The 72089-nt window shown below is 48.0% G+C and overlaps 1 protein-coding gene across 1 annotated transcript; it reads right to left on the bottom strand.

Moving 5' to 3' along the window:
- Window positions 1-35579: 35579 nt before the first annotated feature.
- LOC121271186 (volume-regulated anion channel subunit LRRC8C-like) lies at window positions 35580-49832 on the bottom strand. Its single transcript, XM_041176952.1, has 3 exons — window positions 49705-49832; window positions 42332-42474; window positions 35580-38667 (listed from the first exon to the last, which is right to left on the bottom strand). Exons 2-3 carry the CDS (start codon window positions 42467-42469, stop codon window positions 36406-36408), a joined length of 2400 nt encoding a protein of 799 aa, XP_041032886.1. The 5' UTR covers window positions 42470-42474; window positions 49705-49832; the 3' UTR covers window positions 35580-36405.
- Window positions 49833-72089: the final 22257 nt, after the last annotated feature.

Here is a 72089-nt window from a genome sequence, read left to right as displayed (position 1 = left end):
GATGCGTTAAGATGTGTTCTGAGATGGTTCGATGTGATACGGTGCGATGTGATACAGTGCGATGTGATTCGATGGGATGTGATATGGTGCGATGTGATATGATGCGACATGATAGTGTCCTATATGATAGGGTGCGATGTGATATGGTGTGATGTGATATGGTGCATTGTGACATGGTGCGATGTGATACGGTGCGATGTGATACGGTGCAATGAGATATGGTGCGATGTGATATGGTACGATGTGATACGGTGCGATGAGATATGGTGCGATGAGATACGGTGCGATGTGATACGGTGCGATGTGATACGGTGTGAAGAGATATGGTGCAATGTGATACGGTGCGATGTGATACGGTGCAATGTGATACGGTGCGATATGATACGGTGTGATGAGATATGGTGCGATGTGATACGGTGCGGTGTGAAACGTTGCGATGTGATACGGTGCGATTTGATACAGTGCGATGTGTTACGGTGCGATATGACACGTTGCGATGTGATACGGTGCAATTTGATACGGTGCGATGTGGTACGTTGCGATGTGATACGGTGCGATGTGTAACGGTGCGATGTCATACGGTGCGATGTGATATGGTGCGATGTAATATAAAGCGATGTGTTGCCATGCAGTGTGATACGATGCAATGTAATATGGTGCGATGTGATACGGTGCGAAGTGTTAAGATGCGATGTGATATGGTGCGATGTGATACGGTGCGATGTGATACGGTGCGATGTGTTACGATGCGATGTGTTACGATGCGATGTGATACGGTCCATTATGATACGGTGCGATGTGAAACAGTGCGATGTGTTACGATGCAATGTGATACGGTGCGATGTGATACGATGCAATGTGATACGGTGCCATATGATACAATGCGATGTGATACTGTGTGATGTGATACGGTGCGATGTGATATGGTGCGATGTGATACGGTGCGATGTGATACGGTGCGATCCTTTACGTTGCGATGTGATATGGTGCGATGTGATACGGTGCGATGTGATACGATGCGATGTGTTACGATGCGATGTGATACGTTCCATTATGATACGCTGCGATGTGATACGGTGCGATGTGTTACGATGCAATGTGATACGGTGCGATGTGATACGATGCAATGTGATACGGTGCGATGTGATACGATGTGATGTGATATGGTGTGATGTGATACGATGCAATGTGATACGGTGCGATGTGATACGATGTGATGTGTTACGATGCAATGTGATACGGTGCGATGTGATACGATGTGATGTGTTACGATGCAATGTGATACGGTGCGATGTGATACGATGCAATGTGATACGGTGCGATGTGATACGATGTGATGTGTTATGATGCAATGTGATACGGTGCGATGTGATACGATGCAATGTGATACGGTGCCATATGATACAATGCGATGTGATACTGTGTGATGTGATACGGTGCGATGTGATATGGTGCGATGTGATACGGTGCGATGTGATACGGTGCGATCCTTTACGTTGCGATGTGATATGGTGCGATGTGATACGGTGCGATGTGATACGGTGCGATGTGTTACGATGCGATGTGATACGTTCCATTATGATACGCTGCGATGTGATACGGTGCGATGTGTTACGATGCAATGTGATACGGTGCGATGTGATACGATGCAATGTGATACGGTGCGATGTGATACGATGTGATGTGATACGGTGCGATGTGATACGATGCGACATGATACTGTATGATTTGATACGGTGCGACGTGATATGGTGTGATGTGACGCAGTGCGATGTGATACGGTGCAATGTGATACGATGCGATGTGATACGATGAGATGTGATAATTTGCAATATTTTACAGTGCAATATGATACGGTGTGATGTGATACGATGCGATATGATACTGTCCGATAGGATACGATGCGATGTGATACGGTGTGATGTGAGGCAGTGCGATGTGATACGATGCGATGTGTTATGATGCAATGTGATACAATGCGATGTGATATGGTGTGATGTGATACGGTATGATGCGTTATGATGCGATCTGATAAGGTGCGATGTGATACTGTGCGATGTGATGAGGTGCGACATGATACGGTGCGATGTGTTATGGTGCGACTTGAAATGGTGCGATGTGATACATTGCGACGTGATACGGTGCGACGTGAAATGGTGCGATGTGATACGGTGCGATGTTTTATGGTGCGACATGTTATGGTGCGATGTGATACGGTGCGACGTGATACGGTGCGATGTGATACGGTGTGATGTGACATGGGGTGATGTGATACGGTGCGACGTGTTATGGTGCGACATGTTATGGTGCGATGTGATACGGTGCGACATGATACGATGCGATGTGATACTGTGCGATGTCATACTGTGTGATGTGATACGGTGCGACATGTTACGGTATAATGTGATATGATGCAATGTGATACGGTGCGATGTGATAATGTGCGACGTGTTATGGTGCGATGTGATATGGTGTGATGTGTTACGCTGCAATGTGTTACGGTGCGATGTGATACGGTCGACGAGATACGATGCGATGTGTTACTGTGCGACGTGATACGATGCGACGTGATACAATGCGATGTGATACTGTGCGATGTCATACTGTGTGATGTGATACGGTGCGATGTGATATGGTGCGATGTGATACGGTGTGATGTGATACGGTGCGATGTGTTATGATGCAATGTGATACGATGCGATGTAATATGTTGTGATGTGATACGGTGCGATGCGTTAAGATGTGTTCTGAGACGGTTCGATGTGATATGGTGCGATGTGACACAGTGCGATGTGATTCGATGGGATGTGATATGGTGCGATGTGATATGATGCGACATGATAGGGTCCTATATGATAGGGTGCGATGTGATATGGTGTGATGTGTTATGGTGCGTTGTGACATGGTGCGATGTGATACGGTGCGATGTGATACGGTGCGATGAGATATGGTGCGATGAGATACGGTGCGATGTGATACGGTGCGATGTGATACGGTGCGATGTGATACGGTGTGATGAGATATGGTGCGATGTGATACGGTGCGATGTGATACGGTGCAATGTGATACGGTGCGATGTGATAAGGTGTGATGAGATATGATGCGATGTGATACGGTGCAATGTGATACGTTGCGATGTGATACGGTGCGATTTGATACGGTGCGATGTGTTACGGTGCGATGTGACACGCTGCGATGTGATACGGTGTGATTTGATATGGTGCGATGTGGTACGTTGCGATGTGATACGGTGCGATGTGTAACGGTGCGATGTCATACGGTGCGATGTGATATGGTGCGATGTGATATAATGCGATGTGTTGCCATGCAGTGTGATACGATGCAATGTAATATGGTGCGATGTGATACGGTGCGAAGTGTTAAGATGCGATGTGATATGGTGCGATGTGATACGGTGCGATGTGATACGGTGCGATGTGTTACGATGCGATGTGTTACGATGCGATGTGATACGGTCCATTATGATACGGTGCGATGTGAAACAGTGCGATGTGTTACGATGCAATGTGATACGGTGCGATGTGATACGATGCAATGTGATACGGTGCCATATGATACAATGCGATGTGATACTGTGTGATGTGATATGGTGCGATGTGATATGGTGCGATGTGATACGGTGCGATGTGATACGGTGCGATCCTTTACGTTGCGATGTGATATGGTGCGATGTGATACGGTGCGATGTGATACGGTGCGATGTGTTACGATGCGATATGATACGTTCCATTATGATACGCTGCGATGTGATACGGTGCGATGTGTTACGATGCAATGTGATACGGTGCGATGTGATACGATGCAATGTGATACGCTGCGATGTGATACGATGTGATGTGATACGGTGCGATGTGATACGATGCGACATGATACTGTATGATTTGATACGGTGCGATGTGATATGGTGTGATGTGACGCAGTGCGATGTGATACGGTGCAATGTGATACGATGCGATGTGATACGATGAGATGTGATAATTTGCGATATTTTACAGTGCAATATGATACGGTGTGATGTGATACGATGCGATATGATACTGTCCGATAGGATACGATGCGATGTGATACGGTGTGATGTGAGGCAGTGCGATGTGATACGATGCGATGTGTTACGATGCAATGTGATACAATGCGATGTGATATGGTGTGATGTGATACGGTATGATGCGTTATGATGCAATCTGATACGGTGTGATGTGATACTGTGCGATGTGATGAGGTGCGACATGATACGGTGCGATGTGTTATGGTGCGATGTGATACGGTGCGATGTTTTATGGTCCGACATGTTATGGTGCGATGTGATACGGTGCGACGTGATACGGTGCGATGTGATACGGTGTGATGTGACATGGGGTGATGTGATACGGTGCGACGTGTTATGGTGCGACGTGTTATGGTGCGATTTGATACGGTGCGACATGATACGGTGCGATGTGATACGGTGCGACATGATATGGTGCGATGTGATATGGTGCGACATGTTATGGTATAATGTGATATGATGCAATGTGATACGGTGCGATGTGATAATGTGCGACGTGCTACGGTGCGATGTGATATGGTGTGATGTGTTACGCTGCAATGTGTTACGGTGCGATGTGATACGGTCGACGAGATACGATGCGATGTGTTACTGTGCGACGTGATACGATGCGACGTGATACAATGCGATGTGATACTGTGCGATGTCATACTGTGTGATGTGATACGGTGCGATGTGATATGGTGCGATGTGATACGGTGTGATATGATACGGTGCGATGTGTTATGATGCAATGTGATACGATGCGATGTAATATGTTGTGATGTGATACGGTGCGATGCGTTAAGATGTGTTCTGAGACGGTTCGATATGATATGGTGCGATGTGACACAATGCGATGTGATTCGATGGGATGTGATATGGTGCGATGTGATATGATGCGACATGATAGGGTCCTATGTGATAGGGTGCGATGTGATATGGTGTGATGTGATATAGTGCGTTGTGACATGGTGCGATGTGATACGGTGCGATGTGATACGGTGCGATGAGATATGGTGCGAAGAGATATGGTGCGATGTGATACGGTGCGATGTGATACGGTGCAATGTGATACGGTGTGATGAGATATGGTGCGATGTGATACGGTGCGATGTGATACGGTGCAATGTGATACGGTGCGATGTGATACGGTGTGATGAGATATGATGCGATGTGATACGGTGCAATGTGATACGTTGCGATGTGATACGGTGCGATTTGATACGGTGCAATGTGTTACGCTGTGATGTGACATGCTGCGATGTGATACGGTGTGATTTGATACGGTGCGATGTGGTACGTTGCGATGTGATACGATGCGATGTGTTACGGTGCGATGTGATACGATGCGACGTGATACAATGCGATGTGATACTGTGCGATGTCATACTGTGTGATGTGATACGGTGCGATGTGATATGTTGCGATGTGATACGGTGCGATGTGTTATGATGCAATGTGATACGATGCCATGTAATATGGTGCGATGTGATATGGTGCGATGCGTTAAGATGTGTTCTGAGATGGTTCGATGTGATACGGTGCGATGTGATACAGTGCGATGTGATTCGATGGGATGTGATATGGTGCGATGTGATATGATGCGACATGATAGTGTCCTATATGATAGGGTGCGATGTGATATGGTGTGATGTGATATGGTGCATTGTGACATGGTGCGATGTGATACGGTGCGATGTGATACGGTGCAATGAGATATGGTGCGATGTGATATGGTACGATGTGATACGGTGCGATGAGATATGGTGCGATGAGATACGGTGCGATGTGATATGGTGCGATGTGATACGGTGTGAAGAGATATGGTGCAATGTGATACGGTGCGATGTGATATTTTGCAATGTGATACGGTGCGATATGATACGGTGTGATGAGATATGGTGCGATGTGATACGGTGCGATGTGAAACGTTGCGATGTGATACGGTGCGATTTGATACAGTGCGATGTGTTACGGTGCGATATGACACGTTGCGATGTGATACGGTGCAATTTGATACGGTGCGATGTGGTACGTTGCGATGTGATACGGTGCGATGTGTAACGGTGCGATGTCATACGGTGCGATGTGATATGGTGCGATGTAATATAAAGCGATGTGTTGCCATGCAGTGTGATACGATGCAATGTAATATGGTGCGATGTGATACGGTGCGAAGTGTTAAGATGCGATGTGATATGGTGCGATGTGATACGGTGCGATGTGATACGGTGCGATGTGTTACGATGCGATGTGTTACGATGCGATGTGATACGGTCCATTATGATACGGTGCGATGTGAAACAGTGCGATGTGTTACGATGCAATGTGATACGGTGCGATGTGATACGATGCAATGTGATACGGTGCCATATGATACAATGCGATGTGATACTGTGTGATGTGATACGGTGCGATGTGATATGGTGCGATGTGATACGGTGCGATGTGATACGGTGCGATCCTTTACGTTGCGATGTGATATGGTGCGATGTGATACGGTGCAATGTGATACGGTGCGATGTGTTACGATGCGATGTGATACGTTCCATTATGATACGCTGCGATGTGATACGGTGCGATGTGTTACGATGCAATGTGATACGGTGCGATGTGATACGATGCAATGTGATACGGTGCGATGTGATACGATGTGATGTGATATGGTGTGATGTGATACGATGCAATGTGATACGGTGCGATGTGATACGATGTGATGTGTTACGATGCAATGTGATACGGTGCGATGTGATACGATGTGATGTGTTACGATGCAATGTGATACGGTGCGATGTGATACGATGTGATGTGTTACGATGCAATGTGATACGGTGCGATGTGATACGATGCAATGTGATACGGTGCGATGTGATACGATGTGATGTGTTATGATGCAATGTGATACGGTGCGATGTGATACGATGCAATGTGATACGGTGCCATATGATACAATGCGATGTGATACTGTGTGATGTGATACGGTGCGATGTGATATGGTGCGATGTGATACGGTGCGATGTGATACGGTGCGATCCTTTACGTTGCGATGTGATATGGTGCGATGTGATACGGTGCGATGTGATACGGTGCGATGTGTTACGATGCGATGTGATACGTTCCATTATGATACGCTGCGATGTGATACGGTGCGATGTGTTACGATGCAATGTGATACGGTGCGATGTGATACGATGCAATGTGATACGGTGCGATGTGATACGATGTGATGTGATACGGTGCAATGTGATACGATGCGACATGATACTGTATGATTTGATACGGTGCGACGTGATATGGTGTGATGTGACGCAGTGCGATGTGATACGGTGCAATGTGATACGATGCGATGTGATACGATGAGATGTGATAATTTGCAATATTTTACAGTGCAATATGATACGGTGTGATGTGATACGATGCGATATGATACTGTCCGATAGGATACGATGCGATGTGATACGGTGTGATGTGAGGCAGTGCGATGTGATACGATGCGATGTGTTATGATGCAATGTGATACAATGCGATGTGATATGGTGTGATGTGATACGGTATGATGCGTTATGATGCGATCTGATAAGGTGCGATGTGATACTGTGCGATGTGATGAGGTGTGACATGATACGGTGCGATGTGTTATGGTGCGACTTGAAATGGTGCGATGTGATACATTGCGACGTGATACGGTGCGACGTGAAATGGTGCGATGTGATACGGTGCGATGTTTTATGGTGCGACATGTTATGGTGCGATGTGATACGGTGCGACGTGATACGGTGCGATGTGATACGGTGTGATGTGACATGGGGTGATGTGATACGGTGCGACGTGTTATGGTGCGACATGTTATGGTGCGATGTGATACGGTGCGACATGATACGATGCGATGTGATACGGTGCGACGTGATACGGTGCGATGTGATACGGTGTGATGTGACATGGGGTGATGTGATACGGTGCGACGTGTTATGGTGCGACGTGTTATGGTGCGATGTGATACGGTGCGACATGATATGGTGCGATGTGATACGGTGCGACATGTTACGGTATAATGTGATATGATGCAATGTGATACGGTGCGATGTGATAATGTGCGACGTGTTATGGTGCGATGTGATATGGTGTGATGTGTTACGCTGCAATGTGTTACGGTGCGATGTGATACGGTCGACGAGATACGATGCGATGTGTTACTGTGCGACGTGATACGATGCGACGTGATACAATGCGATGTGATACTGTGCGATGTCATACTGTGTGATGTGATACGGTGCGATGTGATATGGTGCGATGTGATACGGTGTGATGTGATACGGTGCGATGTGTTATGATGCAATGTGATACGATGCGATGTAATATGTTGTGATGTGATACGGTGCGATGCGTTAAGATGTGTTCTGAGATGGTTCGATGTGATATGGTGCGATGTGACACAGTGCGATGTGATTCGATGGGATGTGATATGGTGCGATGTGATATGATGCGACATGATAGGGTCCTATATGATAGGGTGCGATGTGATATGGTGTGATGTGTTATGGTGCGTTGTGACATGGTGCGATGTGATACGGTGCGATGTGATACGGTGCGATGAGATATGGTGCGATGAGATACGGTGCGATGTGATACGGTGCGATGTGATACGGTGCGATGTGATACGGTGTGATGAGATATGGTGCGATGTGATACGGTGCGATGTGATACGGTGCAATGTGATACGGTGCGATGTGATAAGGTGTGATGAGATATGATGCGATGTGATACGGTGCAATGTGATACGTTGCGATGTGATACGGTGCGATTTGATACGGTGCGATGTGTTACGGTGCGATGTGACACGCTGCGATGTGATACGGTGTGATTTGATATGGTGCGATGTGGTACGTTGCGATGTGATACGATGCGATGTGTTACGGTGCGACGTGATATGATGCAACGTGATACAATGCGATGTGATACTGTGCGATGTCATACTGTGTGATGTGATACGGTGCGATGTGATATGTTGCGATGTGATACGGTGCGATGTGTTATGATGCAATGTGATACGATGCGATGTAATATGGTGCGATGTGATACGGTGCGATGCGTTAAGATGTGTTCTGAGATGGTTCGATGTGATACGGTGCGATGTGATACAGTGCAATGTGATTCGATGGGATGTGATATGATACGATGTGATATGATGCGACATGATAGGGTCCTATATGATAGGGTGCGATGTGATATGGTGTGATGTGATACGGTGCATTGTGACATGGTGCGATGTGATACGGTGCGATGTGATACGGTGCAATGAGATATGGTGCGATGTGATATGGTACGATGTGATACGGTGCGATGAGATACGGTGCGATGAGATACGGTGCGATGTGATACGGTGCGATGTGATACGGTGTGATGAGATATGTTGCAATGTGATTCGGTGCGATGTGATACGGTGCAATGTGATACGGTGCGATGTGATACGGTGTGACGAGATATGGTGCGATGTGATACGGTGCGATGTGAAACGTTGTGATGTGATACGCTGCGATTTGATACGGTGCGATGTGTTACGGTGCGATATGACACGTTGCGATGTGATACGGTGCAATTTGATACGGGGCGATGTGGTACGCTGCGATGTGATACAGTGCGATGTGTAACGGTGCGATGTGATACGGTGCGATGTGATATGGTGCAATGTGATATGATGCTATGTGTTGCCATGCAGTGTGATACGATGCAATGTAATATGGTGCAATGTGATACGGTGCGAAGCGTTAAGATGCGATCTGATACGGTGCCATGTGATACGCTGCTATGTGATACGGTGCGATGTGACATCGTGCGATGTGATACGGTGTGACGTGATACGGTGCGATATGATATGGTGTGATGTGATACGGTGCGACGTGATACTGTGCGACATGATACGGTGCGATTTGTTACGATGCGAAGTGATACGGTGCGATGTGTTACGGTGCGACGTGATACTGTGCGACATGATACGGTACGATGTGATACGATGCGATGTGATACGGTGCGATGTGATACGGTGCGACGTGATACTGTGCGACATGATACGCTGCGATGTGTTACGCTGCGATGTGATACGGTGCAATGTGATACGATGCGACATGATATGGTATGATGTGATACGGTGCAACGTGTGACGGTGTGATGTGATACGATGCGATCTGATACGTTGCGACATGATTCGGTGCGATGTGATACAGTGCGACGTGATACGGTGCGATGTGATATGGTGCGATGTGATACGGTGCGACATGATACGATGCGACGTGATACAGTGCGACATGTTACGGTGCGATGTGATATGGTGTGATGTGTTACGCTGCTAAGTGATATGCTGCGATGTGATACGGTGCGACGTGATACGGTGCGACATGATACGGTGCGATGTGATATGGTGCGATGTGATATGATGCGACGTCATACGAAGCGATGTCATATGTTGCGATGTGATACGTTGCGATGTGATACTGTGCGATGTCATACTGTGCAATGTGATATGGTGCGATGTGATATGGTGCGATGTGATATGGTGCGATGTGATACTGTGCGATGTCATACTGTGCAATGTGATATGGTGCGATGTGATATGGTGCGATGTGTTACGATGCGATATGATACGGTGCAATGTGATGCGGTGCGATGTGATACGGTGCGATGTGATACAGTGAGATGTGTTACGATGCGATGTGATGCGGTCCATTATGATACGGTGCGATGTGATACGTTGCGATGTGTTACGATGCGATGTGATATGGTGAGATGTGATACTGTGCGATGTCATACTGTGCGATGTGATATGGTGCGATGTGATATGGTGCGATGTGTTACGATGCGTTGTGATACGGTGCGATGTGATACGATGTGATATGATATGATGCGATGTGATACGGTGCGATGTGATACGATGCGATGTGATACTGTGCGATGTGATACGGTGCGATGTGATATGGTGTGATGTGACGCAGTGCGATGTGATATGGTGCGATGTGATACGATGCGATGTGATACGATGCGATGTGATACGGTGCGATGTTATAAAGTGCAATATGATACTGTGCGATGTGATAAGATGCGATATGTTACGGTCCGATATGATACGGTGCAATGTGATACGGTGCGATGTGTTATGATGCGATGTGATACGGTGTGATGTGAGACAGGGCGATGTGATATGATGCTATGGGTTACGATGCAATGTGAATCGATGCGATATGATATGTTGTGATGTGATACGGTACGATGCGTTACGATGCGATCTGATACGGTGCGATGTGATGCGGTGCAATGTGCTACGGTGCGATGTGATACGGTGCGATGTGATACGATGCGATATGATACGGTCTGATATGATACAGTGTGAAGTGATACGGTGCGATTTGTTACGATGCGATGTGATATGGTGTGATGTGATATGGTGCGATGTGATAGGGTGCGATGTGATACGCTGCCATGTGTTACGGTGCCATGTGATACGGTGCGATGTGATGCGGTGCGATGTGATACGGTGCGATGTGATACGGTGCGATGTGATATGGTGCGATGTGATATGGTGCGATGTGATTCGGTGCGATGTGATATGGAGCGATGTGTTACGATGCAATGTGATACGATGCAATGTAATATGGCGCGATGTGATACGGTGCGATGCGTTAAGATGTGTTCTGAGACGGTTCGATGTGATACGGTGCGATGTGATACAGTGCGATGTGATACGATGGGATGTGATATGGTGCGATGTGATATGATGTGACATGATAGGGTCCGATATGATAGGGTGCGATTGATACGGTGTGATGTGAAATGGTGCGTTTTGACATGGTGCGATCTGATACGGTGCGATGAGATATGGTGCGAAGTGAAACGGTGTGATTTGATACGGTGCAATGTAATACGGTGCGATGTGATACGGTGCGATGTGATACGGTGCGATGTGATACGGTGCGATGTGATACGGTGCCATGCGATACGGTGTGATGAGATATGGTGCGATGTGATACGGTGCGATGTGATACGGTGCGATGTGATACGGTGCGATTTGATATGGTGCGATGTGATACGATGCGATGTGTTGACATGCAATGTGATACGATGCAATGTAATATGGTGCGATGTGATACGGTGTGAAGCATTAAGATGCGATCTGATACGGTGCGATGTGATACGCTGCGATGTGATACCGTGCGATGTGACATGGTGCGATGTGATACGATGGGATGTGATATGGTGCGATGTGATATGATGCGACATGATAGGGTCCGATATGATAGGGTGCAATTGATACGGTGTGATGTGAAATGGTGCGTTTTGACATGGTGCGATCTGATACGGTGCGATGAGATATGGTGCGAAGTGAAACGGTGTGATTTGATACGGTGCGATGTAATACGGTGCGATGTGATACGGTGCGATGTGATACGGTGCGATGTGATACGGTGCGATGTGATACGGTGCCATGCGATACGGTGTGATGAGATATGGTGCGATGTGATACGTTGCGATGTGATACGGTGCGATGTGATACGGTGCGATTTGATATGGTGCGATGTGATACGATGCGATGTGTTGACATGCAATGTGATACGATGCAATGTAATATGGTGCGATGTGATACGGTGTGAATCATTAAGATGCGATCTGATACGGTGCGATGTGATACGCTGCGATGTGATACCGTGCGATGTGACATGGTGCGATGTGATACGGTGTGACGTGATACGGTGCGATGTGATACGATGCAATGTGATATGGTGCTATGTGATATGATGCGACATGATAGGGTCTGATTTGATAGGGTGCGATGTGCTGTGGTGTGATGTGATATGGTGCAATGTGATACGGTGCGATGTTACATGGTGCGATCTGATACGATGCGATGTGATATGGTTTGAAGTGATACAGTGCGATGAGATATGGTGCGATGTGATACGGTGCAATGTGATATGGTGTGATGTGATACGGTGCGATGAGATACGGTGCGATGTGTTACGGTGCGATGTGATACCGTGCGATGTGATACGATGCGATATGATACGGTCCGATTTGATACGGTGGGATGTGATACGGTGTGATTTGTTACGATGCGATGTGATACGGTGTGATGTGATACGGTGCGATGTGATACGTTGCGATGTGATATGGTGCCATGTGTTACGGTGCGATGTGATACTGTGTGATGTGATACGGTGCGATGTGACGCAGTGCGATGTGATACGGTGCAATGTGATATGGTGCGATGTGATACGGTGTGATGTGATATGGTTCGATGTGATATGATGCAATGTGATATGGTGCGATGTGATACGGTGCGATGTGACACGGTGCGATGTGATACGATGTGATGTGACACGGTGTGATGTGACATGGTGCGTTGTGACACGGTGCGACGTGATATGGTGTGACATGATACGGTGCGACATGATAAGGTGCGATGTGATACGGTGCGACGTGTTACAGTATAATGTGATACGATGCAATGTGATATGGTGCGATGTGATATGGTGCGACGTGATACATTGCGACATGATACGATGCGACGTGATACAGTGTGACATGATACGGTGCGATGTGATATGGTGTGATGTGATATGGTGTGATGTGTTACGCTGCGATGTGATACGGTGCGATGTGATATGGTGTGACGTGATACGGTGTGACATGATACGATACGACGTGATACTGTGCGACGTGATACAGTGCGATGTGATACGGTGTGATGTGATACGGTGTGATGTGTTACGCTGCAATGTGACGCAGTGCGATGTGATACGGTGCGATGTGATATGATGGGACGTCATACGATGCGATGTCATACGTTGTGATGTGATACGTTGCGATGTGATACTGTGCGACGCTATACTGTGCAATGTGATATGGTGCGATGTGATATGGTGCGATGTGATATGGTGTGATGTGATACGGTGCGATGTGATACGGTGCGATGCGTTACGATGCGATGTGATACAGTGCGATGTGATACGGTGCGATGTGATACGGTGTGATGTGTTACGATGCAATGTGATACGGTGCGATGTGATACGATGTGATGTGATATGGTGCGATGTGATACGTTGTGATGTGATACGATGCGATGTGATACTGTGCGATGTGATACGGTGCGATGTGATATGGTGTGATGTGACGCAGTGCGATGTGATACGGTGCGATATGATATGATGAGATGTGATATGATGCGATGTGATACGGTGCGATATTATACAGTGCAATATGATACGGTGCGATGTGATACGATGCGATATGATACGGTCCGATATGATACGGTGCAATGTGATACGGTGCGATGTGTTACGATGCGACGTGATATGGTGTGATGTGAGACAGTGTGATGTGATACGATGTGATGTGCTACGATGCAATGTGATACAATGCGATGTGATATGGTGCGATGTGATATGGTATGATGCGTTACGATGTGATCTGATATGGTGCGATGTGATACTGTGCGATGTGATAAGGTGTGACGTGCTACGGTGCGATGTGATATGGTGTGATGTGTTACGCAGAGATGTGTTACGGTGTGATGTGATGCAGTGTGATGTGATACGGCGCGATGTGATATGATGCGACATCATACGATGTGATTTCATACGTTGCGATGTGATACTGTGCAATGTCATACTTTGCAATGTGATATGGTGCGATGTGATATGGTGCGATGTGATATGGTGCGATGTGATACAGTGCGATGTGATATGGTGTGATGCTTTACGATGCGATTTGATACGCTGCGATGTGATACGGTGCGATGTGATACGGTGCGATGTTACATGGTGCGATCTGATACGATGCGATGTGATATGGTTTGAAGTGATACAGTGTGATGAGATATGGTGCGATGTGATACGGTGCAATGTGATATGGTGCGATGTGATACGGTGTGATGAGATACGGTGCGATGTTTTACGGTGCGATGTGTTACGCTGCGATGTGATACTGTGCTATGTGATACGGTGTGATGTGACGCAGTGCGATGTGATACGGTGCAATGTGAAACGGTGCGATGTGATACGGTGCAATGTGATAAGGTTCGATGTGATACGGTGCGATGTGATACGATGCAATGTGATATGGTGCGATGTGATACGGTGCGATGTGATACGATACGACGTGCTACGGTGCGACATGATACGGTACGATGTGATAAGATGCGACGTGATACGATGCGATGTGATACGTTGAGTTGTGATACGGTGCGATGTGATACGGTTCGATGTGTTACGGTGTGATGTGATACAGTGCGATGTGATACGATGCAATGTGATATGGTGCGATGTGACACGGTGCGATGTGATATGGTGTGACGTGATACGGTGTGACATGATATGGTGCGATGTGATACGGTGCGACGTGATATGGTGCGACGTGATACGTTGCGACATGATACGATGCGACGTGATACAGTGCGATGTGATAAAGTGCGATGTGATACGGTGTGATGTGATATGGTGTGATGTGTTATAGTGCGATGTGATACGGTGCGATGTGATACGGTGCGATGTGATACGGTGCGATGTGATACGGTGCAATGTGATATGGTGCGATGTGATACGATGCGATGTGTTGCCATGCAATGTGATACGATGCAATGTAATATGGTGCGATGTGATACGGTTCGATGCGTTAAGATGCGATCTGATACGGTGCGATGTGATACGGTGCGATGTGATATGGTGCGATGTGATACGATGCGACATGATAGGGTCCGATATAATAGGGTGCGATGTGCTATGGTGCGATGTGATACGGTGTGATGTGATACGGTGCGATGTTACATGGTGCGATCTGATACGATGCGATGTGATATGGTTTGAAGTGATACAGTGTGATGAGATATGGTGTGATGTGATACGGTGCAATGTGATACGGTGCGATGTGATAGGGTGTGATGAGATACGGTGCGATGTGTTACGGTGCGATGTGATACGGAGCGATGTGATACGATGCGATATGATACGGTCCGATGTGATACGGTGGGATGTGATATGGTGTGATTTGTTACGATGCGATGTGATACGGTGTGATGTGATACGGTGCGATGTGATACGGTGCCATGTGTTACGGTGCGATGTGATACTGTGCGATGTGATACGGTGCAATGTGATACGGTGCAATGTGATACGGTGCGATGTGATACGGTGCGATGTGATATGGTTCGATGTGATACAGTGTGATGTGATACGATGCAATGTGATATGGTGCGATGTGATACGATGCGACGTGCTACGGTGCGACATGATACGGTACAATGTGATACAATGCAATGTGATACGGTGCGTTGTGATATAGTGCGATGTGATACGGTTCGATGTGTTACGGTGCGATGTGATACAGTGCGATGTGATACGATGCAATGTGATACGGTGTGATGTGATACGATGCAATGTGATACGGTGCGATGTGACACGGTGCGATGTGACATGGTGCGATGTGACACGGTGCGACGTGATACGGTGCGACGTGATATGGTGTGACGTGATACGGTGCGACATGATATGGTGCGATGTGATACGGTGCGACGTGTGACGGTATAATGTGATACGATGCGATGTGATACGGTGCGATGTGATATGGTGTGATGTGATACGTTGCGACATGATACGATGCAATGTGATACAGTGCGATGTGATACGGTGCGATGTGATACGGTGCGATGTGATGCAGTGCGATGTGATACGTTGCGATGTGATACTGTGCGATGTTATACTGTGCAATGTGATATGGTGCGATGTGATATGGTGCGATGTGATGTGGTGCGATGCGTTACGATGCGATATGCTACAGTGCGATGTGATACGGTGCGATGTGATACGGTGCGATGTGTTACGATGCGATGTGGTACGGTCTATTATGATACGGTGCGATGTGTTTAATGCAATGTGATACTGTGCGATGTGATCTGGTGTGGCGTGATACGTTGCGACATGATACGATGCAATGTGATACAGTGCGACGTGATACAGTGCGATGTGATACGGTGTGATGTGACGCAGTGCGATGTGATACGTTGCGATGTGATACTGTGCGATGTTATACTGTGCAATGTGATATGGTGCGATGTGATACGGTGCAATGTGATACGGTGCGATGTGTTACGATGCGATGTGGTACGGTCCGTTATGATACGGTGCGATGTGTTTAATGCAATGTGATACTGTGCGATGTGATACAATGTGATGTGATACGGTGCGATGTGATACGATTCGATGTGATACGGTGCGATGTGATACGGTGTGATGTGATACGTTGCGATGTGATACGATGTGATGTGATATGGTGCGATGTGATACGGTGCAATGTGATACGGTGCGATGTGATAGGGTGCGATGTGATACGGTGTGATGTGATACGCTGCAATGTGATACGGTTTGATGTGATACGGTGCGATGTGATACGGTGCGATGTGCTACGGTTCGATGTGATACGGTGCGATGTGATACGGTGCAATATGATATGGTTTGATGTCATACGTTGCGATGTGATACGGTTCGATGTGATACGGTGCGATGTGATACGGTGCGATGTGATACGGTTCGTTGTGATACGGTGCGATGTGATGCGGTGCGATGTGAAACGGTGCGATGTGATACGGTGAGATGTGATAAGGTGCAATGTGATACGGTGCGATGTGATACGGTGCGATGTGATACGGTGCGATGTGATATGGTGCGAAGTTTTACGGTGCGATGTGATACGCTGCTTGTGATACGGTGCTTGTGATACGGTGTGATGTGAGACACTGTGATGTGATACGGTGCGATGTGATACGGTGCAATGTGTTACGGTGCGATGTGATATGGTGCAATGTTTTATGGTGCGATGTGATACCGTGCGATGTGATACGGTGCGATGTTTTACGGTGCGATGTGATAAGGTGCGATGTGATACTGTGAGATGTGATACAGTGCGATGTGATACGATGCGATGTGATACGGTGCGATGTGATACGGTGCAATGTGACAAGATGCAATGTGCTACGGTGCGATTTGTTGCGGTGCGATGTGATATGATGCGATGTGATACGGTGCGATGTGATACGGTGTGATGTGATACAGTGCAATGTGACAAGATGCAATGTGATACGCTGCGATATGATTCGGTGCGATGCGATACGGTTCGATGTGATACGGTGCGATGTGATATGGTGCGATGTGATACGATGCGATATGATATGGTTCGATGTCATACAGTGCGATGTGATATGGTTCGATGTGATACGGTGCGATGTGTTACGGTGCTATGTGATACGGTTCGATGTGATACGGTGTGATGTGATACGTTGCGATGTGATACAGTTCGATGTGATACGGTGCGATGTGATACGGTGCAATGTGATACGGTGCGATGTGATAGGGTGCTATGTGATACGGTGCGATGTGATACAGTGCGATGTGCTACGGTTCGATGTGATACGGTGCGATGTGTTACGCTGCGATGTGATAGGGTGCGATGTGATAAGGAGTGATGTGATACGGTGCGATGTGATTCGGTGCGATGTGAAACGGTGCGATGTGATACGGTGAGATGTGATATGGTGCGATGTGATACTGTGCGATGTGATACGGTGCGTTGTGATATGGTGCGATGTTTTACGGTGCGATGTGACACGGTGCGATGTGATCCGGTGCAATGTTTTACAGTGTGATGTGATACGGTGCGATGTGGTACGGTGTGATGTGATATGTTGCAATGTTTTACGTGGCGATGTGATACGGTGCGATGTGATATGATGCAATGTGTTGCGATGCGATGTGATACGGTGCAATGTGATACGGTGCAATGTGACAAGATGCAATGTGATACGGTGCAATTTGATACGGTGCGATGTGATATGGTGTGGTGTGATATGGTGCAATGTGATACGGCGCAATGTGACAAGATGTGATGTGATACGGTGCGATGTGATACGGTGTGATGTGTTACATTGCGATGTGATACGGTGCAATGTGATACGGTGCGATGTGATATGTTGCGATGTTACATGATGCGATGAGATACGGTGTGATGTGATATAGTGCAAAGTGATACGGTGCGCTGTGTTACGATGCGATGTGATACGGTGTGATGTGATACGGTGTGATGTGATAAGGTGCGATGTCATTCGGTGTGATCTGATACTGTGCGATGTGATACAGTGCGATGTGATATGGTGCGATGTGATAAGGTGCTTGTGATACGGTGCGATGTGATACGGTGTGATGTGATAAGGTGCGATGTGATTCGGTGCGATGTGTTACGGTGTGATGTGCTACATTGCGATATGATACGGTGCGATGTGATACGTTGCGATGTGATATGTTGCGATGTTACATGGTGCGATGAGATACGGTGCGATGTGATATGGTGCGATGTTATCCGATGCGATGTGATACGGTGCGATGTGACACAGTGCAATGTGATATGGTGCGATGTGCGATGTGATAAGATGCGATGTGATACGATGCAATGTGATACGATGCAATGTGATACGGTGTGATGTGATACGGTTTGATGTGATACGGTGTGTGTGATATGGTGTGATGTGATACAGTGCGATGTGCTACGGTGCGATGTGATACTGTGCGATGTGATACGGTGTGATGTGTTACGGTGCAATGTGTTATGGTGCGATGTGATAAGATGAGTTACGGTGATTTGTGATGATATGCTTGGTGGCCCTGTCAACCCTCCACTTGCATGAACGAAGGCTTATCTCAAGCATCAATTTGGAATGTGGAACTGGTTCACTGGAACAGAAGCGAAGGCGGCAGAGGATCTTTGAGAATGTGATGATGTCCTTACAGAAAACAAGGTGTGAGGTGCTGCATCCGCAGTAGCTGTGAGAGATGTTGAACTTGTAATGACTGCTGGGCTCCGGGAGCATCCGTTGTATTTTGTTCTTCTCTTAATGCTCAGGGAACTCAGGTTTGATTTCCACAAGGCAGATGGTGGAACTGGAGTTCAATGAAAACCTGGATTTAGAAGCCTAATGATGTAAATACCCATCTGGTTCACTAATATCCTTTAGGGAAGGAAATCTGCCCTTCTCACCTGATCTGCTTACATGTGACTCCAGACCCGTAACAATGTGGTTGACTCTGAAATGGCCACTAAGTTGTCTTAAACAATACCAGAAAGTTGGATAAGGAATGAAAAACTCAGTCCTGTTAACACTGCGAAGTCCTCCTTACGCATGAACCAGGTTTGCCAGTGGGTATACCTCTTGACCAAGGTGTGCCAGTGGGTAAAACCCATGACCCAGGTGTACCAGTGGACAAATCACGTGAATAAAGTTAACCAGTGGGTATACCTCATGACGCAGGTGTGCCAGTGGGTATAACTCATGATCCAGGTGTGCCAGTGGGTATACCTCATGACCCAGGTGTAGCAGTGGGTATAACTGATGGCCCAGATGTACCAGTGGTTATACCTCATTACCCAGGTGTGCCAGTGGATATACCTCATGATCCAGGTGTGCCAGTGGATATACCTCATGATCCAGGTGTGCCAGCGGATATACCTCATGATCCAGGTGTACCAGTGGATAGACCTTATGATCTAGGAGTGCCAGTGGGTATACCTCATGACCCAGGTGTGCCAGTGGATATACCTCATGATCCAGGTGTGCCAGTGGGTATACCTCATGATCCAGGCATGCCAGTGGGTATACCATTACCCAGGCGTGCCAGTGGGTATACATGATGGCCCAGATGTACCAGTGGATATACCCCATTACCCAGGCGTGCCAGTGGGTATACCTCAAGACCAGGTGTGCCAGTGGGTATACCTCATGACCCAGGTGTGCCAGTGGGGATACCTCATGTTCCATCTGTGCCAGTGGGGATACCTCATGACCCAGGTGTGCCAGTGGATATATCTTATGATCCAGGTTTGCCAGTGGATATACGTCATGATCCAGGTGTGCCAGTGGGTATACATCATTACCCAGGGGTGCCAGTGGGTATATCTCATGGCCCACGTGTGCCAGTGGGTATACCCCATGACCCAGGTGTGCCAGAGGATATACCTCATGATCCAGGTGTGCCAGTGGATATACCTCATGATCCAGGTGTGCCAGTGGATATAACTCATGATCCAGGTGTACCAGTGGATATACCTTATGATCTAGGAGTGCCAGTGGGTATACCTCATGACCCAGGTGTGCCAGTGGATATAACTCCTGATCCAGGTGTGCCAGTGGATATACCTCATGATCCAGGTGTGCCAGTGGATATACCTCATGATCCAGGTGTACCAGTGGATATACCTTATGATCTAGGAGTGCCAGTGGGTATACCTCATGACCCAGGTGTGCCAGTGGATATACCTCATGACCCAGGTGTGCCAGAGGATATACCTCATGATCCAGGTGTGCCAGTGGGTATAACTCATGATCCAGGTGTGCCAGTGGATATACCTCATGATCCAGGTGTGCCAGTGGATATACCTCATGATCCAGGTGTGCCAGTGGATATAACTCATGATCCAGGTGTACCAGTGAATATACCTTATGATCTAGGAGTGCCAGTGGGTATACCTCATGACCCAGGTGTGCCAGTGGATATAACTCCTGATCCAGGTGTGCCAGTGGATATACCTCATGATCCAGGTGTGCCAGTGGATATACCTCATGATCCAGGTGTACCAGTGGATATACCTTATGATCTAGGAGTGCCAGTGAGTATACCTCATGACCCAGGTGTGCCAGTGGATATACCTCATGACCCAGGTGTGCCAGTGGATATATCTTATGATCCAGGTTTGCCAGTGGATATACGTCATGATCCAGGTGTGCCAGTGGGTATACATCATTACCCAGGGGTGCCAGTGGGTATACCTGATGGCCCAGATGTACCAGTGGTTATAACCCATTACCCAAGTGTGCCAGTGGATATACCTCATGATCTATGAGTGCCAGTGGGTATACCTCATGGCCCAGGTGTGCCAGTGGGGATACCTCATGACCCTGGTGTGCCAGTGGATATACCTTATGATCCAGGTGTGCCAGTGGGTATACATCATTACCCAGGTGTGCCAGTGGGTATAACTGATAGCCCAGATGTACCAGTGGTTATACCCCATTACCCAGGTGTGCCAGCGGATATACCTTATGATCCAGGTGTACCAGTGGGTATATCTCACAGCTCAGATGTACCAGATGGTATACCTCATCATTCAGGTGTGCCAGCAGATATACATCATGATCCAGGTGTGCCAGCAGATATACCTCATGATCCAGGTGTGCCAGTGGATATGCCTCATGATCCTGGAGTGCCAGTGGGTATACCTCATGACCCAGGTGTGCCAGTGGGTATACCTCATGATCTTGGAGTGCCAGTGGGTATACCTCATGGTACAGGTGTGCCATTGGGTATACCTCATGATCCAGGTGTGCCAGTGTGTATACCTCATGGTCCAGATGTACCAGTGGGTATACCTCATGACCCAGGTGTGCCAGTGGATATACTTTATGATCCAGCTGTGCCAGTGGGTATACCTCATGATCCAGGTGTGCCAGTGGGTATACCTCATGACCCAGGTGTGCCAGTAGGTATACCTCATGATCCAGGTGTGCCAGTGAGTATTCCTCATGGCCCAGATGTACCAGTGGGTATACCTCATGGCCCAGTTGTGCCAGTGGATATACCTCATGATCCAGGTGTGCCAGTGGGTATACCTCATGATCCAGGTGTGCCAGTGGGTATACCTCATGATCCAGGTGTGCCAGTGTGTATACCTCATGATCTAGGAATGGCAGTGGGTATACCTCATGATCCTGGTGTGCCAGTGGGTATACCTGATTGCCCAGATGTACCAGTGCGTATAACTCATGATCCAGGTGTGCCAGTGGGTATAACTGATAGCCCCGATGTACCAGTGGTTATACCTCATTACCCAGGTGTGCCAGCAGATATACCTTATGATCCAGGTGTGCCAGTGTGTATACCTCACGGCTCAGATGTACCAGTGGGTATAACTGATAGCCCAGATGTACCAGTGGTTATACCTCATTACACAGGTGTGCCAGTGGGTATAACTGATAGCCCAGATGTACCAGTGGTTATACCTCATTATCCAGGTGTGCCAGTGGGTATACCTTATGATCCAGGTGTACCAGTGGGTATACCTCATGGCCCAGATGTACCAGTGGGTATACCTCATGACCCAGGTGTGCCAGTGGGTATACCTCATGGCCGAGATGTACCGGTGGGTATACCTCATGTCCCAGGTGTGCCAATGGATATACTTTATGATCCAGGTGTGCCAGTGGATATGTTTTATGAGCCAGTTGGTTTACCTCATTACCTGGGTGTGCCAGTGGATATACGTTATGATCCAGGTGTGCCTTTGGGTATACCTCACGAGTCAGGTGTGCCAGTGGGTGTACCTCGTGAGCTAGGTCTACAAGAGGATATAGCTCATAGCCAGGTTTCCCAGTGGATAGAAGTTGTCACTAAGCAGCCAGCATCTGGTGACTCAAAGTGACAGGCTGGCTTTTATTGCCAAGAGATTGGGGCACAAGAATAAGGAGGTCTTGTTACAATTGCACAACACTTTGGTGAGACAACACCTGGAGCACTGTGCACAGTTTAGGTCTCCATATTTAAGGAAGGATTTCCTTGTATTGGAGGTGGAACAGCAAATGTTCAATAGGTTGGTCCCTGTGATGAGAGGCTGAGTAAAATTGAGGCGATATTCCCCAGAGTTCAGAAGAATGAGAGGTGATCTCATTGAAACGTATAAGATTCTGAAGGAGCTTGACATGATAGACACTGAGAGGTTGTTTCCCCTGGCTGGGGAATCTTGAAAGTCAGGAGCACAGAATCAGGATAAGGATCCGATTATTTAGAACTGAGATGTGAAGAAATTTCTTCACTCAGATGGGAAAAGGGAGTCAGCGCCAATGACCCTATTGAGTGGCGGAACAGGCTTTGAAGGGCTGTATGGCCTACTCCTGCTCCTAATTCTTAAATTGATTTGAGTGTAAGCCCTTGCATTTCCACATGTCACCCAATTTACATGTGGTGTGGGTGAGCAGACAATCACCCACTCTGCGAACACACTTAGACAAGGCCTCTTTGGAGAAAGGGCTGATAGGGAACCAGGTGGCTGAGAGCCTGGGCTGGACCAATCCGAGAATCCCTACTGACTGGGGTGGATTGTCCGCTTCCGGTTGGGAGCATTCCTGGAGTTCTGATTACTTGGCTCTCTGACTGTGTGATGCCAGAACATGGGATTCCTCAGCTGATCTAAAAACGTTACTGTGTTCACCTTTCCAAATCTGCTGTTAGCTGGATCACGTGCTCTTGCTCTTGGTTTCCAGCCAGCAGCTCTTGTGCAGCAAGTTCCAAGAACCAGGTGTCTTGTGGCAGGAAGCATATTGAAACACATTTCAGAGACTCCACCTGATCAACCAGAACACTCTCCAATCGCCAAGACCCCACCCCAATCGCCAAGACCCCTCCCCAATTACCAAGACCCCTCCCCAATTACTAAGACCCCCTCCGCAATTACTGAAACCCCTCCCCAATTAATAATACCCCTCCCCAATTACAGAGACACCTTCCCAACTACTGAGAACCCATCCCCAATTACCCAGATCCCTCTACAATTACCGAGACCCCTTCCCCAATTATTGAGACTCCTCCTCAATTACTGAGCCCCCTCCCCAATTACCAAGCCCGCTCCCCAATTTGCGAGACCCCTCCTTGATTATTGTGTTTCCTCCCCAATTACCCAGGCCCCTCCCAATTACTGAGACCCTCCCCAATTACCGAGTCCCCTCCCAATACTGAGACCAGTCCCGAATTACTGGGACCCCTCCCCAATTACCAAGTCCCCTCCCCAACTCTGGAGCCCCTCCCCAATTAACAATACCCCTCCCCAATTAACGTGACCTCTTCCAATTACCGAGAACTTTCTCAAATACTTAGGCCCATCCCCAATGACCGAGATCCCACCCAAATTATTGAGACCCCTCCCCAATTACTGAGTACCCTCCCCAATTACCCAGGCCCCTCCACAATTACCGAGACCCCTCCCCAATTACCCAGGCCCCTCCACAATTACCGAGACCCCTCCCCAATTACCCAGGCCCCTCCACAATTACCGAGACCCCTCCCCAATTATTGAGACCCCTCCCCAATTACCATGAACCCTCCACAATTTCTGAGATTTCTACCAATTACCGAGGCCCCTCCCCAATTACCAAGACCCCTCCACAAGTTCTGAGATTCCTAGCAATTTCTGAGACCCCTCCCCAATTACTGAGACCCCTCCCCAATTACTGAGGCCACTCCCCAATCACTCAGACCCCTTCTTAATTACCAAGACCCCTCCTCAATTACTGAAATTCCCTCCCCAATTATTGAGGACCCTCCCCAATTACTGAACCCCTCCCCAATTTGCGAGACCCCTCTGCAATTCCTGAGACCCCTCCAATTACCGAGACCCCTTCCCAATGACCAATACCACTCCCCAATTACCGAGACCCCTCCACAATTTCTAAGATGTCTATCAATTACTGAGACCTCTCCCAAGTACTGAGACCCCTCCCCAATTACTGAGACCTCCTCCCCAAGTACTGAGACCCCTCCCCAATTACTGAGACCTCCTCCCCAATTACTGAGACCTCTCCCAATTACTGAGACCACTCCCCAATTATTGAGACCCCTTCCCAATTACTGAGAACCCTCCCCAATTATTGAGACCCCTTCCCAATTACTGAGACCCCTCCCCAATTACTGAGACCCCTCCCCAATTACTGAGACCCCTTCCCCAATTACCAAGACCACTCCCAATTACCGAGACCCCTCCCCAATTACTGAGACCCCTCCCCAATTACTGAGACCCCTCCCCAATTACTGAGACCTCCTCCCCAAGTACTGAGACCCCTCCCCAATTACTGAGACCTCCTCCCCAATTACTGAGACTTCTCCCAATTACTGAGACCACTCCCCAATTATTGAGACCCCTTCCCAATTACTGAGAACCCTCCCCAATTACTGAGACCCCTTCCCAATTACTGAGACCCCTCCCCAATTACTGAGACCCCTTCCCCAATTACCAAGACCACTCCCAATTACCGAGACCCCTCCCCAATTACTGAGACCCCTCCCCAATTACCATGACCTCTCCCCAATTACTGAGATGCTGCCCCAATTACTGAGACTAGTCCCGAATTACGGGGACTCTTCCCCAATTGCCATGTCCCCTCCCCAACTACAGAGCCCCTTCTCAATTACAGAATACTCTCACCAATTACCGAGACCTCTCACCAATTACTGAGACCTCCTCCCCAATTACCGAGTCCCCTCCACAATTTCTGAGATTCTTACCAATTTCTGAGGCCCCTCCCCAATTACTGAGACCCTTTTTTAATTATCGAGACCCCTACCCAATTACTGAGGCCCGTCCCCAATTAACGAGACCCCTCCACAATTTCTGAGATTCCTAGCAATCTCTGAGACCCTTCCCCAATTACTGAGAGCCCCTCCCCAATTATTAAGTCCTCTCCCAATTACTGAGACCTCTCCCCAATTACTGAGACCCCTTCCCAATTACCGAAACCTCTCACCAATTACTGAGACCTCCTCCCCAATTACCGAGTCCCCTCCACAATTTCTGAGATTCCTACCAATTTCTGAGGCCCCTCCCCAATTACTGAGACCCTTTTTTAATTATCGAGACCCCTACCCAATTACTGAGGCCCTTCCTCAATTACCGAGACCCCTTCCCAATGACCGATACCATTTCCCAATTACTGAGACCACTCCTCAATTACTGACACCCCTCCCCAATTAGCAAGACTTCTCCCAATTACTGAGACCCCTCCCCATTTACTGAGACCCCCTCCCCAATTACTGAGACCCCCTCCCTAATTACTGAGACCCTGCCCCAATTACTGAGACTCTCTCCCCAATTACCATGACCCCTTCCCAATTACTGAGATCCCACCCCAATTACTGAGACTAGTCCCAAATTAGGGGGACCATTCCCCAAATGCCAAGTCCCCTCCCCAACTACGGAGCCCCTCCTCAATTACTGAATACACTCCCCAATTACCGAGTCCCCTCCCCAATCATTGAGACCTGTCCCCAATTACTGAGACCTCTCCACAATTATTGAGACCCCTTCCCAATTTCCGAGACCCATGCCCAAAAATTGAGACCTCATCTCAGTTATCACGACCTCCTGCCCAATTACCGAGACCCCTCCCCAATTACCGAGACCCCTCCTCAGTTACTGAATACTCTCCCCAATTATTGATACCCCTCCCCAATTACTGAGACCCCTCCCCAATTACCAAGACCTCTCCCCAATTATTGAAACGCGTCCACAATTACCAAGCCCCCTCCCCAATTACTGAGATCCCTCCCCAATTACGAAGACCTCTCCCCAATTATTGAAACCCCTCCACAATTACCGAGCCCCCTCCCCAATTATTGAGATTTCTACCAATTACTGAGACCCCTCCCAATTACCAAGACCTCTCCCCAATTACTGAGACCCCTCCACAATTACCGAGACCTCTCCCCAATTACTGAGACCCCTCCCCAATTACTGAGACCCCTCCCCAATTACTGAGATTTCTACCAAATTCTGAGACCTGTCCCCAATTACTGAGACCCCGTCCCCAATTACTGAGCCCCTGGCCAACTAATGACTACCCTCCTCAATGACTGAGACCCCTACCAAATTAACGTGACCCCTTCCAATTATCAAGAACCTTCCCAATTACTGAGACTTCTCCCCAATTATTGAGACCCCTCTACAATTACCAAGCCCCCTCCACAATTACTGAGACCCCTCCCCAATTACCGAGACCCCTCCCCAATTACTGAGATTTCTACCAAATTCTGAGACCTGTCCCCAATTACTGAGCCCCTGGCCAACTACTGACTACACTCCTCAATGACCGAGACCCCTCCCAAATTAACGTGACCCCTTCCAATTATCAAGAACCTTCCCAATTATTGAGACCCCTCCCCAATTGGAAACTCCTCCCCAATAACTGAGACCCCACCCAATTATCGAGACACCTCCCAATTACTGACACCCCTCCACAAATACCGAGACCCCTCTCCAATTACCGGGTCTCCTCCCCAATTTCTGAGACCGCTCCCTAATTACTGAGATCCCTCCCTAATTACCGAGATCCCTCCCTAATTACTGAGATGCCTCCCCAACTACCGAGGCCCCTCCCCAATTACCAAGACCCCTCCCAAATTACCGACCCCACCAATTACCGAGACTGCTCCATAATTACTGAGACCCTTCCCATTACTGAGGCCTCTGCTCAATTATTGAGACCCCCCAATTACCGAGGCCCCACCCCAATTATCTAGACACCTCCCCAATTACCGAGACTCCTCCCCAATTATTGAGGCCCCTCCCCAATTATCGAGGCTCATCCCCAATTACTGAGACCCCCCAATTATCAAGGCCCATCCCCAATTACCGAGAGCCCTCCCAAATTACCGACCCCTCCCCAATTACTGAGACCGCTCCCCAATTATCGAGGCTCCTCCCCAATTTCCGAGACCCCTCCCCAATTATTGAGACTCCTCCCCAATTACCAAGACCCATGCCCAAAAACTGAGACCCAATCTCAGTTATCACGACCTCCTGCCCAATTACCGAGACCCCTCCCCAAGTACTGAGACCCCTCTTCAATTACCACGACCCCTTCCAATTACCAAGAGCCTTCCCAATTAGTGAGACCCCTTCTCAATTAGAAACCCCCTCACCAATTACTGAAATCTCCTCCCCAATTACTGAGACCCCGTCGCCAATTACTGTGACCCCTCCGAATTACCGTGACACCCCCAATTACTGTGACCCCTCCGAATTACCGTGACACCCCCAATTACTGAGACCCCTCCGAATTACCGTGACACCCCCAATTACTGAGACCCCTCCGAATTACCGTGACACCCCCAATTACTGGGACCCCTCCGAATTACCGTGACACCCCCAATTACTGAGACCCCTCCGAATTACCGTGACACCCCCAATTACTGAGACCCCTCCGAATTACCGTGACACCCCCAATTACTGAGACCCCTCCGAATTACCGTGACACCCCCAATTACTGAGACCCCTCCGAATTACCGTGACACCCCCAATTACTGAGACCCCTCCGAATTACCGTGACACCCCCAATTACTGAGACCCCTCCGAATTACCGTGACACCCCCAATTACTGAGACCCCTCCGAATTACCGTGACACCCCCAATTACTGAGACCCCTCCGAATTACCGTGACACCCCCAATTACTGAGACCCCTCCGAATTACCGTGACACCCCCAATTACTGTGACCCCTCCGAATTACCGTGACACCCCCAATTACTGAGACCCCTCCGAATTACCGTGACACCCCCAATTACTGAGACCCCTCCGAATTACCGTGACACCCCCAATTACTGAGACCCCTCCGAATTACCGTGACACCCCCAATTACTGAGACCTGTTCCGAATAACGAAACCCCTCCCCAATTACCAAGCACCTTCCCAAATCACTGAGACCCTCCCAGATGGCCAAGGCCCCTTCCTAAATTGCAAGACCCCTTACCAATTATCAAGACCCTACCTTGATCACTGAGACCCCTGTGATTGCTCTCTATGTGTTCACTGCTTTCTGAGTGATGTCACAGCGTGGGATGCTCTGGGATAAGAACCTTAAATCTGAGTTTCCCTTGGGGCAGGGTCGCCAGTTCCAGGAAATCCAGAGTCACTCCAAGAGGGATGGGAAGCCAGGTCTGGAGAAGGGACAAGCCTGGAACTGGAGCAGTCACAATCCACAAGGTGGAGCTAGAGGTACTTCACTCTACTTTTACTGCATCTGCTCACAGTCATTCCACAGAGAGGACAGTCTGAGGCAACAGGGCCCAGTGTCGGTCAACAGGGCCCAGTGTGGATGGACAGAGCCCAGTGTGGACAGACAGGGCCCAGTGTGAGTCGACAGGTCCGAGTGTGGACGGACAGGGCCCAGTGTGAATCGACAGGGCCCAGTGTGAGTCGACAGGGCCCAGTGTGGATAGACAGGGTCCAGTGTGGATGGACTTGGCCCAGTGTTGGTTAATAGGGACCAGTGTGAGTCAACAGGGTCCAGTGTGGATGGACGTGGTCCAGTGTGAATTGACAGGGCCCAGTGTGGATGGACAGGACCCAGTGTGAGTCGACAAGGCCCAGTGTGGATGGACATGGCCCAGTTATGGTCAACAGGGGCCAGTGTGAGTCAGCAGGGCCCAGTGTGGATGGACAGGGCCCAGTGTGGATGGACCGGGCTCAATTTGGGCTGACGGGGCTTAATGTGGATGGACAGGGTCCAGTGTGGCTCAACAGGGTCCAGTGTGGATGTGCATGGCCGAGTGTTGGTCAACAGGTACCAGTGTGAGTCGACAGGGCCCAGTGTGGATGGACAGGGCCCAGTGTGAATCGACAGGGTCCAGTGTGGATAGACAGGGCCCAGTGTGGATGGACAGGGCCCAGTGTGGATAGACAGGGCCCAGTGTGGATAGACAGGGTCCAGTGTGGATGGACAGGGCCCAGTGTGGATAGACAGGGTCCAGTGTGGATGGACAGGGCCCAGTGTGGATAGACAGGGTCCAGTGTGCATGGAGAGGGTCCAGTGTGGATGGACAGGGCCCAGTGTGGATAGACAGGGCCCAGTGTGGATAGACAGGGTCCAGTGTGGATGGACAGGGCCCAGTGTGGATGGACGTGGTCCAATGTGGATCGACAGGGCCCAGTGTGGATGGACAAGGCCCCCTATGGATGGACAGGGCTCAATTTGGTTTGACGGGGCTCAATGTGGATGGACAGTGTCCAGTGTAGATTGACAGGGTCCAGTGTGGATGGACAGGGCTCAGTTTGGGCTTACGGGGTTCAATGTGGATGGACAGGGTCCAGTTTGGGTGGACAGGGTCCAATGTGGACAGACAGGGTCCAGTGTGGATCGACAGGGCCCGGTGTGGATGGACAGGGCCCAGTGTGGATCGACAGGGCCTGGTGTGGATGGACAGGGCCTAGTGTGGATGGACAGGGCCCCCTATAGATGGACAGGGCTCAGTTTGGGTTGACGGGGCTCAATGTGGATGGACAGGGTCCAGTGTAGATTGACAGGGTCCAGTGTGGATGGACAGGGCTCAGTTTGGGCTTACGGGGTTCAATGTGGATCGACAGGGTCCAGTGTAGATGGACAGAGTCCAGTTTGGGTGGACAGGGTCCAATGTGGACAGACAGGGTCCAGTGTGGATCGACAGGGTCCAGTGTGGATAGACAGGGCCCAGTGTGGATAGACAGGGTCCAGTGTGGATCGACAGGGTCCAGTGTGGATCGACAGGGCCCAGTGTGGATCGACAGGGCCCAGTGTGGATAGACAGGGCCCAGTGTGGATCAACAGGGTCCAGTGTGGATAGACAGGGCCCAGTGTGGATAGACAGGGCCCAGTGTGGATGGACAGGGTCCAGTGTGGATAGACAGGGCCCAGTGTGGATGGACAGGGTCCAGTGTGGATAGACAGGGTCCAGTGTGGATTGACAGGGTCCACAGTGAATCACACTCTTCATTGAACCAGGGTTGATCCCCAGATTGATGGTAATGGTGGAGTGGAGATATGCTGGGCCATGGGGTTACTGATTGGCCAGTTCAGTTTCTGGTCAATGGTAGCCCCCCAGGATGTTGATAGTGGGGGATTCAGGGATATAAATGCCATTGGATGTCAAGGGGCGAAGGTTGTATTCTCTCTTATTGGAGATGGTCATTGCCTGACACTTGTGTGGCGCGAATGTTACTTCCCACTTGTCAGCCCAAGCCTAGATATTGTCCAGATCTTGCTGCATTTGGACATAAGACTGCTTCAGTATCTGAGGAGTCACGAATGGTGCTGAACATTTTGCAATCATCAGCGAACATCCCCGATTCTGACCATATGATCGAAGGAAGGTCATTGATGAAGTAGCTGAAGATGGTTGGGCCGAGGACACTACCCTGAGGACCAGTGATGTCCTGGGACTGAGATGACTGACTCCAACAACCACAACCATCTTCCTTTGTGCGAGGTATGACTCCAGACAGTGGAGAGCTTTCCCCCTGATTCCTATTGACTCCAATTTTGCCAGGGGTCCGTGTTGTCACATTCAATCAAATGTGGCCTTGATGTCAAGAGCAGTCACTCTCACCTCATCTCAGGAGTTCAGCTCATTTTTCCATGTTTGAACCAAGGCTGTAATGAGGTCAGGAGCTGAGTGACCCTGGCAGAACTCAAACTGGGCATCAGTGAGCAGGTTATTGCTAAGCAAGTGCCACTTGATAACACTGTTGATGACCCCTTCCATCTCTTTGCTGACAGTGGAGAGTAGACTAATGGGACTGTCATTGGCTGGGTTAGAATTTGTCCTGCTTTTCTTGTACAGGACATACCTGGGCAAGTTTTCACATTGCCAGGAAGATACCAGTGTGGTAGCTGTACTGGAACAGCTTGGCTAGGGGCGCAGCAAGTTCTGGACCACAAGTCTTCAGTACCAATGCTGGAATATTGTCAGGGCCCATAGCCTTTGCAGTGTCTGGTGCCTTCAGCCGTTTCTTAATATCAAGTGGAGTGAATCGCATTGGCTGAAAACTGGCATATGTGATCCTGTTGACCTCAGAAGGAGGTCGAGATAGATCATCCACTCAGCATTTCTGGCTGAAGACTATTGCAAGTGCTTCAGCCTTATCTTTTACTCTGATGTGCTCCGCTCCTCCATCATTGAAGGTGGGGATAATTGTAGAGCTTCCTCCTCCAGTGAGTTGTTTAATTGTCCACCACCATTCACGACTGGATACGGCAGGACTGCAGAACTTAGATCTGATCTGTTGGTTGTGAGATCGCTTAGCTCTGTCTATCACTTGCTGCTTATGCTGTTTGGCTCGCAAGTAGCCCTTGTGTTGTAGCTTCACCAGGTTGAGATCTCAGGCAGAATTTTATGCCAGCATCATTTTACTGTCACATCCCTGCTGCAGTGTGGCTGTAAAATTCGGGCCCTCATTTTTAGGTATGCCTGGTGCTGCTCCTGCCATGCCCTCCTGCACTCATCATTGAACCAGGGTTGATCCTCCGGCTTGATTGTAATGGTAGAGTGGGGGATATGCCGGGCCATGAGGTTACAGATTTTATTCCAGTACAACTCTACTGCTGCTGATGGCTAAGGATGATTGTTATGACATGCCAAATGTTGTGTGCCAGTGGACCAAATCCACAAGGGATACTTGGTCACACTATCACATCGATTTTGCAATTTGTATTTATTACGAGAAGATGTGTGTACTGAATTCAGAAGTAATAAGTGCACCAAGACCTTTAGAGATTTAAAAAATTAAATTAAAATATTTATTAACAAAATATAAAAGGTTTCAAGCACATACAAACGACTACAAATTACTTACTACTATAATAACTCCTAAAATTTCTAATTAACCTGACCCCCAGTTACATCCCCTTTAAGACAACAGCCCAAAATAGATCTTAGATTTAAACCAGAACCAGCAAGTTAACACAGTACCCATTTGACAGTGGAATTCCAAATGGCTTTTTCCCCAACTTCAGTTTTGTTATGTAGCAGACTTATGCACAAATGGCTGGAGGTTTTGTTAAGGCTATTTCACACACTCCTATTAGATCTCACATGGCCTTTTTCCACATAGCCTTTCATTCTCCTTTATATGTTTCTCTCCATTTAATATGTAAATTATATTGTTCCATACATCATTGAAACTGTATCTTCCTCATAAAATAAAAACTTTCATGTCACCAATATTGTCAGTAAACGCTGAGACAAATAAACACATTCCTTAGCCTTGCTTATCTGGCTAGTTGTAAACAGATTGAGATCTGTTTGAAATCCAAATCCCTTCATTTATCTAAAAATGCAAACTTCCCTCACACCTTACATGCTAAGCCATGTTTACTCATTAGCATGTCAAGCACCTGGCTTCTTTTGATGATTCCAAGCTTATAGCCTACTTGACTCCAAATGTAATTAAATCACACAGACAGACCCAACTAAACCCATAAACCTATTTCACAATAAGCCTGAAAAACATTATGAAAATTATTGTACTTTTATCACATTGTAGGTGGTAATTGGCAGCAGGTTTCCTTGCCCATGTTTGACCTGATGCCATGAGATTTCATGGGTTCCGGAGTCAATGTTGAAAAGTCCCAGGGTAACTCCTTCCTGACTCTATACCACTGTGCCACCACCTCTACTGGGTCTGTCTTGCCGGTGGGACAGCTCATGACCAGGAATGTTGATGTTATATTATCTGTAAGGTATGATTCCATGAGGATGATTATGTCAGCCTATTGCTTGACTCATCTGTGAGACAGGTCTCCCAATTTTGGTGCAAGCCCCTAGATGTTAATGAGGAGGACTTTGCAGGGTCAACAGAGCTGGTGGCTTGTCCCAGTGTCATATCCGGTGCCAAGTTCGATGCTGGGTGATCTGTGTTATAGCACAGTGGATGAGAAATGCCCAGCTGCTCAAATCCCAGAGGGAAACTTGAAACAGCTGCTACAACTGTTTTGCAATTTGCATTTTATTTTGAGATGTGTGCCTTGAATTCAGTAGTAATAAGTTCACTGAGACTTAAAGTTTTTTTTTTTACAAAACTAAATTAAACATTTGTTAATAAAAGAAAAGATTTTAAGCACATACACAGGTCTACAAATGACTACTGTAACTCCTAACTCCCTTAATTAATCTGGTTCCCGGTTACACCTCCGTTAAAGCAACAGTAAAAATAAAATATAAGTTTAAACAGACCTAGGCAAAGTACACAATACCCTGGACAGTGATATTCAAAGTGAGTTTTCTTTGGTTCCTGTAGACAGCAACTGGATGCAGAGAGATGGGAGGCTTTTCACACATGTTAGATCTTTGATCCCTTCTCCCTTCTACACAACCTAATTTCTTTATACATGTTTCTCCCTTTTTAATGTAAATTCCATTGTTCCAATACGTCTTCGCAACTTTACTTGTCTTTTAATGTAAATCTTTCACAGTACTCATGTTATTACTAACCTTTGAGAAAAATAAACACTGGTTTAGCTCCTTCTGGCTAGGTGTAACATCTTACCATCTCTTTGAAACTCAAACTAACCTAATTTAGCATTTCAAACCTACCTTCCCTTTTGATAAGTCAAAAGCTCCAGATCAGCCATCTCCAATTCAATTAAATTCCTCCCACACACTAATCCAAATCCCATTGTTAACCTACCTTTACAATAAATCACTACTGTATTGTGAAAAACATTTCTGTCTGATATCCAACATCCTTTTTGTAGTGTTTTGCTTTGCCATTTCAGAGTCAGCCATGTTGCTGTGGGTCTGGAGTCACATGTAGCCTAGACCAGGTAAGAATGGCAGATTTCCTTCCCTAAAGGATGTTAGTGAACCAGATGGGTTTATTACAACAATTGATGATTGTTTCATGGTCACCATTACTGAGAATAGCTTTATAATTCCTGATTTATGAATTGAATTTAAATTCCACCAGCTGTTATGGAAGGATTTGAACCCATGGTCTCTGGGTTACTAGCCCAGTGATATTACCACTATGCCACCATTCCCCCTAAATAGAGGGCATTAGTGTCACACTAACAATTTATTAAGCACCCAAGTGATTCCTTTTGTGCAACAAAGACATTTTCCTGAAACAATTTCTTACTTTCATGTGGTTCTACCCCTATATCTTCATCACAGCTGGAGGCAGGCTGCTCATTCCCCCACTCTGACTCTGCCTTGGATGAATAACAAGGGGACAGAATGTTGGCTCCACCATGTTGTTATGTTAAATATCCTAGAAAATGATGACTGAAAGCTGCAAAATGTGTTACAAATCCTACATTTCTACTGGAATCTTGATCATGGAGCACAGCCTGTGGTTCCCAAATGGATGAAGCTTTCTGCCATTTGCACTGGCTCTGCCTATTCATATGTCACACATCCTGCAGCCTTTTTACCAATGGCAGCCTGTGTGGGAGGGAATGAACCCTTTTAGTGGACAGTCCAACCAAGACAGCTTTGGCCAATGTTCAGTGATGCTGGCCCAGGCTGGAGTAAAAGGTACCACAGGAAATAAACCATCAAATCAATTGTCTAAAATCCTCTCCCTCCATGTCCATCTGTCTTTATGTCTTGACTGAACTCCTACCGAACTGGTACAAAACCCATGGTTCTGTCCATCTCCCACTCATGTGTGCTGCGTTTCCAGTTCATTTGCTCAGACCAACTCTGATTAAGCTTGACTTATTTTTAACCCTGTGGAGCTCCCCGACCCACCCGCCTCCCGGATTCAGTCATCCCTCATCCGCTCTCGGACGTCCAAGGGAAGCGTTTGAAACAGAGCTTCCTCCACACTGAGGCCCCTGTGGTTCAGGCTGCTGCACTCTCCCACCTCGGGGGGCAATGCCTCCAGGTGATTCCCCTTCAGCTCCAGCCTTGTGAGCAGGGGCAGGCTGCTGATTCTGGGCGAGAGAGCAGTCAGGCTATTATGGCCAACTTTCAATGTCTTCAGCTTCTTGCAAAAGAACAGCTCGTTGGGCAGGGACTCAATGGCGTTGTTGGAAATGGAAAAATAGCAGAGGTTTTGAAGCACCCCGATTTCTGGTGGGATTGAGCTGATGCGATTGTGGGAGAGATCGAGGTGTCGGAGTTTGTTGCACAGGAAGAGTTGAGGGGGTATCTCCTCGATCTGGTTATCGTTGAGATAAAGGAATTCCAGAGAGCTGAGCTTTTTGATGTGTTCGGGGATGTAGACGATGTGGTTGTACCACAGCTTCAGGCATGTTAGCTTCTGGCAGTGTTGGAGGCTGAGGATTTCTTCGATGGATCTCAGGTTGTTCTCCTTTAAGTTGAGCTCCTCTAAGTTTGAGAGGCTGAAGACAGGGTGAGGAACACGCTCCAGCTCGCACTGAATGAGCTCCAACTCCCTTAGGTGCTGCAGTTTCTTCAGACTGTTCAACGTGATGAGTTTGGTACCATTGTTGTGGATGGTCAGCTTCTGAAGGTGGATGGATGCATCCACCAGGTTTGCAGGGACCTTGGTCAAGTTGCTCTTCAGAGAGAGAACCTTAAGGCTACGAAGCTCGCAGACTGAATCGGGAAAGAGACATTTCACACTGTCTTGAGTCAGAGTTCCTGTCAGATAGAGTTCTTCCACACTCCTCATGTTGTGCACCCAGAGCGGAACCTCCTGGGTATTATTGAACCGAACCCGGAGGACCTTGAGGTGTTCCCTCAGAAACCCTGAAGCAGCCTCATGGAGCTTGACTGGGCAGTTTAACAGGGACAGCTCCTGCAGGTTGACCAGCTGTGCGATCTTTGCTGGGACTTCCAGATCGCTGATCAGTTCGAGTTTCAGGGATTCGATCTCGGTCACCTCGAAGGTGGAAGTGGGAAGGGCTGGCACCATCAGGAGGTGCAGCTCCAGGCGGTTCTGACTGTTCCTCTGCAGCCTCTGCCTCAGCTTCTCCTCCGTCCACTCGTAGTTCAGATTCAACTGCATGAGCTTACTCTCGCTGACCTCAGACAGAAAGACAGCGAACCTCTTGGAGTACAGGGAATCGTACTGGTCTATCAGGTGAAGCATGAAGGCAAAATCGTTCTTCACGTCAGGGATGTCATTGATCCCCGACTCCTGCCTCACATACTCGAAGGAATACTCCTTGAGAGGGCGGTAGAAGAGCCAGTACAGGGTGTAGAGGCAGGTGCAGCCGTACACAGACACAAAGCAGATGTAACAGATCGCCAGCTTGAAGAAGAGATGGGCCTTGGTGTGATTGCAACAGAAGTTGTTGTAGCCGGTCACGTCCTCGATGTTGACTGTGCAGGGGACCACGACATGGATGTTCAGAACCAGCGAAGCATTGTAGAGAAGGATCACCACAAACTTGACCACACGGACAACAGTCTGCCGAATGTACATGAGGTAAAGGATGTCACCTTCCTCCACATGCAGCCGGAACTTCTTCACCTTTTCGAACAAAGCCTTGGCTTGCTCACCCTCTTTCTTATCCAGGGCGCTCAGGCTCCCCTTGTCTGCCACCACCTTATCCGGACAGGACTGGGTGCCTGGACCTTCGGCCAAACCGGCCTCTTCGGAGGGCGACCTGCCCTGGGACTTGGGGTCGGAGCTGGGCGGGTAGTTCCCTGAAGGGCTTGGCCGCTCCGCCCCCTGGTTCTCACCTGAAACCTCGCTCAGCGCCCGCGTGGTCCACGGGGAGTCAAAACACTTACCCAAGATGGAGACAAAGTGCTCGATCTTGGAGCTGGTCCCCGGAAACTTGAACCAGAAGCTGCCACAGATCATGAAGATGAGGGTGTGGATGAGCACCAGGTACGGGAAATACTTGGCGTACCAGTGCAGGGCTTTCTCGTAGCACATCTGGTTAATGAAGCTGTACTGCTGAAGGTCCAGGTTCGTCCTCAGCCCATTCAGTTTGTGCACTGAGCTGGACGAGGGCTTTAGTTGCAGCATGAACTGCGAGCAGTTGTTATGGAATACTGAGAGTGTAGATACTGGCCCAGGGAGGCAGATGATCTTGTCTTGCGTCACCTAGAGAGAAGCAAGTGAGAAATACAAATACGACAGCAAAGTACTGCGGATGCTGGAAATCTGAAACAAAAAAAAAACCGCGAAAACTCGGAGGCAATTGGTGTCTCAAGGTCCTTAACTGGCCACTTAATTAGTGGCGGGCGCACCTCCACCTCCCTTGCGTGCCCGCCTAGCGAAATATTGTGAGAGTGCACGCTGACATCAGCACAGTCGGCCAATGTCAACGCCAGGTGCCAATTGGACAGCATTTCGGGGAATAGTGATCATTGTATCATAAGGTTTAGGTTGGCTATGGAAAAGGGCAAAGAACAATCCAGTGGGAGAATAATTAATTGGGGGAAATCCGAGCTCAATGGAGTAAGAATGGATCTGGACTGGATAAATTGGAGGCAGAGGTTGCCTGAAAAGACTAACTAAACAATGGGCTGCCTTTAAAGAAGAGATAGTTTAGACACAGTCAAAGTATATTCCCACAAAGGGCGAGGGTAGAAATCCAGAGTTCCCTGGATGAGAAAAAAGATAGAGATTAAGATGATGAAGAAAAATTGTGCTTATGACAGCTGTCAGATGGATTATACAATTAAGAACCAGGCTGAATATAGAAAGTTCAGAGGGAGAATTGAAAAGACACATAAGAGAAGCAAAGAGAGAGTATGAGAAGAGACTGGCAGCTAACATAAAGGGGAATCCAAAAGTCTTCTATAGGCATATAAATTGTAAAAAGGTGGTAAAAGGAGGAGTCGAGCCGATTAGGGTCCAAAAAGGGAATTTATACATGGAAGGAAGGGATATGTCTGGGGTATTAAATGAATACTTTGCATCTGTCTTTACCAAGGAAGAAGATGCTGTGTAGATCGTGCTGAAAGAGGATTTAATTCAGACACCCAAAGGATTTAAAATTGAGAAGGAGGAGGTACTGGATAGGCTGTCTGTACTCAAAATTGACAAGACACCAGAACTGGATGAAATGCATCCAAGGATACATCCAAGGAGGGGAGTGAGAGTGGAAATTACACAGGCACTGGCCATAATTTTTCAGTTTTTCTCAGACTCAGGGGTGATGCCAGGGGACTGGAGAGTCCATCCTTGTCCAAAAAAGGGTGTAAAGATAAACTCGGCAACTACAGGCCTTTCAGTTTAGCTTCAGTGTTGGGGAAACTTCTAGAACAATATTTTAGGACAAAATTAATAGTCACTTGGATAAATGTGGGTTAATTAAGAAAAGCCAGCATGTATATGTTAGGGGCAAGTCATGTTTAACTAACTTGCTTGAGGTTTTTGATGAGGTAACAGAGGGTTGATGAGGGCGATGCTGTTGATGTGGTGTACGTGGACTTCCAAAGACATTTGATAACGTGCTGCACAATGGACTTGTGAGCAAAGCTTTAGCTCATGGAATAAAAGGGACAGTAGCGACATGGATCTAAAATTGGCTGAATGACAGGAAACAGAGAGCAATGGTGACTGGTTGTTTTTCAGGTTGGAGGAAGGTTTCTAGTGGAGCTCCCCAGGGGTCAGTGTTAGGACCTTGCCCCCTGTTCTTCCTGATATATGTTAATGACCTAGACCCTGGTGTACAGGACACAATTTTAAAATTTGTGAACAGGGGAAAGCTTGGAAACTTTGTGGCCTGTGAGGAGGACACTTTAGAACCTCAAGTGGACATAGATATTGATGGATTGGCAGACAAGTGGCAAATTAAATTCATTGCAGGGAAGTATGAAGTGATTCATTTTGGTAGTAAGAACGTGGAAGGACAATATAAAATAAAGGGTACAATTCTAGATGGGATGCAGGAGCGGAGAGGGAACTGGGTGTATATGCGCACAGATCGTTGAAAAAGCAGTAACAGTTTGAGAGAGTGGTTAATAAGGCATTTAGCATCCTGGGCTTTATGAAAACGAGCATCAAATATGAAAATGAGGAAGTTATGTTAGACCTGTATAAAGCATTGGTTGTGCCTCAGCTAGAGTGTTGTGTCCAGTTCTGGGCACCACACTTTAGGAAGGATATGAAGGTATTAGAGACGGTGCAGAAAAGATTCACCAGAACTGCTTTCAGGAACTTCAGTTACGTGGGTAGATTGAAGAAGTTGGGACTGTTTTCCTTAGAGAAGAGAAGGCTGAAAGGAGATTTGATAGAGGTGTTCAAAATCACGAGAGGGTCTGGACAGAGCAGATAGGGAGAAACTGCCCCCATTAATGGAGTGATCCAGAACCAGAGGACGCAGATTTAAGGTGCTTTACAAAAGAAGCAATGACAACATGAAGAGAAAGGTTTCCACACAGTGAGTGTTTAGGGTCTGGAATGTACAGCCTGAGAGTGTGGTGGAAGCGGAGTCGATTGAGGCTTTCAAGAGGAAATTAGATTATGATTTGAAAAGAAAGAATGTGCATGGTTACTGGGAGAAGGTGGGGGAGCAGCTCCAGGTGAACTGTTCCTTCAGAGAGCTAGCATATAAACAATAGGATGAACAGCCTTCTTCTGTGCTGTAACCATCCTATGATCCTAAATAAAACAAAAGATAAGTCTAGAGGAAGTGTGAATGGCAAAAAGTTGTCATTCAATCGCAAAATCAAGAGTAAAACCAAAACCTGCGGAAAAAAAGGAAACGAAATGGGGGCTGAGATAAGGATCTGGAATTGTTAAACTCAACGGTAAGTCCTGCAGCCTGTGATGTGCCCAGTCGGAGCAGGAGGCGCTGTCCCTCCAGCTTCACTGGAACACCGCAGCAGGCCAAGGACAGAAAGCTCAGTCTGAGAGCAAGGTGGAGAATTAAAATGACCGGCCAGCAGAAGCTCGGGGTCATGCTCGCGGACTGAACAGAGGTGTAAAATAAAGCAGTCACCCAGTCAGCGTTTGGTCTCCCCTATGCTGCTCAGAATGAGAGTTGCTCTACATTGTGCGATTGTGTGTGTATTGATACTGTGTGTGTGTGTGTGTGTGTGTGTGTGTGAGAGTGTGTGTCTGTGTGTCTGTGTGTGTGTGTGTGTGTGAGTGTGTGTGTGTGTATTGATACTGTGTGTGTGAGTGAGTGTGTGTGTATGTGTCTGTGTGTGTGTGTGTGTGTGAGTGTGTGTGTGTCTGTGTGCGTGTGTGTATTGATACTGTGTGTGTGTGTGTATTGATACTGTGTGTGTGTGTGTGCGTGTGTGTATTGATACTGTGAGTGTGTGTGTGTGTGTGTGTGTGTGTATTGATACTGTGTGTGTGAGTGAGTGTGTGTGTATGTGTCTGTGTGTGTGTGTGTGTGAGTGTGTGTCTGTGTGCGTGTGTATTGATACTGTGTGTGTGTGTGTGTGTGTGAGAGTGTGTGTGTGTGTGTGTATTGATACTGTGAGTGTGTGTGTGTGTATTGATACTGTGAGTGTGTGTGTGTGAGAGAGAGTGTGTGTGTGTGTATTGATACTGTGTGTGAGTGAGTGTGTGTGTATGTGTCTGTGTGCGTGTGTGTATTGATACTGTGTGTGTGTGTGTCTGTGTGTGTGTGTGTGTGAGAGTGTGTGTGTGTGTGTGAGTGTGTGTATTGATACTGTGAGTGTGTGTGTGTGTGTATTGATACTGCGTGTGTGAGTGTGTGTGTGTGTGAGTGTGTGTGTGTGTGTGTGTGTGTGTGTGTGAGTGTGTGTGTGTGTGTGTGCAAGTGCCTGTATCAGCTCCTTACCTGCAATGTGCACCCGAAGACCCCTATCATCAACATGGCAGCACATATGTACTCAGTGAACACGTCCCACCAAGGCTTTAGCAGCCGGAACGCTGGCTGCTGATCACTGAACTGTTTCAACTCTGTCAGTGGGATCATCCTCCCTGCACAGAAAGGGGAAATAAATTCCAGTCAGACACAAACGCTCACAACCCGTCAGATCTGGACTCGTCTTGTGCTTTACTCGGGCCATTGATCCCCTTGTCCAGTACAACCTGGTCTCAAAGACAGCTGCCAAAAATTCAAACAGTGACAACTGTTACATACGAACATATGAACATACGATTTAGGAGCAGGAGTAGGCCACTCGGTCCTTCAAGCCTGCTCCGCCATTCAATAAGATTCTGGCTGATCTGACTGTAACCACCCACCTACCCCAGTACTCCTTCACCCTCTTGTTTATCAAGAATCTACCTCTGCCTTGCAAACATTCAAAGACTCGGCCTCCACTGCCTTTTGAGGAAGAGAGTTCCAAAGGCTCACCACCCTCTGAGAGAAAACATTTCTTCTCATCTCTGTCTTAAGTAGGCGACCCCTTATTTTTAAACAGTGGCCCCGAATACAAGATTCTCCCACAAGAGGAAACATCCTTTCCACTCCACCCTCTCAAGGCCCCTCAGATTCTTGTATGTTTCAATCAGGTCACCTCTTACTCTTCTGAACTACAGCGGATACAGGCCTAGCCTGTCCAATCCTTCCTCATAAGGCAATCCACCCAATCCAGGTACTAGTTGGGTAAAGCGTATCTGAATGGCTTCCAACGCATTGACATTCTTCCTCAAATAAGGAGACCAATAGCGTACACACTGCTCCAGATGGGGTCACACCAATGCCCTGAATCAGTGAAGCATCAGCTCTCTACTTTTAAAATCAATTCCTCTCACAATGAATGATAACATAGTATTAGCTTTCCTAATTACCTGCTGTACCTGCACACTAACCTTTTGTGATTCATGCATTAGGATACCCAGATCCCTCTGCATCTCAGAGCTCTGCAATCTCTCACCACTTAGATAATTTGTTTCTCTTTTATTCTATAGCCTCCTTAAGCCCTCTTCACAGCTTATTTTCTTACCTATCTTTGTATCATCAGCAAATTTAGCAACCATTCCTTCTTCCTTTATCCAAGTCATTTCTATAAATTGTAAACAGCTGAGGTTCCAGCACTGATCCCTGTGGCACACCACTCATTACATCTTGCCAACCTGAAAAAGACCCATTCATGCCAACTCTCTGCTTCCTGTTAGGCAGCCAATTTTCTATCCATGTCAATATGTTACCCCCTACACCACCAGCTTTTATTTTCCCCAATAACCTTTGATGTGGCACTTTATCAAATGCCTTCTGGAAATCTAAATAGAGCACATCCACCAGTTTCCCTTTATCCACAGTACAAATGACACGTTCAAGGAACTCCAAATAAATTGGTTAAACATGATTTCCCTTTTACAAAACCATGTTGACACTGCCTGATTGACTTGAAATGTTCTAAGTGCCCTGCCATAACATCTTTAACAATAGCTTCTAACATTTTCCCTGTGACAGATGTTAGGCTAACTGGCCTATAGTTTCCTGCTTTCTGTCTCCCTCCCTTCTTGAATAAAGGAGTTACATTTGCTATTTTCCAATCTCATGGAACCAAACACCCTGGAGTCAGGAAAGAGGAAACAACCTTACAGGGGGAGAGAGATAGGGGGATGGAGAGAAGGAGAGAGAGAGAAAGAGAAAGATGAAGAGGGCGAGAGAGAGAGAGAGACTGTGGTGGGGAGAACAGAGAAAGTGGGAGATAGAGATGAAGAGAAAGGAAAAAGACGGAGTGGGGAGAGGGAGAGAGACAAAGTGGAAGAGGGACAGAAAAAGAAAGAGAGAGCGAGAGAGAGATGGAGAGGGAAAGAGTTAGAGAGAAAGATGAAGCGGAAAGAGAGAGACTGAGTAAGGGAGAAAGAGAGAGAGGCAGATATGAAAAGGGAGAGGGACAGAGAGAGAGAGACAGAGGGAGAGAGAGAGGGAGGAAGAGAGAGAGACAGTCAGAGGAAGAGAAAGAGACAGATGGTGAGAGAGAGAGACAGAGGGAGAGAGGGAGAGAGAGAGAGAGATCTGCTCCCTCCCTATCCACCCTCCTCCACCACCTTGCAAAATCCCATCTCCTCTCCCTCTTAAATCCCCCTCCCCTTCCAAAGTCCCACCTCCAATCCATATCCCCTCCCCTCCCAAACACCAAACCCCATACCCCAACCCCTCTCCCTCCAATCCTACAGCCCTATTCCTCCCATTCCTGACTCCTTTCATTCCCATCCCCTGCCCCTCCCACCCTCAACCCACTCCCATCCCCTAACTCCACTCTTGCCAACCTCTCCCCCCATTCCTCCTCATCCCTCCCCCTATACACTATCCTACCTGGAAGGGCAGTTCTGACAAACTTCCAGAGTCGGACATGGCTGGTTTGCTAGTAGCCAGTGACTTGCTCTGAAGCCTCGACAAACTGCTGGCTGTTCCAATTACGAGCATGACTCAGGGTGAATCATAGAACAGATCACTATTGCAGATGGGGTCACATCTGGGTCAAAGTCCTGGTTTTCATAAGGCAATTTATTCAAAGTGGGTACGAGGCCTGGGCTTTGTTACACCACTCAAAAGCTCATTGCATTAGACTGGGGTACAGTACTGGTGGGGACAGGTCTGTCGCTGTATTACACTGGGGTACAGTACTGGTGGGGACAGGTCTGTCACTGTATTACACTGGGGTACAGTACTGGTGGGGACAGGTCTGTCGCTGCATTACACTGGGGTACAGTACTGGTGGGGACAGGTCTGTCACTGTATTACACTGGGGTACAGTACTGGTGGGGACAGGTCTGTCACTGTATTACACTGGGGTACAGTACTGGTGGGGACAGGTCTGTCACTGTATTACACTGGGGTACAGTACTGGTGGGGACAGGTCTGTCGCTGCATTACACTGGGGTACAGTACTGGTGGGGACAGGTCTGTCACTGTATTACACTGGGGTACAATACTGGTGGGGACTGGTCTGTCACTTTATAACGCTGGGAAACAGTACTGGTGGGGACAGGTCTGTCACTGTATATCACTGGGAAACAGTACTAGTGGGGACAGGTCTGTCACTGTATAACACTGGGAAACAATACTGGTGGGGACAGGTCTGTCACTGTATAACACTGGGGTACAGAACTAGTGGGGACAGGTCTGTCACTGTATTACACTGGGGTACAGTACTGGTGGGGACAAGTCTGTCACTGCATAGTACTGGGGTACAGTACTCATGGGTACAGGTTTGTCACTGTACAGCTTTAGTGTGGGGTACAGTACTGGTCGGGTCAGGTCTGTCTCTGTACAAACTAGGGCACAGTACTGGTCCACTGAAGTATATTGCAGAACATTAAAGAGTGTGAACTGAAGGTTTTATTCCTCTGGCACACATTGATATCAATGCATTAAATAAAACAATTGGCCACCTTAAACTTTGCTCTTTCAATCTATTCTTGCATTATATTGGTACAGGCACTCGATGTTTACACAGGCACTGTAGCTATTTCCTTCTTTGTAATGTGGGATTGTCTATTGTGAAAATAGTCAGCTCTCTTCCAGCACAGATATTCAGGTTTTAATTTTCAAGTGGATCATTAAAAATTCAAATCCATGTTTCATTCCAATTCTCCCTTTATTGGATTTCTCACTTCTTCTGTATATCATTAATCTGTAAATAAATCTGAGTAGTAGTGCTAGCCTGATATTAACTCAGATTCACCATCTCCCCATGGAATATGGTGGCATGTAAATGCCAGCCCCATCACTAAGGAAGGCTGGAAGAATATAGCCAGTGGCTCTGTAATTTCCACCTCAATTGCTTCAGCATCCCAGAGTGCACCCAATCTGGACTGGGTGATTTACCCAGTTTAAGTGCCAGCCTTTCTAGTACCACCTCTTTATCAATGTTTATCTCATCCACCATCCCAGCAAAATCCTCTTTTAGTGTAATTTTGGCAAAGTCCACTCCCTTGGTGAACAATGATGTAAAGTACGCAGTACCTCAGCCAGTTAATCTCCATCTTGCTCACTAATCAGGCCCACCACTCCTCTGGAAACCCTGTTACCGATAATATATTATTCTCTTTAAACATTGATGGGATATGGGTGTCGCTGACAAGACCAGCATTTGTTGCCCAACCCCATTTGCCCTTGATCTGAGTGGCTTGTTAGGCCATTGCACAGGGCAGTTAAGAGTTGACCACATTGCTGTGGGTCTGGAGTCACACGTAGGTCAGACCAGGTAAAGGTGGCAGATTTCCTTCCCTAAAGGACATTGGTGAATCAGGTGGGTTTTTATGAAAATTGGTCATAATTGATGATTGTCACCATCACTGGAACTAGCAACAGGGCTGGTGCCAGAGGCCTGGACAGTTGGAAATGTTACACTCTTGTACAGAGAGGTGCTGATGGTGATGCCCGACAGTTTTAACATCAGTGGTGGGGAAGCTTTTGGAAGTGATAATCCTGGTGAAAATTGGGCGAACATAGATTGAGAAAGTAGAGGCAGCCCAGTCTTCCGAAGGGTAAATTCTCTTTGACGAACTAGATTGAGCTTTTTTGATGTGGTCACAGGGAAGGAGGATGAGAGCAATACATTCGATCGAATCAAATGCCACACATTGAGCTTTTAGCGAAGGTGACGCTCAGGGGATGAAGTGGACAATAGCAGCAAGGATCCGAAACAGGCTGAGGAACAGAAAACCATTGTGGTGAATGGCTGCTTCACAGACTGGAGGGTGTTATGGAGTGGAGTTCCCCAGGGTTCAGTATTAGGACCACTAGGAGTCAAGTGTTATGGGGGCGGGGGGCAGGCAGGAAGGTGGAGCTGAGACCCCAACCAGATCAGCCACGATCTTATAGACTGGAGGAGCAGGCTCGAAGGGCTGAATGGCCTACTCCTTCTCCCAAGTCCTGTGTTCCTAAGTGCTGCTGATTTGTGGTAGACACAAATGACTTGGGGCTGCAAACACATTTTCAAGGTTTGCAGATGGCATGGAACATGGGAAGTGAGTTAATGAGTAAGGAAGATAGTAAAAGATTTCAGGAGGACACATATAAGCTGGTGTAATGGATGGCTACATGGGTGATGAAACTCAGTGCGGAGAGGTGTGGAGCGATGAGTTTTGGTGGGAGGATTGAGGAGAGCCAATACAAGCTAAATGGTATAATTCCTATATAGGCCGCAAGAACAGTGAGAGGTGGGGTTATTTCAGATCCTTGAGGGGGCAGGACAGGTGAACTATACAGTTAATAAAACATACAGCATTGTGTGTTTTATAAATAGAGCTGGGGAGTAAGGATAAATCTTTGTGAAGCACCAGTTCAGCCCCAACTGGAATATTGTGGCTAGTCTGAGCAGCACCACACTTTAGGGGGAAGAAAATGCTGGTAAAACTCAGCAGGTCTGACAGCATCGGTGGAGAGAGAAACAGAGTTAACACTTCGAGTCCGCTGTCAGACCTGTTGAGTTTTTCCAGCATTTTCTGTTTTTCTTTCAGATTTGCAGAGTCTGCAGTATTTTGGTTTTACACTTTAGGGAGGATGTTTGAGGAGGGTTAAGCCGAGGTTTACTAGAATGATGAGGGGGTTACACAGTACTGTGGAGAAAATGGCAAAGCTGCAGTTCTTCTTCTTGAAGTAGAGAGAGCCAAGAGGAGAGTTGCTCGAGGGGTTTAAAATTATTAGAGGCCTGGACGGCGTAGATAAAGAGAAATGGCTTCTAATGCTGAAGGGTCGATAGCAAGAAGCTCAGGTTTAGGGCGATTGGTAAAAGAGTCAGAGGCGACATGAGGAAAAAGACTCACTCACACACGTGTTAGATTTTGGAATGCACTTGCTCTTTGAAAGAGCCAGCGTCGACTTGATGGGCCAAATGGCCTCATTGTGTGCTGTTGTGTCCTGTGATCCTGTGTAATTTTCCTAAAGCAGGAGTATGCGTGCCCCGACAGCTCACCAAGTCTTGCGCCACGATTGGCCAAAAGCCAAGCTAGAAGCTGGAAATCCCGCCAGTCTGCAGGAAATCATTCCGACTGATGAGGCTGTCTGCAGTTTAGATTTGAATCAAACTGTTCAAAGCCAAAGTGAGGTGTCCACAGGACAGGAACACAGAGGGGGAGATGGAGCTCAGAGAAATAATGCCAACTGTAAATGTGCAGAATGCTGATGGGAGTTGTTCGTCAGAAAGATATTTCAACAGGTCACGTCATTGAGCAGTTTGGAAACTGCCCAACATCCCGAGTAATTGTAACAATTTTCTCAGCTGACACTCCTTCTCCCCGAGTGAAGTCAGTATTTAACCCTCTGTTTCGTGCCAAATCTTAGTCACAAAAGCTCCAGTTTTGTCTCATCCTCTTCACTGTTTTGCTGTCAATTGTCCTCCATTTGCCTGCACTCTACCCTGTGATCACATAGCCACACACCCCCAGAACGCTCCCCACCCTGCACCCGCTCACCCACCCTGCCACCACCCCACCCCAACCCTCTGCACCCCTTTATCACCAACCACCACCACCCCCCCCCCACCACCACACTCACCTCACCCTGCCCATTAGGAGACTCAGAGATGGACATTGGTAGGTGCAGGCTTCAGGCCAAAGGGAGCAGAGGGGAGAGGAGGAGAGAGAGAGAGAGAAGGAAAGAGAAAAAACAAGGGAAAAGAGAAATGAGAGAAAGAGAAGAAGAGAGAGAGGGGGAGTGAGGGAGGGAAAGAGAGAAAGAGGGAGGGAAAGAGAGAGAGAGGGAGGGAAAGAGGGGGAGGGAAAGAGAGAGAGGGGGAGAGAGAGGGAGGGAAAGAGGGGGAGGGAAAGAGAGAGAGGGAAAGAGAGAGAGGGAGAGAAAGAGAGGGAGAGAGAGCAATGTAAGAGAGAAAGAAAATAGGAGAGAGGAAGAGAGGGAAGGAACGAGAGAGAATTATGGAAAAGAAAGAGAAAAAGAACAGGAAAGGGAGGAGTGAGGGAGCGAAGGAAAAAGAAAGATGAAAGAAAAAGAAAGAACAGCAAAGACAAAGAGGATTGAGAGAGAAGGAAAGAGAAAAATTGAAGAGAAAGAGGGAGAGATCAGCAGAGAAAAAGAAAGGAGTGAGAGAGAGAGAGTAGAGAAGAGATGGAAGAGAAAGAACAGAAGAGAGAAGGAATGAGAGAGAGAAAAAAGTGTGAGGTAGAGAAGGAAAGAGAGTCAGAGGTAAGGAGGAATTGGAGGGAGAGAGAGAAAAAGAAAAAATAAACAGGCACAAACACACAGAAGCAATGAACAGCATTATAATCATATTGACAATCCCTGCTTACCATCAGTGACCACACATTCCTGACCGATCAAGCTGAATGGAACAAGGAGTCAGCAGAAGATCCAGGAATCCCCACAGTCAGCGCTTTACTCAGACAGTTTGTAGTTTCTAGTTTCTATTTCCCACCATACTCAGTAAAACTTGTCCTGATAATGAAAGCTGCAGTCTGTGTTGTGGGAGAGAGATCTGACTGAAGATATTGTTCTGACCAGTAGGGTGTGCGAGGCCCACAGTGTCGAATTCCCACCCACTGGCTAATCAGCACGACGGAGAGAGAGTGTCTCAGCAGTCTGTCTGTCTAACTGTCAGACAAGATGTTAAACCACATCCCCAGTTACTCCCCACAGTGGATATAGTAGATCCTATGGTAATACTGGGAGAGCAGGAGAGGTATAATAGCTATAATAATTCTGATAGGTCCCGTGGTAACACTGGGGGAGCAGGAGAGTTATTTCTGGTGTCCTGGCCAATATTCATACCCCAGCCAATATCATTAAAGCTGATTATATCTCAATATTATTCATGGGATCTTGCTGTGCATAGATTGGTTGTTACATATACGAACATACAAGGAGCAGAAGTAGGCCATTCAGCCCCTCGAGCCTGCTCCGCCACTTAATAAGGTCATGGCTGATCTGATGGTAACCTGAAATCTGCATCCCACCTACCCCCAATAACCTATCATCCCCTTGTTTACCAAGAATCTATCCACCTCTGCCTAAAAAATATTCAGACTCTGCTTCCACCACTTTTCCAGGAAGAGTTCCAAAGACTCACGACCCTCTGAGTAGAAAAATTTTGCCTCATCTCTGTTTTAAATGGGTGACCCCTTATTTTTAAACAGTGACCCCCTAGTTCTAGATTCTCCCACAAGAGGAAACATCCTCTCCACTCAGGATCTTATATGTTTCAATCAATTTGCCTCTTACTCTTCTAAACTCCAGCAGATACAAGCCCAGCTTGTCCAACCTTTCCTGAAATGACAACCCACCCATTCCAGCTATTAGTCTGGTAAACATTCTCTGAACTGCTTCCAACATTTATATCCTTCCTTAAATAAAGAGACCAGTACTGTACACAGTACTCCAGATGTGATCTCATCAATGCTCTGTAAAACTGAAGCATAACCTCCCAACTTTTGAAATCAGTTCCCCTCACAATAACTGATAACATTCTATTAGTCTTTCTAATTACTTATTGTACCTCCATACTGGTCTTTTGTGATTCATGCACTAAGACACCCAGATCCCTCTGCATCTCAGAGCTCTGCAATTCCCTCATCATTTAGATAATGTGCTTCTCTTTTATTCTTCCTGTCAAAATGGACAATTTCACATTTTCCCACATTAACCTCCATCTGCCAGATCTATTCCTACTCACTTAACCTACCTTTCTCTGTTTGTAGCCTCCTTATGTCTTCTTCACAACTCACTTTCCTACTTATCTTTGTATCATCAGCAAGTTGATCTATCATACGTGACAATGGTGCTGGTGAAGTTACTGGAACCTATCACCAGGGATAGAGTGATTAAAACACAAACAGAAAATGCTGGAAAAACTCAGCAGGTCTAACATCTGCTGAGAGAGAAACAGAGTTAACATTTTGAGTCCATATGACTCTTCTTTCGCTCTGAAGAAGAGTCACATGGACTCGAAACGTTAACTCTGTTTCTTTTTTCTCTCCACAGATGCTGTCAGACCTGTTGAGTTTTTCCAGCATTTTCTGTTGTTGTTTCAGATTTCCAGCATCCACAATATTTTGCTTTTAACAGAGTGATTGAACCCTTGAACGGGTGTGAGCTGAGGAGAGGGGATCAGCATGGGTCTGTGCAGGGTAGGTCAGGACTAATCCAGCTGAATTTTTGAGGACAATGTGGAGAGGGGAGTGTCGATGGATGTTGTCGGTACGGACTTCCAGAAGGCATCTGGTAAGGTTCCTCACAAGAGCTTGTTAGCAAAACTGAGATGGCATGGAATTGGAGATAACCTTGTGACTTGAGATGGCAATTGGTTGGGAGGCTGGTGATGTAGTGGTGATGTCACTGGGTGAGTAACCCAGAGGCCTAGGCTAATGCCTCAGGGACCCAGATTCAAATCCCATCATGACAGCTGTTGGAATTTGAATTTAATTAATAAAATCTGGAATGTAAAGCTTGTCACAGAAATGGTAACCATGAAACTATCATTGATTGTTGTAAAAACCCATCACTAATGTCCTTTAGGGAAGGAAATCTGCCATCCTTACCTGGTCTGGCCTAGATGTGACTCCTGACCCACAGCCATGTGGTTGACTCTTAACTGCCCTCTGAAATGCTCTGGCAAGAATAAAAGAACAGTAAACATTGAGAAATAAGGATACTGGATTGAACTGGTCTTGTATACTTTAAAATGGATCGCCAGTAAAAACTGGGAAATAAGAGTACTGGTCTGAACTGTTTTTTTCCCTATTGGAAGCAACTCAGTTGAAGGGTCATTGGGGATGGGCAGTAAATGCTGAGCTGGCCAACAACACTCACATCCATGAAAAAATGTTAAAAAGCAGAGGGTGGTGGTAAAGGGTGCGTACACTGACTGGTGGATGTGAGGAGCAGTATTCCCCGGGGATCAGTACCAGGGCTCAGCTTTTCACTATATATGGAGACCTAGGTGAAGAGAGAGTTGTAGATACAACTTTACAGATGCAGTGAGCGAGGGATGCAGCAAGATACATCGATGGGGGAAGGAAGTTACACAGCCAGAGAAAGTGAGCTGGCAAAACTGCAATTTAATGTGGGGAGGTCACAGAATCACAAAATTTTAACAGCACAGAAGGAGGCTATTCGGCCCATCATGTCTGTACCAGCTCTCCAACTGAGCGTTATGACCCAGTGCCATTTCCCTGCATTTTCCCCACACCCCTGCACATTGATTCTGTTCAAATAATCATCTACCGCCCTCTCGAATGCCTCGATTGAACCTGCCTCCACCACATTTCCAGGCAGCGCATTCCAGACCTGAACCACTCACTGTGTGAAAATGCTTTTTCTCACATAACATTTGCTCCTTTTGCAAATCAGTTTAAATCTGTGCCCTCTCATTCTTGATCCTTTTACGAGTGGGAACAGCTTCTCCCTATCTACTCTGTCCAGTCCCCTCATGGTTTTGAACATCTCTATCAAATCTGCTCTTAGCCGCCTTCTCTCCAAGGAGGACAGTCCCAACCTCTCCAACCTATCCTCATTGCTGAAGTTTCTCATCCCTGGAACCATTCTTTTAAACCTCTTCTGCACTCTCTCCAATGTGTTCACATCCTTCCTATAGTATGCCGCCCAGATCTGTACACAATACCCCAGCTGAGGTCTAACGAGTGTCTTATATAAATTCAGCATAACCTCTTTGCTCTTGTACTCTCTGCCCCTATTAATAAAGCCCAGGATACTATATGCTTTATTAACTACTCTCTTCACCTGTCCTGACACCTTCAATGATCTGTAATGATCTATGCATATATACAGCCAGGTCTTTCTGCTCCTCCATGCCTTTCAAAAATTCACCCCTTATTTTATATTGTCTGTCCATATTCTTCCTACCAAAATGCATCACCTCAAGTTTCTCCGCATTGAACTTCATCTGCCACCTATCTGCCCACTCCACCAACTTGTCTATGTCCTCTTGAAGTTCTACACTGTTCACAACGCTCCCAAGCTTTGTATCATCTGCAAACTTTGAAATTGTCCCCTGCGCACCAAGATGTAGATCATTAATATATATCAGGAAAATAAGGGTCCCAACATTGACCCCTAAGGAATTCCGCTACAAACCTACCTCCAGCCTGAAAAATACCCATTAACCGTTACTCTCTGCTTCCTATTTTTCAGCCAATTTTGTATCCACATTGCTACTGTCCCTTTTATTCCATGAGCAATAACTTCTCTCACAAGTCTGTTGTGTGGCACTGTGTCAAATGCCTTTTGAAAGTCCATGTACACCATATCAACAGCATTACCCTCATTGACCTTTGCTATTACCTCTTCAAAAAACTCCAGCAGGTTAGTTAAACATGATTTCCCCTTTAGAAATCCATGCTGGCTCTTCCTAATCAACCCATATTTTTCCATGTGAATACTAATTCTATTGGAAATAATTGTTTCTAGGTGTGAGGTCATTTCCTTTGGATCTGAGCAGGTGATTCGGAATATTTTCTTATTAATGAGAAGCTTTATCCATGGAAGGACAAGTGGATTTTAGTGTCCATGTACACATTAGACCACTGAAAAGCTAAGGCAGGGGCATAAAAAGACACAATGAAATGTTGGTTCTTATTTGAAGGGAGCTGGGATATAAAAGTGAGAAAGTGATGCTTTCATTCTGAAGAACTCTGGTCAGTCCCTATGTGGCAGAACGATTCACCACACCTCATCAGTAAAGCGATGGAAGTAGTCATTAACAGTGCTATCAAGCAGCACGAGCTTAGCAATAACCTGCTCACTGACGCCCAGTTTGGGTTCCACCAGGGCCACTCAGCTCCTGACCTCATTACAGCCTTGGTTCAAACATGGACAAAAGAGCTGAACACTCGAGGTGAGGTGAGAGTGACTGCTCTTGACATCAAGGCTGCATTTGACCGAGTGTAGCATCAAGGAGCCCTCGCAAAACTGCAGTCAATGGGAATCAGGGGAAAACTCCCCACTGGTCGTAGTCATACCTAGCACAAAGGAAGATGGTTGTGGTTGTTGGAGGTCAGTCATCTCAGCTCCAGGACATCACTGCAGGAGTTCCTCAGGGTAGTTTCCTAGGCCCAACCATCTTCAGCTACATTATCAATGACCTTCCTTCCATCATAAGGTTAGAAGTGGGGATGTTCTCTGATGATTGCACAATGTTTGAGGACCATTCGCGATTACTTGGATACTGAAGCAGTCCCTGTCCAAATGCAGCAAGACCTGGACAATATCCAGGCTTGGGCTGACAAGTGGAAAGTAACATTTGCGCCATACAAGTGCCAGACAAAGACCATCTCCAACAAGAGAGAATCCAACCATTGCCCCGTTAGACCATAAGACCATAAGGCGTAGGAGCAGAAATTAGGCCATTCAGCCCATCGAGTCTGCTCCGCCATTCAATCATGGCTGATAAGTGTCTCAATCCCATTCCCCCACCTTCTCCCCATAACCTTTGATCCCCTTACCAATCAAGAACCTATCTATCTCGGTCTTAAATACACTCAATGACCTGGCCTCCACAGCCTTCTGTGGCAATGAATTCCATAGATTCACCACTCTCTGGCTAAAGAAGTTTCTCCTCATCTCTGTTCTAAAAAGTCTTCCCTTTACTCTGAGGCTGTGCCCTCGGGTCCTAGTCTCTCCTACTAATGGAAACATCTTCCCCACATCCACTCTATCCAGGCCTTTCAGTATTCTATAAGTTTCAATCAGATCCCCCCTCATCCTTCTAAACTCCATCGAGTATAGACATTCAATGGCATTACCATCACTGAATCCTCCACTATCAACATCCTGCGAGTTACCATTTACCGGAAACAGAACTGGACTAGCCATATGAATACTGTGGCTGCAAGAGCAGGTCAGAGGCTAGGAATCCTGCAACAAGTAACCCATCCACCTGACTCCTCGAAGCCTGTCCACCATCCACAAAACACAAGTCAGGAGTGTGATGGAATACTCTCCACTTGCCTGGATGAGTGATGCTCCTACAACACTCAAGACGTTTGACCCTATCCAGGACAAAGCAGCCCCGCTTGATTGGTACCCCATCCACAAACATTCACTCCCTCCATCACCGACGCATAGTGACAGCAGTGTGTACCATCTACAAGATGCACTACAGGAATTCACCAAGGCTCCTTAGGCAGCACCTTCCAAACCCATGACCTCTACAATCTAGAAGGACAAGGGCAGCAGACAGATGGGAACACCACCACCTGGAAGTTCCCCTCCAAGTCACTCACTATCCTGACTTGGAAATATATCGGCCGTTCCTTCACTGTCATTGGGTCAAAATCCTGGAGCTCCCTCCCTACAGCACTGTGGGTGTACCTACACCACATGGGCTGCAGCGGTTCAAGAAGGCAGCTCACCACCACCTTCTCAAGGGGCAATTAGGGATGGGCAATAAATGCTAGCCCAGCCAGTGATACCCACATTCCATGAAAGAATAAGAAAACAGAAGATCTACTCTCCTTGGAGGGACATCTGGGTTAAATTATGAGACGAGGTTGTGGAAACCTCATTTGCATTCCCATGAGTTTGGAAGATTCACGCTGATCGGGGACTCCAGAACAAGGGGATACCATTTTAAACTGAGAGGCAGACTGTTCCGGTGGGATGTCTGGCACAACGTGTCACACAGAGGGCAGTGGAAATCCAGAATTCGCTCCCCAACCCCAAACAGAAAAGCTGCTGGAACAGGGGCTCAGCTGAAAATTTCTAAAGGAAAAGGAGTGAAGGAAGGGGGGAGAATTGGAGAGGGAGGAAAAAAGGGGGGGGGATGGTGAGGGAAAGGAGGGGAGGAGAGGGAGAGGGAGAGGAGGGGAGGGGATGGTGAGGGAAAGGAGGGGAGGAGAGGGAGTGGGAGAGGAGGGGAGGGGATGGTGAGGGAAAGGAGGGGAGGAGAGGGAGTGGGAGAGGAGGGGAGGGGAGGGGATGGTGAGGGAGAGGAGGGGAGGGAGAGGGAGAGGAGGGGAGGGGAGGGAGAGGGAGAGGAGGGGAGAGAGTGGGAGAGGAGGGGAGAGAGTGGGAGAGGAACTATATCTTGAGCTACATTTGGTGTGCTGCCTCTGGTAAATATGAGCCCAATGGTGGCATTAGCAAGCTGGGGTAGTGTCCGGTCAAGGTGATGGTCAATGTCCCATCGCAGTGATGGTCAGTGTCTGATCAAGATAATGGTCAGTATCCCATCATAGCGCCGGTCAGTGTCCCATCATGATGACAATCAGTGTCCGATCATGGTGATGGTTAGAAGGGAGAAGGCGGGAGAATGGGGTGGAGAAACTTATCAGCTATGATTGAATGGTGGAGCAGACTCGATGGGCCGAATGGCCTAATTTCTGCTCCTATGTCTTATGGCCTTATTGCAGTGACGGTCAGTGTCTGATCGTGGTTACGGACACTGTATAAAGCCTGTGGGTGTGAAAAGGTTACCGATTGACAATGCTGTCTTGAAACAAATGGTGGAGCGAAAGGAAAACTGTAAAATAAGTGGGTGGATTTAACTCAACAACTGTTGGTTTGTTTTACAAAAATAAATATGTACATGGAGAAATTGTTATGATCCTAAGTTGGTTTTCTTTTGAAATTTTGGTTGTGTATATTAACTAATTTTTATTTAAGAAGGGGATAGGGAATCTGATCATTGTATATTCAGCATATGTAGCTCTGAGCATTAACTGAGGATTCAGTTCAGCTCCTATAAATAGAAGCAGACTGAAACTGTGGGGTTAGGACATGTCTGCTTGAAATGCATATAGAAGTGTATAAAGATTGGTTCCAGTTCTATCATTCACCAACCAGAACACATGACCCTGCCCCCACTATCTCACTTGGTCCAAAATCAGGATGTGGGGAACACGGCAGCTTTGATTCGCTTCCCGCAAAGCAGAAGCCAAACAAATTGATAGGATACCTGTTAATGTTCCATCCACATCCGCCCACTCAGAGTGACGGGCCTAAACTTGTATCCTGCAGGTTGGGGACAGCTCCCAGGCCCATTGCCTGAGATTGCCAGGAATGGGAAGAGCAAGGAATGTGGAACAGTAACTGGTGGGATGCTGAGGAAGGAACACCTTGGTGTGCTCAGACTCGGCTACAGTTCACGCAACCACTTTTTCAGCCAGTGTCCACTTACAGAGGCTCAAGGGAATGCTCAGTTAATGCTCATCACTTGTGTACAATTAAACACAATGAATGTACAATGAGCAGATTCCTTTCTCTCCCTTGAATTAAAAATTAGAGTTAATATGCAGAACGATAGTGTATCTGGATGATGAGGGTGAGCAGGACAATGGGGAAGTGTTTTGCCTGGAGCTGGATTTGAATCATGTTTGCAGAGGCCTGTAGTCACTGGGTGACATCACGCCCACACCCCAACAGGTTGGGGGAGGGCAGGCTCTCTTGTAGGCCTGTGGATGGAGCCTAGGCCGAGCCTCCTGGTTGGTGACTACAATCACTCCTTAACACTTTAACCTTGGTTCCCCAAGGCAGGCTTTACCTCTCTCCCCTACCTCATTGTCTCCCTCACTAATAAAGACGGACCAGAGAGATAGAGCATCAAGTCACCAGACACATGAGAAAGCAACTAATGAAAAGATAAACTAATTCAAACTGCTGAATATATCTGAAAAAGGTTATCGCAATAAGTGGGACACGTGACCCTGGACATTTAATAGATAGGGGTCAGTTTAAAGATAAATATCAGTGTGGATCCTCAGTAAATGAGCTACATTGAGAGGTGAGAGAGACGGAGCAGCTGTGGACAACAGTGTATTATTGTGTGCGCTAGGACAGGGGTGTCCAGCCGTCTGTCTCTCACCCTCACCTGAGTCACAGGATTCCAGATTCAACATCTACTCTAGTACTTGAGAATAAAACTCCACACTGACAGTCGGGTGCAGCACTGAGGGAGCGCTGCGCTGCCAGAGGCACTGTCTTTCAGATGGGATGTTAAACTGATGCCCGTCTGCCCTACTAGGTGGATGGGAATCGAAGAAAAACCTCATGACATTACTTCAAAGAAGGGCAGGGAGTTACCTCCAGGCTCCTGGTCAGTATTCATTCCTCTGTCACTATCACAAAAGGAGATGACCCAGCTGTTATCACATTGCTGCTTTTGGGGTCTTGCTGTGCACAAATAAGCTGACACAGTTTGTGCATTACAACAATGGCTACATTTCAAACCCAATCAATGGATGTACAGAGTTTTAGGGCGTGACTAGTGAGTGTGAAAACAGCATGAGAGGAGGGGAAAGTGGGAGAGTGAAAGCAGGGCAAGAGGAGAGAGCAGCATGAACATGAAATCAGTTAAGAAGGGGGAGCAGCTGTGGTGAGAATCAAGCATGAGGGGAGAGAAATTGGGTGTGTGAAAACAGCAGGAGAGGAGAGATTAGCGGGAGTGCAAAAACAGCATGAGTGAAGAGAGCAGTGGGAGAGTGAGAACAGTGATAGAGGAGAGAACAGCAGGAGTGTGAGAAAAGTGAGAAAGGAGAGAGCAGCGGGAGTGTGAGAACAGTGAGAGAGGAGAGAGCAGCGGGAGTGTGAGAATAGTGATAGAGGAGAGAGCAGCGGAAGTGTGAGAACATGAGAAAGGAGAGAGCAGCAGGAGTGTGAGAACAGTGAGAAAGGAGAGAGCAGTGGGAGTGTGAGAAGAGTGGTAGAGGAGAGAGCAGTGAGAGTGTGAGAAAAATGAGAAAGGAGAGAGCAGCGGGTGTGTGAGAATGGTGATAGAGGAGACAGCAGCGGCAGTGTGAGAACAGTGATAGAGGAGAGAGCAGCAGGAGTGTGAGAACAGTGAGAGAAGGAGAGAGCAGCGGGAGTGTGAGAACAGTGATAGAGGTGAGAGCAGCAGGAGCGAGGGAACAATGAGAAAGGAGAGAGTAGCAAGAGAGTGAGAACATTGAGAAAGGAGAGAGCAGCAGGATTGTGAGAAAAGTGAGAAAGGAGAGAGCAGTGGGAGTGTGAGAACAGTGATAGAGGAGAAAGCAGCGGGAATGTGAGAACAGTGAGAAAGGAGAGAGCAGTAGGAGTTTGAGAACAGTGATAGTGGAGACAGCAGCAGGAGTGTGAGAATAGTGATAGAGGAGATAGCAGCAGGAGGGTGAGAACAGTGATAGAGGAGAGTGCAGCTGGAGCGTGAGAACAGTGATAGAGGAGAGAGCAATGAGAGTATGAGAACAATGATAGAGGAGAGAGCAGCAAGAGTGTGAGAACAGTGAGAAAGGAGAGACATGCGGAACTGTGAGAACAGTGAAAAAGGAGAGAGCAGCAGGAGTATGAGAAAAGTGATAGAGGGGAGAGCAGCAGGAATGTGAGAACAGTCATAGTGGAGAGAGCAGCGGGAGTGTGAGAACAGTCACAGAGGAGACAGCAGCAGGAGTGTGAGAACAACGAGAAAGGATAAAGCAGCAGTAGTGTGAGAATGGTGAGAAAGGAAAGAGCAGCATGAGTGTAAGGACAGTGATAGAGGGCAGAGCAGCAGGAGTGTGAGAAAAATGATAGAGGAGAGAAGAGCAGCAGTGTGAGAACAGTGAGAAAGGAGAGGGCAGCGGGAGTGTGAGAAATGTGATGGAGGAGATGGCAGCGGGAGTGGGAGAACATTGATAGAGGAGAGAGCAGCCAGAGTTTAAGAACAGTGAGAAAGGAAAGAGCAGCGGGAGTGTGAAAAAAGTGAGAAAGGAGAGAGTAGGGGGAGTGTGAGAACAGTGATAGAGGAGAGAGCAGCACGAGTGTGAGAACAGTGAGAAAAGACAGAGGAGCGGGAGTTTGAGAACAGTGATAAAGGAGCAAGCAGCGGGAGCATGAGAACAGCGAGAAAGGAGAGAGCAGCGGGAGCATAAGAACAGTGATAGAGGAGAGAGCAGCAGGAGTGTGAGAACAGTGATAGAGGAGAGAGCAGAGGGAGTGTGAGAACAGTGAGCAAGGAGAGAGCAGCGAGAGTAAGAGAACAGTGATAGAGGAGAAGGTATCATGAGTGTGAGAACAGTGATAGAGGAGAGAGCAGAGGTAGTGTGAGAACAATGAGAAAGGAGAGGGCAGCAGGAGTGTGAGAACAGTGATAGAGGGGAGAGCAGCGGGAGTTAGAGAAAAGTGTGAAAGGAGAGAGCAGGGAGAGTGTGAGAACATTGACACAGGAGAGAGCAGTACGAGTGTGAGAACAGTGCGAAAAGAGACAGCAGCGGGAGTTTAAGAACAGTGAGAAAGGAGAGAGCAGCGGGAGTGTGAGAACAGTGATAGAGGAAAGAGCAGCAGTAGCGTGAGTATAGTGAGAAAGGAGAGAGCAGCGGGAGTCAGAAAAAAGTGAGAAAGGAGAGAGCAGTGGGCGCATGAGAACAGTGATAGAGGAGAGAGACGCATAAGCGTGAGAAGAATGAAAAAGTAGTGAGCAGCGGGAGTGTGAGAAGAGTGAGAAAGGATAGAGCAGCGGGAGTTTCAGAAAAGAGAGAAAGGAGAGAGCAGCGGGAGTGTGAGAACAGTGATAGAGGAGTGAGCAACAGGAGTGCGAGAATAGTGATAGAGGAGAGAGAAGCGGGAGTGTGAGATAAGTGATAGAGGAGAGAGCAACGAGAGTATGAGAACAGAGATAGAGGAGAGAGCAGCAGGAGTGTGAGAATAGTGAGAAAGGAGAGAGCAGCAGGAGTGTGAGAAAATTGAGAAAGGAGAGAGTAGTGGGAGTTTGAGAACAGTGATAGAGGAGAGAGCAGCGAGTGTCCAGGAACAGTGATAGAGGAGAGGGCAGCAGGAGGGTGAGAACAGTGATAGAGGAGAGAGCAGAGGGAGTGTGAGAAGAGTGATAGAGGGGAGAGCAGCGGCAGTGTGAGAACAGTGAGCAAGGAGAGCAGCGAGAGTGTGGGAACAGTGATAGAGGAGTGGGCAACAGGAGTGTGAGAAAAGTGATAGAGGAGAGAGCAGAGGGAGTGTGAGAACAGTGAGAAAGCAGAGAGCAGCGGGAGTGTGAGAACAGTGATAGAGGGGAGAGCAGCGGGAGTGTGAGAAAAGTGATAGAGTAGAGTGCAGTGGGAGTGTGAGAACAGTGAGAAAAGGGACAGCAGTGGGAGTTTGAGAAAAGTGAGAAAGGAGAGAGCAGGGAGAGTGTGAGAACAGGGATAGACGAGAGAGCAGCACTTTTGTGAGAACAGTGATAGAGGAGAGAGCAGCAGGAGTTTGAGAACAGTGGTAGAGGAGAGAGCAGCGGGAGTGTGAAAACAGTGAGCAAGGAGAGAGCAGCGAGAGTGTGGGAACAGTGATAGAGGAGAAGGCAGCAGTAGTTTGAGAGCAGTGATAGAGGAGAGAGCAGCACGAGTGTGAGAACAGTGAGAAAAGACAGAGCAGAGGGAGTGTGAGAACAGTGAGGAAGGAGAGAACAGCATGTTTGTGTGTGAACAGTGATAGAGCAGAGAGCAGCAGGAGCATGAGAAAAATGAGAAAGGATAGAGCAGCAAGAGTGTGAGAACAGTGCGAAAGGTGAGAGCAGCGGGTGCGTGAGAACAGTGAGAAAGGAGATAGCAACAGGAGTGTGAGTACAGTGATAGAGGAGACAGCAGTGGGAGTGTGAGAACAGTGATAGGGGGAGAGCAGCAGGAGTGTGAGAACAGTGATAGAGGAGAGAGCAGCAGCAGTGTGAGAACATTGAGAAAGGAGGGAGCTGTGGCAGTGTGAGAACATTGATAGAGGAGAGGGCAGCAGGAGTGTGAGAGCAATGAGAACGTAGAGAGCAGTGGGAGTGTGAGAACAGTGATAAAGGTGAGAGCAGTGGGAGTGCGATAACAATGAGAAAGGAGACAGCAGCGAGAGTGTGTGAACAGTGATAGAAGAGAGAGCAGTGGGAGTGCGAGAACAGCGGTAGAGGAGAGAGCAGCGGGAGTGTGCAAGCAATGAGAACGTAGAGAGCAGTGGGAGTGTGAGAACAGTGAGAAAGTTTGGAGAAGCGGGAGTGTGAGAACAGTGAAAGAGGAGAAAGCAGAGGAAGTATGAGAACAATGAGAAAGGAGAGAGAGCGAGATGTGCCAAAAGTGATAGAGGAGAGAGCAGCGGGAGTGTGAGAACAGTGGTAGAGGAGAGAGCAGCAGGAGTGTGAAAACAGTGAGCAAGGAGAGAGCAGCGAGAGTGTGGGAACAGTGATAGAGGAGAGGGCAGCAGGAGTATCAGAACAGTGAGAGAGGAGAGAGCAGAGGAAGTTTGAGAACAGTGAGAAAGGAGAGAGCAGCGCGAGTGTGAGAACAGTGATAGAGGGGAGAGCAGCGGGAGTGTGAGAAAAGTGATAGAGGAGAGTGCAGTGGGAGTGTGAGAAGAGTGAGAAAGGAGAGAGCAGCGGGAGTTTGAGAAAAGTGAGAAAGGAGAGAGCAGGGAGATTGTGAGAACAGTGATAGAGGAGAGAGAAGCAGGAGTGTGAAAAAGTGAGCAAGGAGAGAGCAGCGAGAGTGTGGCAACAGTGATAGAGGAGAGGGCAGCAGGAGTGTGAGAACAGTGATAGAGGAGAGAGAAGCAGGAGTGTGAAAAAGTGAGCAAGGAGAGAGCAGCGAGAGTGTGAGAACAGTGATAGTGGAGAGGGCAGCACGAGAGTGAGAACAGTGATAGAGGAGAGAGCAGCGGGAGTGTGAGGGCAGTGGTCGAGGAGAGAGTAGCGGGAGTGTGAAAACAGTGAGCAAAGAGAGAGCAGCGAGAGTGTGGGAACAGTGATAGAGGAGAGGGCAGCAGCAGTGTGAGAGCAGTGATGGAGGAGAGAGCAGAGGGAGTGTGAGAACCGTGATAGAGGAGAGAGCAGCAGTAGCGTGAGTATAGTGAGAAAAGAGAGAGCAGCGGGAGTCTGAGAAAAGTGAGAAAGGAGTGACCAGCGGGAGCACGAGTACAGAGATAGAGGAGAGAGCAGCAGGAGCATGAGAACAGTGACAAAGGGGAGAGCTGTGGGAGTTTGAGAACAGTGATAAAGGAGCAAGCAGCGGGAGCATGAGAATAGTGAGAAAGGAGAGAGCTGAGGGAGCATAAGATCAGTGATAGAGGAGAGAGCATCAGGAGTGTGAGAACAGTGATAGAGGAGAGAGCAGAGGGAGTGTGAGAACAGTGAGCAAGGGGAGAGCAGTGAGAGTAAGGGAACAGTGATAGAGGAGAAGGTATCATGAGTGTGAGAACAGTGATAGAGGAGAGAGCAGAGGGAGTATGAGAACACTGGGAAAGAAGAGGGCAGCAGGAGTGTGAGAACACTGATAAATGTAGAGCAGCGGGAGTCTGAGAAAAGTGATAGAGGAGAGTGCAGAGGGAGTGTAAGAACAGTGAGAAAGGAGAGAGCAGCGGGAGTTAGAGAAAAGTGTGAAAGGAGAGAGCAGGGAGAGTGTGAGAACATTGATACAGGAGAGAGCAGTACGAGTGTGAGAACAGTGTGAAAAGAGACAGCAGCGGGAGTTTAAGAACAGTGAGAAAGGAGAGAGCAGCGGGAGTGTGAGAACAGTGATAGAGGAAAGAGCAGCAGTAGTGTGAGTAAAGTGAGAAAGGAGAGAGCAGCGGGAGGCTGAGAAAAGTGAGAAAGGAGAGAGCAGTGGGCGCATGAGAACAGTGATAGAGGAGAGAGACGCATAAGAGTGAGAACAATGAAAAAGTAGTGAGCAGCGGGAGTTTGAGAACAGTGAGAAAGGAGAGAGCAGCGGGAGCATGAGAACAGTGAGAAAGGTGAGAGCAGCGGGAGTGTGAGAACAGTGATAGAGGAGTGAGCAGCAGGAGTGTGAGAATAGTGATAGAGGAGAGAGCAGCAGGAGTGTGAGAACTGTGAGAAAGGAGAGAGCAGCAGGAGTGTGAGAAAATTGAGAAAGGAGAGAGTAGTGGGAGTTTGAGAACAGTGATAGAGGAGAGCAGCAGAGAGAGTCCAGGAACAGTGATAGAGGAGAGGGCAGCAGGCGTGTGAGAACAGTGAGAAAGGAGAGAGCAGCGCGAGTGTGAGAAGAGTGATAGAGGGGAGAGCAGCGGCAGTGTGAAAACAGTGAGCAAGGAGAGAGCAGCGAGAGTGTGAGAACAGTGATAGAGGAGAGGGCAGCAGTAGTGTGAGACCAGTGATAGAGGAGAGAGCAGCACGAGTGTGAGAACAGTTAGAAAAGACAGAGCAGAGGGACTGTGAGTACAGTGAGGAAGGAGAGAGCAGCATGTATGTGTGAACAGTGATAGAGCAGAGAGCAGCAGGAGCATGAGAAAAATGAGAAAGGATAGAGCAGCGGGAGTGTGAGAACAGTGCGAAAGGTGAGAGCAGTGGGTGCGTGAGAACAGTGAGAAAGGAGATAGGAGCAGGAGTGTGAGAACAGTGATAGAGGATACAGTAGCGGGAGTGTGAAAACAGTGAGAAAGGAGAGAGCAGCGAGAGTGTTAGAACAGTGATAGAGGAGAGGGCAGAGGGAGTTTGAGAACAGTGAGAAAGGACAGAGCAGCGCGAGTGTGAGAACAGTTAGAAAAGACAGTGCAGAGGGACTGTGAGTACAGTGAGGAAGGAGAGAGCAGCATGTGTGTGTGAACAGTGATAGAGCAGAGAGCAGCAGGAGCATGAGAAAAATGAGAAAGGATAGAGCAGCGGGTGTGTGAGAACAGTGCGAAAGGTGAGAGCAGCGTGTGCGTGAGAACAGTGAGAATGGAGATAGCAGCAGGAGTGTGAGAACAGTGATAGAGGAGACAGCAGCGGGAGTGTGAGAAGAGTGAGAAAGGAGAGAGCAGCGGGAGTTTGAGAAAAGTGAAAAAGGAGAGAGTAGGGAGAGTGTGAGAACAGTGATAGAGGAGAGAGCAGCACGATTGTGAGAACAGTGATAGAGGAGAGAGCAGCAGGAGCATGAGAACAGTGAGAAAGGAGAGAGCAGCGCGAGTGTGAGAACAGAGATAGAGGGGAGAGCAGCGGGAGTGTGAGAAAAGTGATGGAGTAGAGTGCAGTGGGAGTGTTAGAACAGTGAGAAAGGAGAGAGCAGCGGGAGTCTGAGAAAAGTGAGAAAGGAGAGAGCAGGGAGAATGTGAGAACAGTGATAGAGGAGAGAGCAGCACGAGTGTGAGAACAGTAATAGAGGAGAGAGCAGCGGGAGTGTGAGAACAGTGGTCGAGGAGAGAGCAGTTGGAGTGTGAAAACAGTGAGCAAGGAGAGAGAAGCGAGAGTGTGGGAACAGTGGTAGAGGAGAGGGAAGCAGTAGTGTGAGAGCAGTGATAGAGGAGAGAGCAGAGGGAGTGTGAGAACAGTGAGAAAGGAGAGAGCAGCGGGAGTTTGAGAAAAGTGAGAAAGTAGACAGCAGGGAGAGTGTGAGAACAGTGATAGAGGTGAGAGCAGAACGAGTATGAGAACAGTGAGAAAAGAGAGCAGCGGGAGTGTAAGAACAATGAGAAAGCAGAGAGCAGCGGGAGTGAGAGAACAGTGATAGAGGAAAGAGCAGCAGTAGCGTGAGTATAGTGAGAAAGGAGAGAGCAGCGGGAGTCTGAGAAAAGTGAGAAAGGACAAAACAGCGGGAGCACGAGAACAGTGATAGAGGCGAGAGCAGCAGGAGCATGAGAACAGTGTCAAAGGGGAGTGCTGTGGGAGTTTGAGAACAGTGATATAGAAGCAAGCAGCGGGTGCATGAGAACAGTGAGAAAGGAGAGAGCAGAGGGAGCATAAGAACAGTGATAGAGGAGAGAGCAGCAGGAGTGTGAGAACAGTGATAGAGGAGAGAGCAGAGGGAGTGTGAGAACAGTGAGCAAGGAGAGAGCAGCGAGAGTAAGGGAACAGTGATAGAGGAGAAGGTATCATGAGTGTGAGAACAGTGATAGAGGAGAGAGCAGAGGGAGTGTGAGAACAGTGAGAAAGGAGAGGGCAGCAGGAGTGTGAGAACACTGATAAAGGTAGAGCAGCGGGAGTGTGAGAAAAGTGAGAAAGTAGACAGCAGGGAGAGTGTGAGAACAGTGATAGAGGTGAGAGCAGAACGAGTATGAGAACAGTGAGAATAGAGAGCAGCGGGAGTGTAAGAACAATGAGAAAGCAGAGAGCAGCGGGAGTGAGAGAACAGTGATAGAGGAAAGAGCAGCAGTAGCGTGAGTATAGTGAGAAAGGAGAGAGCAGCGGGAGTCTGAGAAAAGTGAGAAAGGACAAAACAGCGGGAGCACGAGAACAGTGATAGAGGCGAGAGCAGCAGGAGCATGAGAACAGTGTCAAAGGGGAGTGCTGTGGGAGTTTGAGAACAGTGATATAGAAGCAAGCAGCGGGTGCATGAGAACAGTGAGAAAGGAGAGAGCAGAGGGAGCATAAGAACAGTGATAGAGGAGAGAGCAGCAGGAGTGTGAGAACAGTGATAGAGGAGAGAGCAGAGGGAGTGTGAGAACAGTGAGCAAGGAGAGAGCAGCGAGAGTAAGGGAACAGTGATAGAGGAGAAGGTATCATGAGTGTGAGAACAGTGATAGAGGAGAGAGCAGAGGGAGTGTGAGAACAGTGAGAAAGGAGAGGGCAGCAGGAGTGTGAGAACACTGATAAAGGTAGAGCAGCGGGAGTGTGAGAAAAGTGATAGAGGAGAGTGCAGCGGGAGTGTAAGAACAGTGAGAAAGGAGAGAGCAGCGGGAGTTAGAGAAAAGTGTGAAAGGAGAGAGCAGGGAGAGTGTGAGAACATTGAGACAGGAGAGAGCAGTAGGAGTGTGAGAACAGTGTGAAAAGAGACAGCAGCAGGAGTTTAAGAACAGTGAGAAAGGAGAGAGCAGCGGGAGAGTGAGAACAGTGATAGAGGAAAGAGCAGCAGTAGCGTGAGTAAAGTGAGAAAGGAGAGAGCAGCGTGAGTCTGAAAAAAGTGAGAAAGGAGAGAGCAGTGGGCGCATGAGAACAGTGATAGAGGAGAGTGACGCAGAAGCGTGAGAACAATGAAAAAGTAGTGAGCAGCGGACGCGTGAGAACAGTGAGAAAGGAGAGAGCAGCGGGAGTGTGAGAACAGTGATAGAGGAGTGAGCAGCAGGAGTGTGAGAATAGTGATAGAGGAGAGAGCAGCGGGAGTGTGAGATGATTCACAGAGGAGGGAGCAGCGGAAACGAGAGAACAGTGATAGAGGAGAGAGCAACGATAGTGTGAGAACAGAGATAGAGGAGAAAGCAGCAGGAGTGTGAGAAAATTGAGAAAGGAGAGAGTAGTGGGAGTTTGAGAACAATGATAGAGGAGAGAGCAGCGAGAGTCCAGGAACAGTGATAGAGGAGAGGGCAGCAGGAGTGTGACAACAGTGATAGAGGAGAGAGCAGCACGAGTGTGAGAACAGTGAGAAAGGAGAGAGCAGCGCGAGTGTGAGAAGAGTGATAGACGGGAGAGCAGCGGCAGTGTGAGAACAGTGAGCAAGGAGAGAGCAGCGAGAGTGTGTGAACAGTGATAGAGGAGAGGGCAGCAGGAGTTTGAGAACAGTGATAGAGGAGAGAGCAGAGGGAGTGTGAGAACAGTGAGAAAGCAGAGAGCAGCGGGAGTGTGAGAACAGTGATAGAGGGGAGAACAGCGGGACTGTGAGAAAAGTGATAGAGGAGAGGGCAGTGGGAGTGTGAGAACAGTGAGAAAAGAGAGAGCAGCGGGAGTTTGAGAAAAGTGAGAAAGGAGAGAGCAGGGAGAGTGGGAGAACAGTGATAGTCGAGAGAGCAGCACATTTGTGAGAACAGTGATAGAGGAGAGAGCAGTGGGAGTGTGAGTACCTTGGTAGAGGAAAAGGCAGCGGGAGTGTGAAAACAGTGAGCAAGGAGAGAGCAGCGAGATTGTGGGAACAGTGATAGAGGAGAGGGCAGCAGGAGTGTGAGAACAGTGATGGAGGAGAGAGCAGAGGGCGTGTGAGACCAATGAGAAAGGAGAGAGCAGCGCGAGTGTGAGAAGAGTGATAGAGTGGAGAGCCGCGGGAGTGTGAGAAAAGTGACAGAGAGTGCAGTGGGAATGTGAGAACAGTGAGAAAGGAGAGAGCAGCGGGAGTTTGAGAAAAGTGAGAAAGGAGAGAGCAGGCAGAATGTGAGAACAGTGATAGAGGAGAGAGCAGCATGAGTGTGAGAACAGTGATAGAGGAGAGAGCAGCGGGAGTGTGAGAACAGTGGTAAAGGAGAGAGCAGCGGGAGTGTGAAAACAGTGAGCAAGGAGAGAGCAGCGAGAGTGTGGGAACAGTGATAGAGGAGAGGGCAGCAGTAGTGTGAGAGCAGTGATAGAGGAGAGAGCAGCACGAGTGTGAGAACAGTTAGAAAAGACAGAGCAGAGGGACTGTGTGTACAGTTGAGGAATGAGAGAGCAGCATGTGTGTGTGAACAGTGATAGAGCAGAGAGCAGCTGGAGCATGAGAAAAATGAGAAAGGATAGAGCAGCGGGAGTGTGAGAACAGTGCGAAAGGTGAGAGCTGCGGGTGCGTGAGAACAGTGAGAAAGGAGATAGCAGCAGGAGTGTGAGAACAGTGATAGAGGAGACAGCAACGGGAGTGTGAGAACAGTGAGAAAGGAGAGAGCAGAGTGAGTGTGAGAACAGTGATAGGGGGAGAGCAGCAGGAGTGTGAGAAAAGTGATAGAGGAGAGGGCAGCAGGAGTGTGAGAGCAATGAGAACGTAGAGAGCAGTGGTAGTGTGAGAACAGTGATAAAGGTGGGAGCAGCGGGAGTGTGAGAACAGTGATAGAGGAGAAGGCAGAGGGAGTGTGAGAACAATGAGAAAGGAGAGAGCAGCGAGAGTGTGCGAACAGTGATAGAGGAGAGAGCAGTGGGTGTGCGAGAACAGCGGTAGAGGAGAGAGCAGCGGGAGTGTGAAAAAGTGAGCAAGGAGCGAGCAGCGAGAGTGTGGCAACAGTGATAGAGGAGAGGGCAGCAGGAGTGTGAGAACAGTGATAGAGGAGAGAGCAGCGGGAGTGTGAGAACAGTGAGAAAGGAGAGAGCAGCGGGAGTGTGAGAACAGTGATAGAGGAAAGAGCAGCAGGAGCGTGAGAACAGTGATAGAGGAGAGAGCAGCACGAGTGTGAGAACAGTGATAGAGGAGAGAGCAGCGGGAGTGTGATAACAGTGGTCGAGGAGAGAGCAGCGGGAGTGTGAAAACAGTGAGCAAGGAGAGAGCAGCACGAGTTTGAGAACAGTTAGAAAGTAGAGCAGCGGGAGTGTAAGAACAGTGATAGAGGAAAGAGCAGTTGTAGCGTGAGTATAGTGAGGAAAGAGAGAGCAGCAGCAGTCTGAGAAAAGTGAGAAAGGAGAGACCAGCGGGAGCACGAGAACAGTGATAGAGGAGAGAGCAGCAGGAACATGAGAACAGTGACAAAGGGGAGAGCTGTGGGAGTTTGAGAACAGTGATAAAGGAGCAAGCAGCGGGAGCATGAGAACAGTGAGAAAGGAGAGAGCAGAGGGAGCATAAGAACAATGATAGAGGAGAGAGCAGCAGGAGTGTGAGAACAGTGATAGAGGAGAGAGCAGAGGGAGTGTGAGAACAGTGAGCAAGGAGAGAGCAGCGAGAGTAAGGGAACATTGATAGAGGAGAAGGTATCATGAGTGTGAGAACAGTGATAGAAGAGAGAGCAGAGGGAGTATGAGAACAGTGAGAAAGGAGAGAGCAGCGGGAGTGTGAGAACAGTGATAGAGGAGAGCAGCAGGAGTGTGAGAATAGTGATAGAGGAGAGAGCAGCGGGAGTGTGAGAACAGTGATAGAGGAGAGAGCAACGAGAGTGTGAGAACAGAGATAGAGGAGAGAGCAGCAGGGGTGTGAGAACAGTGAGAAAGGAGAGAGCAGCAGGAGTGTGAGAAAATTGAGAAAGGAGAGAGTAGTGGGAGTTTGAGAACAGTGATAGAGGAGAGAGCAGCGAGAGTCCAGGAACAGTGATAGAGGAGAGAGCAGCACGACTGTGAGAACAGTGATAGAGGTGAGAGCAGCACGAGTGTGAGAACAGTGAGAAAGGAGAGAGCAGCGCGAGTGTGAGAAGAGTAATAGAGGGGAGAGCAGCGGCAGTGTGTGAACAGTGATCAAGGAGAGAGCAGCGAGAGTGTGGGAACAGTGATAGAGGAGAGAGCGGAGGGATGTGTGAACAGTGATAGAGGAGAGAGCAGAGGGAGTGTGAGAACAGTGAGAAAGAAGAGAGCAGCGGGAGTGTGAGAACAGTGAAAGAGGGAAGAGCAGCGGGAGTGTGAGAAAAGTGATAGAGGAGAGTGCAGTGGCAGTGTGAGAACAGTGAGAAAAGAGAGAGCAGCGGGAGTTTGAGAAAAGTGAGAAAGGAGAGAGCAGAGAGAGTGTGAGAACAGTGATAGAGGAGAGAGCAGCACGTTTGTGAGAACAATGATAGAGGAGAGAGCAGCGAGAGTGTGAGATCCGTGGTAGAGGAGAGTGCAGCGGGAGTGTGAAAACAGTGAGCAAGGAGAGAGCAGCGAGAGTGTGGGAACAGTGGTAGAGGAGACGGCAGCAGTAGTGTGATAGCAGTGATAGAGGAGAGAGCAGCACGAGTGTGAGAACAGTGAGAAAATACAGAGCAGAGGGAGTGTGAGAACAGTGAGGAAGGAGAGAGCAGCATGGGTTTGTGTGAATAGTGATACAAGAGAGAGCAGCAGGAGCATGAGAAAAATGAGAAAGGAGAGAGCAGAGGGTGTCAGAGGACAGTGCGAAAGGTGAGAGCAGCAGGAGCGTGAGAACAGTGAGAAAGGAGATAGCGGCAGGAGGGTGAGAACACTGATGGAGGAGACAGCAGCGGGAGTGTGAGAAAAGTGATAGAGGAGATTGCAGTGGGAGTGTGAGAACAGTGAGAAAGTAGAGAGCAGCGGGAGTTTGAGAAAAGTGAGAAAGGAGATAGCAGGGAGAATGTGAGAACAGTGATAGAGGAGAGAGCAGAAAGAGTGTGAGACCAGTGATAGAGGAGAGAGCAGCGGGAGTGTGAGAACAGTGATAGAGGAGAGAGCAGAGGGAGTGTGTGAACATTGATAGAGGAGATAGCAGAGGGAGTGTGAGAACAGTGAGAAAGAAGAGAGCAGCGGGAGTGTGAGAACAGTGAAAGAGGGGAGAGCAGCGGGAGTGTGAGAAAAGTGATAGAGGAGAGAGCAGTGGGAGTGTGAGAACAGTGAGAGAGGAGAGAGCAGCGGGAGTTTGAGAAAAGTGAGAAAGGAGAGAGCAGGGAGAGTGTGAGAACAGTGATAGAGGAGAGAGCAGCACGTTTGTGAGAACAGTGATAGAGGAGAGAGCAGCGGGAGTGTGAGATCCATGGTAGAGAAGAGGGGAGCGGGAGTGTGAAATCAGTGAGGAAGGAGAGAGCAGCGAGAGTGTGGGAACAGTGATAGAGGAGATGGCAGCAGTAGTGTGATAGCAGTGATAGAGGAGAGAGCAGCACGAGTGTGAGAACAGTGAGAAATGAGAGAGCAGAGGGAGTGTGAGAAAATTGAGAAAGGAGACAGCATGGAAAGTGTGAGAACCGTGATAGAGGAGAGAGCAGCACGATTGTGAGAATAGTGATAGAAGAGAGAGCAGCAGGAGCATGAGAAAAATGAGAAAGGAGAGAGCAGAGGGAGTCTGAGAACAGTGCGAAAGGAGATAGCAGCAGGAGCGTGAGAACAGTGAGAAAGGAGATAGCAGCAGGAGTGTGAGAAAAGTGATGGAGGAGACAGCAGCGGGAGTGTGAGAAAAGTGATAGAGGAGATTGCCGTGGGAGTGTGAGAACAGTGAGAAAGTAGAGAGCAGCGGGAGTTTGAGAAAAGTGAGAAAGGAGAGAGCAGGCAGAGTGTGAGAACATTGATAGAGGAGAGAGCAGCGGG

The sequence above is a fragment of the Carcharodon carcharias genome, chromosome 30 (assembly GCF_017639515.1).
Source record: "Carcharodon carcharias isolate sCarCar2 chromosome 30, sCarCar2.pri, whole genome shotgun sequence".
Lineage (NCBI taxonomy): Eukaryota > Metazoa > Chordata > Chondrichthyes > Lamniformes > Lamnidae > Carcharodon > Carcharodon carcharias.
Note: the sequence above shows the minus strand (reverse complement) of the source record. Positions and strands in the feature narration are given on the sequence as shown.

Bases quoted from the DNA above. Each gene is read 5' to 3' on its own strand.
- LOC121271186 (XM_041176952.1), bottom strand. From the start codon at position 42,469: ATGATCCCACTGACAGAGTTGAAACAGTTCAGTGATCAGCAGCCAGCG. The intron at 38,668-42,331 runs GTAAGGAGCTGA...GCTTCTCTCTAG, and splicing joins TCTTCGGGTGCACATTGCAG to GTGACGCAAGACAAGATCAT.